The sequence below is a fragment of the Schistocerca nitens genome, chromosome 1, assembly GCF_023898315.1.
Source record: "Schistocerca nitens isolate TAMUIC-IGC-003100 chromosome 1, iqSchNite1.1, whole genome shotgun sequence".
NCBI lineage: Eukaryota > Metazoa > Arthropoda > Insecta > Orthoptera > Acrididae > Schistocerca > Schistocerca nitens.
Window position 1 is genome coordinate 1,070,114,888 of NC_064614.1, and position 72,089 is coordinate 1,070,186,976.

Sequence of the window (72,089 nt, forward strand, 5' to 3'; positions counted from 1 at the left end):
CCTTCCGGAAGTCAAGAAAAATAGCATCTACCTGGGAGCCTGTATCTAATATTTTCTGGGTCTCATGAACAAATAACGCGAGTTGGGTCTCACACGATCGCTGTTTCCGGAATCCATGTTGATTCCTACATAGTAGATCACGCCGCGCCTCGTCGACGGTAGGTTTGGTGGACATCATATCTGAGATATATTTATGAACAGCGTTTCGAATTTCATGCTGTTTTGTGTGCCTGGTCCCATCAGGTAACTTAACTTCTGTCAGTATTTTTCTGTTTCCTCTCTTATTCTCACGCATTACATGGTACATAGCCGTTTCTTCCCCTTCTACAATGTTGTATAGTCTCGCTCTGACTTTAAAACCTTCTGACTGTCGCCGCTTCAGCGCTAAAAGTTTTGCTTTAACTTTCTGAATCCGGCTAAAGTTCTCCATTAATCGTGTGTCCAAGGTGTACAGGTCTCTAAGGCAGCTAAAATAAAATTCAGTCGTCTTTTTAATCCAGAAACTTTTCTGTCGCGAGTAATCCATCAGCATTCTTCTTATTTTAGGCTTCGCACATTGTAACCACCAAGCTATGGCAGAACTGTATTGCGGGAATCGTGTCTCGCATTCTTGCCACACATTAGTAAATGCTACGCGACATTCCTCATCTTGGAGATGTGTAATGTTGAGTTTCCATATGCCCCTCGCTCGGGAAGTCTCTTGTTTTTTCAAACTTACTGTGGTGATGTACGCGGCATGGTCAGAAAACATAGTGGGCCAGACCTCAGACTGGAGTACATGGTTCTTAAGGTTGGACGACACGTAAATTCTGTCTAGCCTGCTTGCTGAGTGACTGTTAAAATGTGTGAAACCGGCCTGTGCGCCATGGGTATGTTCCCAGGTATCGGTTAACTGCATTTGGTGGACTATTCTTTCCAGTTCTGCGGACTTGTTGAAATTCGGTGTCTGGTCTTTCGGGCTAAGTACAGAATTAAAATCGCCGGCTAGGATTATATAATCTTGACGTGTACCGAAGAGATGAACGATTTCCCTTCTAAAAAAATCCGCTCTAGCACGCCTGTTATTGTTGCCTGACGGTGCATAAACGTCGATGATGCGGGCATTGTTAACAGTCACTGCAACCCCTCTGCTGTTTTCAAGTTTTGCTATTTGTGTGACACGAATGCCTTCTTTCGTGAGAATTGCGGTTCCCAGCTCTGCACCGATACCGGGGTTTATTATGGCGTTGTATCCACGTATCTTTTCTAATTTAATATCTGTTACTTCCTGTAACAGTAGTATATCAACGTCAGCTGCGTATAGAAAGTCTTGCAGATGTTGTAAATGCAGGGAGGAGCGTATCTTATTAATGTTCAACGTAGCGATTTTGTAGGCTTGTGCTGCGTTCATATTGTCCTATTCATTACCGAAGTCAATATTCGTCATACGAAGTGCTGTCGGAGGAAAATCCTTTTTCACATGTATGTTCCGGCCTTGATGTATCCATCGTGTTCAGTTGATCTCTTGGGGCAGGAGTCTGTTCCGTTCCTCCAGTTTCGTTCAATTCTTCATCTTGATGCATTTCATCCGATTCATCAGCCCGGGTTTTGTGTTGATTAGCTTTCGATGTCTCTTTTTCTGCATTTCTAGTAGCAGGGAAAACCTTGTTTGCATGGAAATTTACTATCAGCTTCAACCTGTTCTCGTGTGACGAATGGTCCGTTGACATGGGGCATGGTGTATTTGATTTAGCTTGCAAGGGGTCAGGTGCCTGCATACTCAGAACCGGATTACGATGTTGTTCTTCATGCAGTTTGTTGCTAATCTGCTTTGCTTTTTCTCGCAAAGGGGGTGCCAGTTGTTCAGCTCCCTCTTTTTATGTTTCCTTGGAGGACTGACTCTTGGGGAGGTTTCAAATGGTTCAAATGGCTCTGAGCACTATGGGACTTAACATCTATGGTCATCAGTCCCCTAGAACTTAGAACTACTTAAACCTAACTAACCTAAGGACATCACACAACACCCAGCCATCACGAGGCAGAGAAAATCCCTGACCCCGCCGGGAATCGAACCCGGGAACCCGGGCGTGGGAAGCGAGAACGCTACCGCACGACCACGAGATGCGGGCGGGGAGGTTTCATCGTTTTCCATTACATCTTGGGTTTCTTGCGCTCGGTCCTGTTCTCTGGCAAGTGATGGGTTGGTTTCCTTGTGGTTTCCTGGAGACTGCTCATTCTGAAGGACTATAACCGGTTCAGGAGTTTGTTCTATTTGAACAGAGATATTTGGTTCTTTTCCTTGACTCTTTGGCTGTGTTGTCACCGTCGAGTCGCTAACTTCCATTATAACTTCATTGTCGCGAGCTGCATCATCCTGAGTAGCGTGCCGAGTAGCGTCAGGAGCGTCACGCGTCTGGAGTTGTCCAGCGGCTGCCGCTACATAAGTTAAAGGCAGCGTTGACATGGCTGGGGGTCTCACTGCTTCGCCCGCGGGTAGCTGGGCCACTCGGCGTTGTATACACTGCGAGCGGACATGGCCTGTGCCGCCGCAAGACGCGCAGGTTCTTGGCTGCCCATCATATATGACTATAGCCCGATAACCACAAACATTTATATACGAGGGTATGTGCTTGGGTAAATCAACTCGCAGTTGCCTGATACCATTCGAGACGGTGAACTTGTGAGCAGGAGACCACTTTTCTGCAAAATTGCTAATTATTCTCCCATAAGGAGCTATCACGGAATTGATCTGCTCAGCGGTGATTTCAAATGGTAGCTCAAAGATACGGACAGTTCTTAATCCAAAGCCAGCATGCGCAACACGAACTTCACTAACATTGCCATCGTGATGTTTGAACTTAAATGTTCCGCCACTAGATTCAACAATTTTGTCACACAATTCCGTGTTTTTAAGCTTGACATACACAATGCTACTCACCATTGAAAGGTGAATAGCTATAATATCCTCAAACGAAATTTTCACAACTTCTTCTAACCATGTCTCAATTTCGAACGAATTCGGTCCCTGCCCTTTCTGGTCGAAAACAAATTTCAATGTGTCTCTTCTATTAGGCTGATCCACCTCTCCTTCTAATATGAATCCATCAAGAGTCTCAAATAACGCAGTAACTACTGCAACAGGCGCTTGACTTACCGAGCGGAGCGCAGCAGACCGCAGCGCACAGCACACGCCGGAGGTCCGCACACCACGGCCGCCAAAAGCCGACACCATCTGAGCTACCGAAGCACGACTCACGCCCGGTACTCACAGCTTTACTTCTGCCCGAGTTCGAGTCTCGGTCGGGCACACAGTTTTAATCTGCCAGGAAGTTTCAATCTGATAGTAATTAATGTCAATAAAACTTCAGTTTCTAGTATATTGTTTAATCGATGTACGAATTATTCTCCAAATTGATAAATAAACTTATTCCATCTCTAACTTTCATTCTGGCTACTTTTATGCAAAAGCAAGCACACACCAACATACGTCACCTGAATCGTGGTTGCTACATAACTTTCCCACGGTTCGTTTGTACATTGTTTTACGTAAAATGAAATATTAAATTTTAACATATGTCCCACATACACTCTCTCATTCATTCTCACGCACTTACACAACAAAATATAATCAAATAATAATTCTGACCGATTTTTGTATTACCTAATGCACAGTGACTAAAGTGTTAAAACAGAAAATTCTAATTAATTGATTTTTTTATGCACTGGTAAATTTGTAATGGCTTCAAATGATAATGCAAGACAATCCGTATTTGTTACTAACGTGGCTTTAAAAAATCAAGCATTGGTTTTATGACTTTTAGGTAATTTTCTTTATCTCTGGCACCATAGTAAATAAAAATCTGGAATTTTGACAGCAACATTCCATTAATAACAAAAGGGCTGTGTACCAAATTTGAACAAAATCGGATAATAACTAATATGAATTATTTATATTCGTAGAAGGTATGACTTCGTATTGACTGACTGTTACGCTATGCAGTTCTCACGGCAAGCAGCGTCAGCTGCGCTGTGAGTACGACAAAAAATCATAACCATCAGCAGCCACCGTACGAAATGGCTGCGTGCCTTACTGCAATGAACGTGTTCTCGTAGTAACTTGCTACGTTACACACCGACTTAAAATACCATCGAGCACTTGTGAGGTGCGTTGGGATAGACGTACACATGCATCGATGACCACCAGCTACTAACAGCCGTCCTGCTGGAGGAATGTAACGCCCTACTTCAAGAACTCCTTGCCAACCTTCTATCCAAAATTGGAGCGCGTTGCAAGCATACATTGTTTCCATTTGTGATCTCACACCCTGTTAAGAACCATGTCCCGCCTTTTTTAATGTCCTGGGTACCATCATGAATCACAGTGGAATCAGTGTAATTATTGTTTTTGAATAAAAGTATGTTGGTCTCATCGTGTATTTCTCACATTTACCTTGCGTACTATATGTAGCAGTTCTTTTTAAGTATGATCCAAGTTTCATCCAGCTATGTTAGTTAGCAGGGACACATCATGCGCAAGTCACTTGCGTCCTTCATTTTTGTGCACAAGTGTAGTCGCCTCATGTATATAGCGACAAATTCATTCAGTTACTGATATACACTGACGTGCCCAGCGAGTGAGCCTCGTGTAGTATTGTAAATGAACCAGCTCCAAACACATGTACACCAACTGTCAAATTCGAATACTTGGGAGGTTGCGGTTCTTGTTCAATCAGAACAAAACCCAACTTTGAGAGAGTCGTGCGTACGGCTTACAATGGCTGGTTGCAAATCTGTTCTTTTCACAACGGTATGTTTTTCATTACATGAGAAATCAGATTCTGCGAAACGTGGCAAATAACAGTACGTATGGCAGCATTTAACACTAGAAGTACCGGACTTCGCCGTACCCCTAGTAGTACCATGTGGGTCATTTTTGACCCACAGTAGAAAACCACCGTTCTATTCGTATTTGGGTGGTGTTTCCAGTGTCTTCATGTTGACAATACGTCTCTAAAATGTCAAACAAGTTTTCAGAAGTAAACTTTTTTTTAAATTTTACAGAGGACATTCCACAGTTTTTCACCAAACGTCGTTAAAACAAGAAAGTAAACCAATGTTATAATATTTTTCTTTATTAAAGGATTGAAACAGAATCAAAACATGTTGTATATGTGAGTATTAATAGTATTTTTAATTTTATAGAAAAATAAGGTAAGTATCAAACATTTATGAAATATTCTAAAATGCAGCAGGTGACTAAAATGCTCTGCGTGTTTTCTTGCTTATTGCAGTCAAGGAATTAAAGCATCAGAACAAATAACTTCAGCCTATACTTACAAATATTTGGAAATATTTAAGAACAAGGACTTGACAGTATTGCCTAGCTGGGATTCAGACATTCGACGAGAGTTTTTGGTTCAAATGGCTCTGAGCACTATGGGACTTAACATCGGAGGTCATCAGTTCCCTAGAACTTAGAACTACTTAACCGTAACTAACCTAAGGACATCACACACATCCATGCCCGAGGCAGAATTCGAACCTGTGACCGTATCAGTCGCGCGGTTCCGGACTGAGGCGCCTAGAACCGCTCGGCCACCGCGGCCGGTAAGAGTTTTTGCTCGGCAGCTTTTGCACACACACTTCCTGCACTTGAAGCATACGCTTAATGTTTTTCTCCCATTTGTTGTTTTGTTCTTTGCAGGAAACCTGAATTTGAGAAGACCTTCTACTTCCATATTGGCCAGTGCCGGTATCGACTGCCTGAAAGGGGAGAGTGACTTGTCCCTGCAGTTTGTAAGAGGCAGCAAGCTCATCTGCGATTCTGAGGATAAAGTCCTGAATCTGAAAACGCTTTTTCAATATTGACCAGCGCCGTTATCGAGTGCCTGAAAGGCGATACTGGGTCTTGTTTGCAGTTTAGAGAGGTCAGCAAGCTCATCTGCTACTCTGAGGGTAAAGTCCCGACGTGAAATCTTCTTAGAGGTAAGTAAATTAAAAATTGTGTGAGCGTTGATCATGGCAAGGTCAAGAAGACACGCATAGGCCATCGGTGGGTGCAAGCTCGGAGACTGTAGTGTCTAGCCATTTGGTCAACTATATCGACTCCATCCTTTGTTTCATTATAAAACTTCACAGTTTCTGGAAGTTTCTTCTCGGTATTCTGACTCATCTGGCATCCATCAAGCATGTTACACAGGATACGGATATTTCCTTTTTCTTTTTCCCTTAGTATGCTGTGAGAAGATTGTCACATGACTCGTAAGTGTGTTGCATATAATGTGACGTCTCCACTTCACGCTGCAGGAAGTACCTCCTTGAATGATGTCGGAAGAGTTCCTTTTTGTTTCAGATCATCTGCCAGTTTCACGGAGGTGAATAAATTGTCAGTCGTGACGTCCCGTAGGGCGACGTGCCTGACATCTGCTGTATTGTAAGAGAACTCTTTACAGTGTCCAGACAGGAGTGTAGAAGCGGATAGGGAGATTTCCCACTGTATAATACGTTATTCTGTAGCACCCCAGTGTCACTTTCTAGATCTGCATGTCGCACTGAAATAAAGTATCATCCGACCTCCAAATACTTCGTATTTCACGTTCTTTTTGGCCCAAAGTATCATAATACACTCTAATATCTTGTGAATAACGTCGACAGTTGAGTTCGCGATGCCGACGAGCGAGGACGATGCGCGCACGGCCGGCGCAGCCGCCTCGGACGCGCCGGAGTCGGCCGCTGGTCGTTCGGTTAGGCCTGGCCCGCCGGACGCCCCAGCGGCCGCTCCACACAGGAGGGATCCCGGGTTGACGACCCAGGCTACGGCACCGGTTCATGACAGGATAGAACGTCAAGAACGACGATCGACAGGCGCTATTCGAACGCAGAAGACTACACACCACACGACGAAACCGAATTCGGACGTCGGCCATGCGTCACATCACGACGGACGCAGCAATGAAGACGACCGCCAGGACTACGCCAGAAGACCCGATATATGTCGGGAGGAGGACAAAGAAACGCTGAAGGACATACAACGCCTTATCCGCTATTTACGGGAAACAGAAGAGCAGAATAACGACACCTGTCTGGCATCTCCATCTATGGGCTCAGATGTCGAATCACAGCACTCCCACCAAACGGTCGACGACGCGGAGATGGCAGCGGCCTTTCCGGCAGAAAACGACGACTCCCCACACGCAGAGGGGGACTTTACGCTCGTACACAACAAACGGTGCAGAAGCAACACATTAGCCAAGGACTTAGCCAACCCGGCTAAGAGACGAACAGAGACCATCCCCACAAAGAAACGATTCGCCCCACTGACACCTCAAGCTCCGCCTCCATCACCAACCAACAAGCCACAGGCACAAACTTCTAATGCCGCAGAATCCGTGGACAGAGACAAGACTGTGCTTCGCAAAGTGCCCCCAGTCACTACTTATTACACAAAGGATTACGTCCACCTCAATGAAACGCTCAACGGACTTCTAGAGGGCAACCTTAAAGCTATATACCAAAAGGACCACATCAAATACCACTTTGAGTCCTTCGAAGACCGAAGACGTGCAATAAAATTCTTCACGAACCACAGCTTCTCCTATTTTACGCCTCAAGCAACAGACGACAGGGAACTGAAAGTAGTTGTCAAACGCCTTCCGGCGGAAGTTACCGAAAGGCTTCAAAGTGCTACAAGTCTACCAATTTAAGGAACACGACGAGAAGACGAAACAACTGATACCGCAACCTGTGTACCGAGTCACCCTCCCATATCGAAAAGACAGTGACAAGATACACGATGTCAAGTACCTGCTCTACACACGAGTGATAATAGAAACCTATAATAGTAAAGAAGGACCAGTCCAGTGCCGACATTGCCAACGTTTCGAGCATACAGCGAACTACTGCAGCATGCCAGCCCGCTGCGTCCGCTGCGATGGCTCCCACAAATCATCGAATAGTACCCATCCTAGGACGGCGCCCCCAAAGTGCGCCAATTGTGAGCAAGAACATCCAGCGACCTACCGTGGCTGCCCCAAATTTCAAGAACTCCTACGGAAATGTACTAGAAGGACACCAAAGAAGTCGACCCCACAACGGCCTATAATTGTTAAGAACTCGGCCATGGCAGCGATTCCGGCCACCCAACAACAAGCGGCACCTCTCCCTGTGGAAACAATCGCCTCTCCACCACAACCGGCGCCCAGAGTGACTCTACGACAGACAAGACAACAGCGCTCTTATTCCGAAACAATACATGCCCATCCACCGACATCAACACCAGCGGAGACATCATCTGCCTGGTCGACCACCTTTACACCAGCATTAACAGATATTCTTCAACTGCTCACCGCCCTCCATCAGAAGCTGACGCCTATCCTCTCGATTGTAGAAAGCGTACTGACAGCTTTTCAAACACTTTAAATGGATAGACGGCATTACACAAGGAATCTTAACTTCTGCATCTGGAATGCCAACGGTCTGAAACTGAAGAAAATAGAATTCACGGACTTCTTACATCACCACAGGATAGACGGAGCATTTGTCTCCGAAACACATCTTCGCGAGTCAACCGACCTCCGCTTGAGAAACATGCACATCTACCGGACGGACAGACGGGACCAGCGGGGGAGTTCTGATCAAAAAATGCATTCGTCACCACCAAGATCGTTTACCCCAATTCCAGACTTTAGAGGCCACGGCAGTTAACAATCCACACGACGCTTGGAAACATTACCTGTATTTCGGTTTACCTTAGCCCAAAGAAGCCTCTCCACCCAGAAGGTCTTTATGCCGTTACAAAGGGTTACGACAAGATCCTCCTTGGAGGGGATCTTAAAAGTAAACATGTTGCCTGGAATTCCCGTAAGACTAACCGAAAAGGACATATGTTGTTTGTACTGGCTGAGGATTTACATGTATGCGTCCATGGCCCACGGGAACCGACGAGGATACCTTACGTCCAGACACAAGACCCTGATGTTCTAGACATCGCCATAATCAAGAACATCAACCCGTATCTCCATCTGCGGACGCTGGATGATCTTTAGTCGGACCATAGACCGGTGTTAGGACTCATAGAGAGGGCTGCTTTGCAACTCCCACTGCCGACGACAAGAACTTACAACTGGCAGCAGTTCCAAACGTACCTCAACAAAAATGTGCGACCAACCCAGGTTGTTACTACCAGAGAAGCGATTGATGTGGCAGTCGCAGTACTCACGAAGAAGATTAACAGTGCGAAACAACGAGCACTCACGGAGCACCTGCAACCAGAAGTCAATTATGACGAGTTTCCACCACCACTGCTGGAACTTATGACAAGGCGCAATCGATTTCGGAAAAGATGGGTCCGTTACCGTCATCCGGATGATAGCCGGGAGACTCACAGACTAACCCGAGAACTCCGGCAGAAGGTTCAGGACTGGAAGCAACACACGTGGGAACTCCGTATGGACAACTTTCTATGAATGGCGAATAGTTAAAAGTCTCAGACAGCAAGAGCCCCCCAAAAGGGCAATTCGAGGACCCCACGACTCACTGGTGCAGGCGGAGCTGTATGCGGATACATACCAACAACAGATGACTAAGCACCCCACGGGGGATGGAGATGATGCACTCCACCGTGCAGAGGAGGACACAGCGGCGGAATGGGAAGCTATTCGGGACGCCCTGACCAATACTATTGCCCGGCTGACAACGCCGGAGGAAATTCGGAGGATTATCAAGTATAGCAAACACACCTCACCTGGAACAGATAGAATCGGCAATACGGAATTGAAACACCTACCGAGAAAGTCTATTGTGCTTCTCACCCGGATAGTGAACAGTGCCTCAGGACTGGATACTTCCTCGAGGCATGGAAGTTTGCCAGTATAGTGCCAATACCAAAACCAGGCGAGGATCTCTCACACCCTGACAGTTACAGACCAGTAAGCTTACTGCCGACGCTGGGAAAGGTACTGGAACGTGTCCTACTGAAACGCATGCTGGACATCCTTGTGGCACACAACATCATCCGACCGGAGCAGTTTGGCTTCCAGGCGAAGCTATCGGCTGAGTTACAACTACTACGCATCACGGAATCTATCCAAGACAATTTCAACAAGAAAAAACATACCATTGGAGTCTTTCTCGATATAGAGAAGGCTTACGATAAAGTATGGCGATGCAACTCGATCGTCAAGCTCCGACGTACTACTCCCCTACCAGACTGATATTTAAAACTTCTCGACAATTTTCTTCAGGATCGCAGATTATATGTTCGCATTGATGACAAGAACAACATGGCCTGTCCTTGAAGGACTTCCACAAGGGTCGGTCATATCTCCACTGCTGTTTAATTTATACATTAACGACCTCCCGACGGTGCCACGTGTTACTGGCGGTTTCTATGCCGACGACACGGCTCTCCTGACTACAGGCACCAGAATGGACCTCCCCGTCACACGGATGCAGCGCCAACTAGATTTAGTGGATCACTGGACCCACAGGAACAAAATAACGGTCAGTGCAGAGAAAATCAAAGTTATTGTCTTCACACGTCGGAGACCCATCGTCAATGAACGCCTACGGATATCAGACCAGCCACTCCCCTGGGCAACAACTGTAAAATACCTTGGAGTGCATCTGGACGCCAAACTGCTGTATAGTCATCACATTATGGAGAAGAAGACGTCTGGCCTCAAAATGCTGGGAGCTCTCCTCCAATTTATGAAGAGCTCGCGCCTCAGCCAATGCACGAAACTTCTGTTGTACCACGCCACAGTCGAACCATCTATTTTGTATGGATCGACCTCTTGGGGGACTACGTATGGCACTAGCTACAAGAAGTTACAGGTTATACAAAGCAGATGCCTATGATGGATCACTGGAGCCCAATGGTAGATCCGGAATCATGATATTCATCGAGCCTTAAGCGAATCTTACCACTCAGACAAGGTCAAGGAGAAGGCACGAACCTTATTTCGGAAGTTGGACATGATACGCGACAGTACACCACAACTCACCAAAGTAGGTACGGCAGAACCCTTACGCAACCACAAATATGAAGTACCGAAGGCGATAATATTTGAGCCCCCGTAAATGTTATCCCTACGTAATTCTCCATAATTTAAGGACATAAAGTCATTTAGCACTTCTACACTGTTTTCAAACACACACCAAAAGCAGCGAGTTAAAGGACCCTTCTGTGTGCCCAAACTAAAGATGAAAGAAGAATAAATAAATAAAGCGAAAATTTTTACCCTTTCCATTCCCTACACAAGTAAAAATCAACGAAGTTGATCAGACTTCAGCTCCACCACCACACACACACACACAAAAAGTGAATAACGTCGAGGCACGCCCAGAAACTATTTAGTGTAGGAAAAGCGGTGTTACTGATGTCAAATTGCGGTAAAATGCCATGGGTGAAAAGTGACCCACATGGTACTACTGGTACAACAGGTAAATTTTTCATCCTTCTAGGTGAGCTAGGGGGATGAAATTTTGGTGATTTGTACAACCTCATAAATGATGGGAAGTCGAGAGGGCGTTTTGCCCTGCCTGCAATGATTATGGAGGAGGTCAAAAATGACCCAAATAAATGACTCTGAGCACAATGGGACTTAACATCTGAGGTCATCAGTCCCCTAGAACTTAGAACTACTTAAACCTATCCAACCCAATGACATTACACACATCCATGCCCTTGGCAGGATTCTAACCTAGACCGTAGCGGTCGCTCGGTTCCAGACTGAAGCGCCTAGAATCGCTCGGTCACACCGGCCGGACAAAAATGACCCATATCACACGTCTAGTGTTAATTTACCTAAAGACAGAAAAATAGTACAGAGGAATTTGGAGCAAACATTACGTTTATATATTGGTGCTGTTGCAATGACAACGTTACCGTAGATCGACAAATTACGATGTTACGACCGGAACAACATTTTATTTCAGAATGAAAACTAGTACTACGTTGTTTTTGCAACTGAGAGCCATTTCAAATTCCATAGTCTCTTTCAAAAATCTCCTCTTTGGCTGCATCACACCTCGTTGCAGGATTCGGAGGTAGAGTGGCGATGGTGATGGGCTAACCAGATAGCTGAGATTGTACCTTGAAAAATAATGTCTCAAGATTCATTAAACATCTGTTTCGGGTAACGATGAGACTCCTGTACAGTTTCAGCTGTCGTCGCGAGCTTGGTCTTGTGGAACTACAGTGTGTACACTCTCCCAGTGTGTACACTTCGAGGCATGCAGTGCTGACATATTTATGGAGTATATTCGTAGGCTCGTAAAACACTTACCATGTACTGTTTCCTTTAAAGATTGAACTTCGTTGTTGTTTAACTCTGGGTGACTTTGAGCATTTCCAACTGCGAGAGACACCAAATATATCTGCCTGAAGGAATACGACATGAATTTGATCCTGTTCTATAATCTTTCTAAAAATGTTCAAACTGATTACATTCTAACTTTACTATTAATCTCTTTAATTAAACAAAGTGGCCACTATGAGTTAATGATCTGCCTAATAATGCTGTTCATGAAATGCTCCCGAAATGAAAATGTCTTACCTCACGATGTGTTTGCTACGAAACGTGTTTCTCGCTGCTCTGTGTGCGCCAACTGCAAATTTCTAACTACAGTTGCTGGGAGCTTAGTGCAATGGTCCAGAAAACAAGTAAACTATTTCATACACATCACTGAGTGAGATACGCTTTAAACAAAAATGACTTGGAATGAGGATACTCCTTTAACAAATTATTTTTAATTTATCTGACACATTATTACTTATATGAAATTCATGTTACAACACTCATTAACATTAACGAAGGGAATCATTGATAACGAACTTTTACTCTCACAAATGATAGAGAAATTTTAATAAACATGAAAAATACCTTACAGTGAAAATTACTCAATGTTTAGTTAAAAATCTAAAGTTCTCTGATATGGATGCTTCATTCAACAATAGTTGCAAACTACATGCGACTGCAATGCAACTAAATAAAAACTATGAGCTTCATTCCTTTTCATACGCTTTCCTAATCTCATTACGTCTCATTTCATTGTAAATCATTAATCGAATCTTCCTCCTCTGTTTCACAACATTCAAACACAAATCGTTTTACATAAACACAGATGCACTTTACGTCTGCATTGCCGCGAGTTCTCTGCTCCGTTTCTGTCTCACCACTCCCCTAACGACAGAACTCTCAAGTTCCTCGCTGCCAAGCAGCGATAACGAAACAAGCACACCTTCCAGCGACACACCTACTCTGACCAAAGACAGCACGCCAATAATAACCGACTCAAAATTGTCGCTTATCGTTTGAGACATACAATGTATGTACAAACTCCACAAATGCAAATAATAAACTCACAATAGACTATTGCAGTACCTATTCTGATTACGAATCGTAGTGCAGCAGTTGTCAAAGTTTCCTATCCATTTAATTGCTGGATGTCAGGCTGTTTATATAAACTTATTGCACTGATACTACTCTGTCTCTCGGCGTTTTGTCGCTTTTTTGTAACAAATCTGATAAAACGAGCTTGAATATCGTACCTTAAAAGTCCGAGCAGGTTATATATTTTAAGTGTTTTAACATATTATTGGATGCTGGATTGTTTATATACACTTTTTACACTGATATTACTCTGTGCCATGGCGTTTTCATGTAACCAAATTTGATAAACGAGTTTGAACCTCGTACCTTAAGCTGCGTGGGATTAGCCGAGCAGTCTGTTGCGCTGCAATCATGGACTGTGCGGCTGGTCCCGGTGGAGGTTCGAGTCCTCCCTCGGGCATGGGTGTATGTGTTTGTCTTTGGGATAATTTAGGTTAAATAGTGTGTAAGCTTAGGGACTGATGACCTTAGCAGTTAAGTCCCATAAGATTTCATACACATTTGAACATTTTTTTCGTACCTTAAATACCTGTGCATCTTATGTTTGAAGTGTTCAGACGTATGTAACAAGCTCCATAATGTTCTTTTATACACTGCTACGTATGATATGTAGTCTAATGGCTACTAATAGATTTTAGGTGACTGGTTTATTTTATTTACAATAGGATGTGGTGTAGCTTCACATGTAGATGTGTAGATGCGTCATACTGTACCGCCACCTGGTGACAATAGCTACGACTTAGGGTCTAAATGATCTGTGGCAGTGAATATGCTTATTTCTGTCAGCAGTTCCCATGTCACACAGGATGGCGTGTTATATTACTTATGATTATCACAGAAATTGTAAGATAATCATACACATGAGAATCTGCGCCTTTTTTTCATTATGTGAGATTGCTCAGTGCTCTATACAATGTCTAATGTATTTCAAGTTCTGGGATTTTGTGTGGGTATTGTAGATACAGCCTAATGGTGTAATGTTAATGACGATTTCGGGTCAGTTCCATAAATTGTTAAAATTTTTGCATGTTTTACGCAAAGTTGCGATTAGTTATTTAACAGCAGTGATATTACCGTATAGATAACATGCTCGACTTAACTGTATTACAACATTTTTGGCCCGAATAAGATGTATTGGTCTGCATTTCATTGTAAACCTTTACACGTCTGAAGATGGCCATTAAACTGGGTGAAACCGGTTATCTATGCAACAGAACTTCCAATCTAGATAATAAAGTGTTCTAAAGGATATTAGACTCTCGTATTCGTCTATGTTCTGCTTCGAAGCACTCGCGAAACACTTTCATCTCCATGATTGATACAATACAGTTCAGGGCTTATTTACATCAAAGCACAGTTCTCGAAATGTGCATACCTGATACCTTGCATACAGATTGTTTCACCAGCGACCAAACGATTTGCATCCGCTGCACACCCGAATGGTCTTACAGTTAGTACATTCACGCTTAAAAAGCGGTCACAGTTTACACAACACTGCAGTTCACATCGTTACGGTGCACATATTAATTTAAATTCTGTTCCTGCCTTTGGGCAGCAAAAACACCCCACCAGCCACGCCACACGTCAACGAAAAGCGTTATCACAGAATGCCAAAATATTAGAAGTGTAAGGCACATTTTATGATCCGGAAACAAAGACCAACAGTAGCGCTCCAAGTGGCCTGACAGAGAACTTGAAATTCGTGAAAATATGGTGCAATATTCTGTATTCTTGTTCTGCTAAGTTCTAGTACTAGATGACAACATTTTTCATTTATACTTTATAGGTAGGTCTAGTAGTCTGGTGGCAAAGTGTATTTATTCATAAAGCTCAATATTACAGTTTTGATGGTGTGGCTAACAAGTGTAAATTATGTACGTGATTACGACCTTCTTGTGTGTATTGCACTATCTGAATTGCATTATAAATATGTTGCCCAGGTTCTCCTCAATTTTTTGCCTCATCTGTAATACACGTGGGATTAATGATTCCATGTTTGTGTTTGTTTCGTATGAAACAGAAACTGGTTTCGTCGCTTGGTATTCTGATGATTCATGTCTTATTTGTTACTGCTTACGAATCCATGTGTGAACTGCTCGATTTAATTGAATTGTAAGTATACTACTCGTATTCTAAGCTATTTTTGTTCTCACCTGTGTCAAGATCTAATTAACTTGAATACCAATACTGTCAAAACCTGCTACCGTGGAGATCTCCGTCAAATGAGAGAAAGACAGGAAAACGCTTCCTAACAAAAATTATGTGGAATAAGAGCAGTATACTTTACGTACATTTAAATTGTGCAGTTAACGCACAGAATCGTGTGACAAAACAAGCTTCTGTTTTACATGAAACAAAAGCAAATATGAAGTCACTTAAGGAGCTCCGAAACGCCCTATACTTGCAATGTTAAAATAACGCTTATAAATTACGTCTTTCCTCATAAAGTATTTGAGGTAGGAAGTTGAACTTTTTATAGATTATTTATTGGAATATGGGCTACAACTTAACACAGGGATATTACAAAATTTTAGTTCAGTTATTAAAGATGATTTTTTTTCAATTGTAATGAAAATTCACAACATTTTTTGCAATTTTTTATTTATATATTCAAAAATATACAGTTTTTTGGAAAAAGGCTGTGTTAAATTATGCAGAAGGTACTGTGTAACATTTACTGAAAGTTTGAAAGAAATATGTTTGGAAGATCCTTAGAAAACATGTAATTAGTATGAGAAAATAAAAGTTTTGGGAATCGAGCGACAAAGGTTGGATTAACTTTTTAGTGCATTCCAGGTCCATAGGATGGATTATCTTCATCCTCTGCAAACTCCTCCTCCAGCTTCCTCTTGTTCCTCCTCCTGTTTACTCTTGCTTGTATTTCTAGACTCTTTACAGCCCTGTCTGCAGCCCGAAGGCGTTCCTTGTCTAAAGCAAGCATCGCTCGTACCATGTTAGAACCTATCTTCATTCCCATATTTCTAAATACCTTGCACCTTACAATGTTGCCATCATTGAAAGTCGCAACAGCATCATACACACCAAAGTGAAGTGTTTCTATTCCAACAAATACAGTCTTGGGGATTCTCGACCATATAACACTATTTACACTTTCATTGGGGTTTTGAGTTTTTCTGTGAATACACTTTTTCAACAGTTCAGGTGCTGCTAAGTCTCTGAAAATAGGTTTTATCACCTCCATTATTGCATGAGGCAGACTATGCTTATGAGTGTACACTTCACCAGTTAGCAATCCTTTGTTATATTTACACCAACTGTCTTCTTCTTTGGGACACAAGCTATGTTGGGGATTTTCATCGTCTTTATTGTTTACAGTAATAACACATACCTTTGGCTTTCCAACATTTCTCCTTTTCTTAAAAGCCTTCAGAGGATTTCTAATAACTTTACAATTACTCATTATTATACTTCAACAAAACAGAGACTCAAGAAACAGAATTAATTACGAATATTTTCGAGATAACGACAGAGTAAATAAACATGAAACAATCGACAATCACACCAGCGATATATATTGAACCATCACAGGTTAGCCACAACACATACTTTATCTCACTTCACTAAAATGTACCTGATGAACACGGACGTTAATAATAACACCATTTGACAGCAGTTTAACAGCGCCACAGTGGGTCACGCCCATGTAGAACACATTTCAAAAAAAATTTAAAAATACACTCCTGGAAATGGAAAAAAGAACACATTGACACCGGTGTGTCAGACCCACCATACTTGCTCCGGACACTGCGAGAGGGCTGTACAAGCAATGATCACACGCACGGCACAGCGGACACACCAGGAACCGCGGTGTTGGCCGTCGAATTGCGCTAGCTGCGCAGCATTTGTGCACCGCCGCCGTCAGTGTCAGCCAGTTTGCCGTGGCATACGGAGCTCCATCGCAGTCTTTAACACTGGTAGCATGCCGCGACAGCGTGGACGTGAACCGTATGTGCAGTTGACGGACTTTGAGCGAGGGCGTATAGTGGGCATGCGGGAGGCCGGGTGGACGTACCGCCGAATTGCTCAACACGTGGGGCGTGAGGTCTCCACAGTACATCGATGTTGTCGCCAGTGGTCGGCGGAAGGTGCACGTGCCCGTCGACCTGGGACCGGACCGCAGCGACGCACGGATGCACGCCAAGACCGTAGTATCCTACGCAGTGCCGTAGGGGACCGCACCGCCACTTCCCAGCAAATTAGGGACACTGTTGCTCCTGGGGTATCGGCGAGGACCATTCGCAACCGTCTCCATGAAGCTGGGCTACGGTCCCGCACACCGTTAGGCCGTCTTCCGCTCACGCCCCAACATCGTGCAGCCCGCCTCCAGTGGTGTCGAGACAGGCGTGAATGGAGGGACGAATGGAGACGTGTCGTCTTCAGCGATGAGAGTCGCTTCTGCCTTGGTGCCAATGATGGTCGTATGCGTGTTTGGCGCCGTGCAGGTGAGCGCCACAATCAGGACTGCATACGACCGAGGCACACAGGGCCAACACTCGGCATCATGGTGTGGGGAGCTATCTCCTACACTGGCCGTACACCACTGGTGATCGTCGAGGGGACACTGAATAGTGCACGGTACATCCAAACCGTCATCGAACCCATCGTTCTACCATTCCTAGACCGGCAAGGGAACTTGCTGTTCCAACAGGACAATGCACGTCCGCATGTATCCCGTGCCACCCAACGTGCTCTAGAAGGTGTAAGCCAACTACCCTGGCCAGCAAGATCTCCGGATCTGTCCCCCATTGAGCATGTTTGGGACTGGATGAAGCGTCGTCTCACGCGGTCTGCATGTCCAGCACGAACGCTGGTCCAACTGAGGCGCCAGGTGGAAATGGCATGGCAAGCCGTTCCACAGGACTACATCCAGCATCTCTACGATCGTCTCCATGGGAGAATAGCAGCCTGCATTGCTGCGAACGGTGGATATACACTGTACTAGTGCCGACATTGTGCATGCTCTGTTGCCTGTGTCTATGTGCCTGTGGTTCTGTCAGTGTGATCATGTGATGTATCTGACCCCAGGAATGTGTCAATAAAGTTTCCCCTTCCTGGGACAATGAATTCACGGTGTTCTTATTTCAATTTCCAGGAGAGTAGTTGTAGTCTTCGGAATTGAATAAATTATATATCTATTAAAAGGTAATAGTCTGCAGAATCAGAAAACGCAAAAAAGTAAAAATTGAACTTTTCATGATTTTGAGCCTTTCCGGAGCCCCTTAACCCAGCGAATATTACGGATGCGAGCAGAACCCAATAAGAATACGAGCAACATATTTACACTGCTATTCAAAGAGTGCAAGACACATAAGAAGTCGTAAGCAGAAGCACAATGTTGGGAAACCAGTTTCTGTTAACTGCGGAACGAAATACGTGGAGAAATAAAAATCAGCGAGATGTGCACTGATAAACTTGCAGCGCTTAAGTGGCCTGGCAGCGAACTGTGGTCATACTTCCGGAATTCTCTGTTTGAATTTCATCGTCGGGACCATTATCCTGGTCAACGCCATGTCAGTCGATTGTTCAGTTTCGATAGCCGAAAAAGGGCTCTCTAATAGGAAGAGGTTTCATACAAATGCACTGGAACATTCACGGCGAAAGAGATGTTTTATTTGAACAACAGTGCTAATATGATGAGTAAAACAAAATGCAAGAAGAACAAAACATTTGTATAGACTTTCTTGAACTATATCTCCAGTACGTCACTGCCTATTAGTCCTGAGATTTTGCCTAACGTTTTCGGTGTCATCTGTGGGTTAGCCTGGCAATCAACTTAAAATTTAATTATAAGTTCAGGCTCGCCCTTTGATACTCACTCTTTCCCACACAATCTCGCTGCATTTTCTATCTCCGTGGACATGAGCTTAAGGTGGAGGGAAAGTAGTACAAAAGGTAACAGCAAATCGGTCAATACAACGTTCACGAAAGAAAAAAATCCCCCAAAATTGGAGCAATGCTGCCGTTCTTCTTCTTTGCAAGAAGAGAGACAGATAGGTTATACAAAGCCGTTGAAGACTCAACATCCGTTCCGCTACGTACAAGGTATTATTACCAATGGCGTAGGAGAAGAGAAGATTTTGATCAGAGGAAGGAACAAGCTTGCTTTCGATTATTTGTAAGTCTCGAATGATATAGGATTTTACACGTCTTCTGAGATTCATGAATTTAAGATGGCGGCAGGTCCCGCCCACTCTGGCTTCAGAACAACGTAGAGCCTTCATGAGCTTATCACGTTGATACCAAAACAATATAAACACACAGATTTACATGTGAGAATCATGGATACGTGCTTCCACGTGCAAAAGGAATGTCGTTTCGTTTGGTATTGTAGTCACTGGCGCCTGTTGCCACAAGTATTATTTTTATATTATACTGTATGGGACAAACGCCTGCCAAGTAATGGCAGAAATACGTTGAAAAAATTATAATAAGTTGATTACATTACAATTCACTTATAAGCAAATATCTGAATAAGTTTCAAACAATCTGTCAGTCAGCAAGTTTCTAAACAAAGCAATATCACACGAAGGAAGCAATGAATATTAAATGCCTAGCAACAGAATCGGTTGACATAAACACCAAATAAATCAGCGCCATAAATAAATCAACTTTTCAAGTTTCTTATTTGGTTTCCTATAGCTATAAAGTAAGTCTTGCTTCCAAAATTTAAGTCTATAAAAGAATCTCACTTTGACAGCTAACCTCATTATAGTTTCTCCCGAACATCCTAGAGGAAAATTTGCGATACCCATCAACAATAAAATTCGGTAAAATCATGTTATATTTCTCTGAATGTCCTTAGAAAACCTAAAAAAAGACAAATGTGGTGTCTTCTTCTTGTGCTTACTGCAGTTTATTATGCTACGGACGCTCCCGTTTGTAAAATTCATTCTTCAAACCAATACAAATAATTACGATTCGCTTTCTCAAATTCCCACTGAATTCAACAGTATCACAAAAGTGAGACCAAATGTCACGACCGTTATGTTCCAGCAGTAGTCAACCTCGTCCCTACTGCCAACTAGTGGGAGATCCAGCTTTCATGGCATGGTGGAGGGGGGGGGGGGGGGCTTTGGTATGGATTTTAAAAACATTTTCATTAGTTTTCATAAAACTTTGACATAAAGAATATGGTAAGTACTTATAATTACATGTTTTATAAATTTTTACATGCTATTACATGCTTCATAAATTTTATAAAGTTAAATTACTCCCCTACCTTATAAATCACCATTCCTGTGAAACCGATGAGCAGTTAGAAAATTTTACTATTGACACAGATTCAAAAATGAGTGGTTGGTGCGATTTCCGATTTCCGTGTCTGGGCAAGAACATCTAAACTCTCTTCTTCCAAAACTCTGCAGCTTTTAAGGTCTTGTCATCTCACAGAAATAGATCCTCCACTATGAAAACAAGCTCCATCTGTGCGAACATGAGCAAATTTAAATCGTCTGTGTCGTCTGTGTTTCTTCATATTCACACTTGTCATCTACAGACTAGCCCCACTTAAGAACCTTTCCTTTGCATTTTATGACTCCTGTTCTTAATTTAGTCAATGCACTCCATGTATTATATTGTAGTCGCTGTCCTTGTGTGATTTCCTCTTTGGGGTGCCGGTTTGTATTTGGCAGAGAATCCAACCCTAAAGACAGTCTCAGGTCGACCTTCTAGCGGTACTGTGCGTTGGTTACTGTAGTTGCTGTTCATGTATGATTTTCTCTTTGGGGTGCAGGTTTGTATCTGGATGAGAGTCCAACCGTAAAAATCGGCTGAGGGTCTCAGGTCGACCTTCTAGCGTTCGTTGGACAAAGCCCTTCCTTGTGTTAAGACGAGCTGAAACTCTCTGATGGTTACACATTAAGAGCCGTGGGTCGATTTCTTGCTTTTTCGTCGTAGTTTCACTGGCTACTTCGCGTCTGATATTTGGCTGATAGGTAAAGAAGACTGACTACCCCTGTGTTAATCTTTGCCATTCCATCTCTATACTCCTTCCACGCTCCTTCAACCATCTCTTCCTCTGAATTTTCACAGATATAAATATCTCTGGACATACTGACTTATACAACAGAAAAATATAAATGAACAACATTTACACACAAATTTACCCATATTAGATAACATATACATTATTCATTAAAACCAAGGAAAGAAAAAGATATAAATAAACACGCCAGGGAAACTTCGTCACAGGCGAGTGACTACCGTTTTTCGATACCGTAGATTAATGAAAATAATGTCCCATTTTTTCACTCTATTCAAATTTGGTTTCATTTTTATATGTATGTACGTCGATATTTTGAGATGTTGAAATCGATATAATATCTAGGGTGAATATCTTAGTACTTATTGTTATCTTTGAGGCTGGCTTGTGTCTTTTGTCTTTTGGCGCGGCAGCGTACAGAATAGTCTACTTTTTTGTTGAATATGAACAGTCTTGACTTTGTGTTGGAAATGAAAAGATGAGTCTGAGATGTGGACAATGAAAAATGTTGTGAGTTTTATTAATAGCAGTAACGGCTGCGAAATTGTTTGATGAAGTAATGTTTTGAACATGCGAAAGTATGAAAATTTTCATAAATCTGAATTTTTGTGAAAAGCGAGTATCAAGAATTATTTTCAAGTGAACATTGTTTAAAAAAGTATGAAGCACATTGCAATGAAGAACATAAATCATCAAATTAATCCTGAAAAATTGTCTTCGTAAGTTCTTCAAGTTGGCGTAATTAACATCCGAGTGCCTTTCGCACCATCAGCGATAGTCATGCTACCTAGACAACATTTTTAATTAGCGCCAAAGCCAAAGCGAGATCGTCTTTGGATTGCAAATACAAGATAAGTGATATTATTGTTAATTTTCCTCAGTGACTGTAATCAATTGGTGTAGCAATACTTTGTAATGTCCCCACAGCAAATACCCTCTACCACGCACCAATTAATCATTTTCAATCAAACCATCCACATTCATTCACTTGGGAAAAGTTATATGATCTGATTTTCTCGTAATATATGCGTCGACAGCTTGTCGACGCCAAAGTATTTTCTAGTGCATTTATTCTTTGAAATAACAGAGATGCATATATGCATTCTCCATGGTTGTTAGAGTGGTAACTAGGACAGCTTCTGGAGTATGTGTTGAGGGATTGACGTGTTTCTGAGAGATACATATTCTGCTTTTCTTCTCGCTAAAGCGAGCCAATTAACATTTGTGCCGCTAGCGGTTTGTTTTGAAGAGAAAGATATTGGAAAAGGAAAATAATTAAGGCGTGGAATCACTGGAGATCTGGACATGTAATGGAGATGGATTTAATACACGATTTCCTTCATAAATAAGGTTTGTGACTTTTTTGTTGTGGAGTGAATGAACGAATGAGTTTTTTCTGAATCATTTGTTGATCACGTTGGCCCTGTAATTAGTGGGGAAGTTTCAGCTGTGTCGAAGAGAGCCTGCAATCACTGAGTCTGTGTTAAATCGTCCAAAAAGGCTTCGTACACATCTGGAATTCGCAATCTTTCGTAAAAGGAACAAATTGTCCAAACGATTGATTCTCCCGACTGACTGCAGTGTTTAACAGTAATAATAAATGTAAAGATCTCTTACAGCAAGCCAGCCGCTGATTACCAAGACGAAGGACTCCACCAAAGATTCTATTTGGCTGATTCCTTTTATCGCTATATTACGTAATGAAATCTTATATTAAAAACTATACATAGATAAAGGATAGAGAGAGAGAGAGAGAGAGAGAGAGAGAGAGAGCGAATGAAAATAGAGATAAAACTAATAATCCTCCATTAGTCTAATTTTTCGCCTGTCTTATCACGGATCGGCCAAGAACTGGGAGGGCCTTACTTTACTGTATAGACTTATGTGTGAAGGTGAAGGGATCTTAAAGACAACAGATACACGTCTATACAGACAAGACATTACACAGAGATAGCGGCTAGGTGCATTGATCATCTATTCTTAGATTAAAGAGACGGCAACTTATTATCCGAACATTAAAATGTTAAAACCTGACACATTAAAGACCTTTTAACTGCGCAATAAAAAGATCATACTTTGAGTACGCGACGTGATAATTTTTGAACTTATTTATTTAAGTTGATTCTCGCTTATTGTTCAGTCTCAGTTGCACATTTTCTTTTTAATTAATCTTCAGGTCTAAGTAGATGCGGCAGCAGCTCGTCTTATCTATTCAGAACCTCATGTCAGAGTGATACAGAAGGATCTGAAGATGTCATTTAACTTTAAAAAATATGCAAGAGAAACTGAACAGTAAAATTAAATTATTTTAAATATCAGTGCAGTTTTCGATTCTCCCCAGACGAGTTTGTTGGCTATAGTCAGTTTTATTATACATCAAAGCGCTTGAGCGCCGGGGGAATTATTGGCTTAGGTGTCACAATACGGGCGAAGTTTTTCGAGTTAGTTCAACGGGAGAGACACGCAAGGGGAGGCGGACCGCATCAGGATTGGCAGCGGCGCGCCCCTCGCCGTTGCGGCGTCAGCAGCCGGGCTGCCCTGCAGTGATTGCGGGAGCTGACCTGACCCGGGGCTCCCCAACGACCGCTGGACCGCGAACACTTCTCGGTAGCCCTGCATTCCGGTGCCGAGTGGTGTCGTGACGTCGCTCGATGGACTGAAAAATTGAGTGCTGTTCTCTACTGTTTTCTGCTTCAGTGAGGAGCAACTGCGGAGCTCCTTTTACACTGCTGTCGTCTCCGGTTGCGCATTAAGCACTGACAAAGAAAGGAAAAGAAGATATTGTCGCCGAAGTTCAGCCGGTCGTCCTTTACTACCACAGACTTTTCGTCTGGGGGCTTGCGAAGCACCGTCAGCTGATCGGTCGACGACTAACATCGCCCACCCACCTCGAACACAGCGAGACACATGCGTTTCGTACATGCGTCGCGACAATAAATCCAAGAACGCAGACACTACCACCAGGAAGTGCTCTTAATGGCGAAATCAGTCTCGTAACTATTTTTTTATTATTATTTCTGTTATCATATGATCCACCAGTCTACTGACTGGTTTGATGCGGCCAGCGACGAATCCCTCTCCTGTACCAAACTCTTCATCTCAAAGCAGCATTTGCTACCTACTTGCAGCCTATTTGCTGGATTTATCCGTATCTCTGTCTTCCTCTATGGTTTTTATTCTCTGTAGCTCGCTCTAGTAAAATGGTTCAAATGGCTCTGAGCACTGTGGGACTTAACTTCTGAGGTCATCAGTCCCCTAGAACTTAGAACTACTTAAACCTGACTAAGTTAAGGACATCACACACATCCATGCCCGAGGCAAGATTCGAACCTGCGACCGTAGCGGTCGCTCGGCTCCAGACTGTAGCGCCTAGAACCGCACGGCCACTCCGGCCGGCTCGCTCTAGTACCATGGAAGTTATTCCCTGATGTGTTAACGCATGTCCTATCATCTTGTCCCCTCTCCATGTCAGTATTATCCACACACGCCTTTCCTCTTCGATTCTGCGCAGAACCTTCTCATTCCTTACCTTATCAGTCGACGTCATTTTCCACATTCGTCTGCAGTACCACGTCTCAAATGCTTCGATTCTCTTCCGTTCCTCTTTTTTCTCAGTCCATGTTTTACTACCATACAATGGTTTGCTTCAAATGCAAATTCTCATAAACTTCTTCCACAAATCAAGGCCTATGTTTGGTACTAGTAGACTTCTCTTGGCCAGGAATGCCCATTTTTTCATTGCTAGTCTGCTTTTAATGTCCTCTTTGCTCCATCCGTCATTCTTCATTTTGACGCCTAGGAAGTAGAATTACTTAACTTCATCTACTTCGTGACCATCAGTTCTGATGTTAATTTTCTCGCTGTTCTCATTTCTGCTATTTCTCATTACTTCCTTCTTTCCTCAATTTACTCTCAAATCATATTCTGTACTGAGCTACTTTACTGCTCAAATTACGTGCTAGAGAAACCAAATTGCAATTTAACCACAGCTACTCAAAGGAGATAGGAAGGTAGAGATCTTTGCTGATGGACAACTCGTGGTTGATACATAATTTTAATTTCAAGTCCAGGACAAATTTCATAATTGCACAATTACAGGTCAGAATAACGGTATGAAAATTTAAATCGTGTCCGGTTGCGCATTAAGCACTGACAAAGAAAGGAAAAGAAGATATTGTCGCCGAAGTTCAGCCGGTCGTCCTTTACTACCACAGACTTTTCGTCTGGGGGCTTGCGAAGCACCGTCAGCTGATCGGTCGACGACTAACATCGCCCACCCACCTCGAACACAGCGAGACACATGCGTTTCGTACATGCGTCACGACAATAAATCCAAGAACGCAGACACTACCACCAGGAAGTGCTCTTAATGGCGAAATGAATCTCGTAACTATTTTTTTATTATTATTTCTGTTATCATATGATCCACCAGTCTACTGACTGGTTTGATGCGGCCAGCGACGAATCCCTCTCCTGTACCAAACTCTTCATCTCAAAGCAGCATTTGCTACCTACTTGCAGCCTATTTGCTGGATTTATCCGTATCTCTGTCTTCCTCTATGGTTTTTATTCTCTGTAGCTCGCTCTAGTAAAAGGGTTCAAATGGCTCTGAGCACTATGGGACTTAACTTCTGAGGTCATCAGTCCCCTAGAACTTAGAACTACTTAAACCTGACTAAGTTAAGGACATCACACACATCCATGCCCGAGGCAAGATTCGAACCTGCGACCGTAGCGGTCGCTCGGCTCCAGACTGTAGCGCCTAGAACCGCACGGCCACTCCGGCCGGCTCGCTCTAGTACCATGGAAGTTATTCCCTGATGTGTTAACGCATGTCCTATCATCTTGTCCCCTCTCCATGTCAGTATTATCCACACACGCCTTTCCTCTTCGATTCTGCGCAGAACCTTCTCATTCCTTACCTTATCAGTCGACGTCATTTTCCACATTCGTCTGCAGTACCACGTCTCAAATGCTTCGATTCTCTTCCGTTCCTCTTTTTTCTCAGTCCATGTTTTACTACCATACAATGGTTTGCTTCAAATGCAAATTCTCATAAACTTCTTCCACAAATCAAGGCCTATGTTTGGTACTAGTAGACTTCTCTTGGCCAGGAATGCCCATTTTTTCATTGCTAGTCTGCTTTTAATGTCCTCTTTGCTCCATCCGTCATTCTTCATTTTGACGCCTAGGAAGTAGAATTACTTAACTTCATCTACTTCGTGACCATCAGTTCTGATGTTAATTTTCTCGCTGTTCTCATTTCTGCTATTTCTCATTACTTCCTTCTTTCCTCAATTTACTCTCAAATCATATTCTGTACTGAGCTACTTTACTGCTCAAATTACGTGCTAGAGAAACCAAATTGCAATTTAACCACAGCTACTCAAAGGAGATAGGAAGGTAGAGATCTTTGCTGATGGACAACTCGTGGTTGATACATAATTTTAATTTCAAGTCCAGGACAAATTTCATAATTGCACAATTACAGGTCAGAATAACGGTATGAAAATTTAATTCGGACCTTTGTCCTCTTAAGAAAATATACAACTGACTTCAAGCAGAAAATCTATGTGATTGTTGAGCTTCTCTAAGGCAAATGTAACTGCCAGGGCCTAGAGTTCATAAACCGAATAATTAGACTCGAGACCAGATAAACGGCGTGACGCGTAGGCTAAGGGCCTCCTTTCTCCCTCCTCCTCCTCCTGGAATAAGACGGCTCCAATACCTGCATGGGAAGCGTCAGTTTGTACGACCCAGTTCTTATCGAAATTCGGTACACCCAATAAGGGTAGATTAGAAAGGGTAGTCTTAAGTTCTTGAAAGGCAATTTGCTGGGCCTCACCCCAAAGAAACTCCCTATCCTTCTTACAAAGATCGTTGAGGGGAGCAGTTAATTGGGCAAAATACGGTATGAACTTTAGAAAGAAATTCACCATTCCCACAAAACGGGCGATTTCCTTCTTATTCCGTGGAGAGGGAAACACGCGCTAAACTTTAATTCTTTCCTGATCAATGCTGACCCCCTTGGCCGAGACCAAGTGTCCCAAAAACGAAACCTGCGACCTACAAAGGGTAATCCTCGAGGGTTTGACGGTCAGCCAAGCCGAACGTAAACGGGCAAAATCTTGATCCAGATGACCTATGTGATCCTATAGGGTTCGACTATAGACCACTACATCGTGAAGGTAATTATACACACAGACAAATTTCAAATCGCCCAGAACGGCATCTAGTAAACGAGATAATACAGCTGCACCCGTGGCTAAAGCAAAGGGAACTCGATTGAATTCTAAAAGGTTCCAGTCGGTGCAAAATGCTGTGACCGATTTCGACACTTCCGATAAGGGAATCTGGTGATACGCCTGGTTTAAATCGAGGAAGGTAAGCACGGTCGCGCAAGAAAACCAGGTGAAACAATTGTGAAAATCTGGAACTGGCACACATCGCAGGACTACCTTCTTGTTAAGACGACGGTAGTCTATAACACGAAAGTCCTTGTTTTGTTCTTTCGGAACCAAGAAAACGGGTGCAGCATACGGCGAGGTAGATGGTCTAATTACTCCTTCCTTAAGCATTTCATTAATTTTTCGCTTTAATATCCCAATCTTCGGAGGTGGATCTATATGGCGCCTGGCGGACAGGAACACTGTCAGTCAAGATTATCTCGCACTCCAACAGTTTCGTCTCGCCTAACCGTTCGGACAATACCTCTGGATACCGCTCTAGGATCTGTCTCAAACCCCGCACTTGCTAGGTTGAAAGATCCATTCCCACCTGCAGATTACCCAAATATTTGACACTGGTCCCCCTTGACTGGTTACACGAACAAAGCGACATGACAGAATCAGGAGCAAATTTAATATGGAAATCACCGGCCGCATAATCGATAACCAACATGGTACATCGCGCAAAATCGCATCCCTATATCACGGGAATCTTCAAATTACTAGCAATGATACAGTTATGTGGCCAGGAAAACCCCGCACCTCCCCTGTCAAAGGCAACTCACGGCCGTCTGCACAGGAGGGAGTCGTAAGGAAAATTTACACAGGTGACGGAATTCTAGATACCACGTCTGGTCAATTAGAGATACGAACTACCGGAATCAACTAAAGCACAAATCGGCTCATCTCCAATCCGAGCACAAGCATATGGCAAGGTAGAATGACTCACACCCGTAATCACCTTACAATTCAAAGGCCAGTTACGGTCTTTGCTACCCTTACCTCGCTTCTGGCGTCAGCTATTCGTCCTAGGGCTCCTGGACGCGGCACACCGCCGCACTAAGTGATCAGTAGCTTGGCAACCAACACGTGAGGACTATAGGACCCCCTTTCTCTATCACCACTAGAATTTTCCACGCAATTCTGTTTAATTTGGCATTGCGGACGTTGATCATCAACTAGGGAGACTTTCTACGAAATCAATTAGCTGCTGGAACTGTACCAATGAAGTTACCCTCAAGCATATGTTCAATATTATCTATTTCTGATACCGACATGTCAAGAGCAACAACTGCAGTACGCACTCGATCAAAGTATTGGGATTGCGTTTCATCATCTGCTTGTATCTTCCAATAGAAATCACGCTCAAATTGTACTCGTAGTCGATGCGAGAGCTTTCTCTCTAAAAATTTCCGACAGAGTTCAACCAATGATCCTTGATTCTGCAACTCCTCCGCTAAGATCTTACCAAAGGACCCTCGAGCCATTGGATACAATAAAGACAAAATTACGCAATGCTCCACCCGCAATGCATCAGTATGAACTTGTAACCGGAATAACAACCGCAACAATTCCTGAATATGATCTAAGGTCTCAATATCTAATTCTGGAATCCCTTCAAACAATTTTATAAAAGGATTGTGCAATTTCAAAAAACAATCAGGATACACAGTTTTACATTGCGCTCCCAGAACTTTAACTTTACTCTGTACGACAGGCTATCCTCCCAAAGCCCCCTCATCCAAAGCAAGCGCGACGGTAGGAACTTGAAAACCACGAACGTCACAAATAATCTGATTTGGAAGTTCCTGCACTGCGTCACTGATATCGACAGTCGATAAATCCGCTAAAGAGATATTATAGTGATTTAGGTGAGCCTGCACGAGGCAAATTTGCTTCTGCGTGACTAGAGAAGAGCTTAAAAAGTCGAGTGTACGACCAACGTCGTCCACCGACGCTTTAATGCGTGTAAGCCACTCACCCACATCAGCAAGGTAATGAAGATGAAGGGAGACCGGAGTATCCATCACCGCCCGGAACCGCGCCGCCAGCTCGTCAACATTGCCCTACCCGGGCAAACCGCGTACGCGCAGCTCGTAAATTAAATGCTCGCGGCGCAGATATGAAATTCCAGGGCAGGTCCGTCCACACATGTTGGGAAACTTCACGAAACAGCAAAACGTACTAGCTAAATTTACCAGACACTTATCACGAGTATTGACCATCAACACTAAGGGTAAGAAGGAACCCCGCATTTATTAGTTCTACTACCAGCTGAGCTATGTTACTGCTCAAATTACGTGCTAGAGAAACCAAATTGCAATTTAACCACAGCTATTCAAAGGGATATGATGCTAGGGGACCTTTGCTGATGCACAAACTCGTGGTTGGGGCATAATTTAAATTTCAACTACAGATCACGAATTAATATAACAAACAGTATTTTAAAAATAATAATTAGATTTGATTGGAAAAGGACCACAGACAGTCACCACTATAAGCAGACTGTTAAGCTCATTGCTTTTGTAACCAAAATTTACACAACAATAATGGTTCAGTTTGAGTTACTTAGGAAAAGATTCGTCCGTCCCGGCGGATAGTAAGGATACTCTACTAAAGGATGGAAGCGCGGCTTATACACGGTGGTACTCGGAACAAACGGGTAGAAAGCAACCGCCAAGCAACTTCGAAGATGAGCAGGCTGCACCCAGGACAGACAACACGTCGAACACACACACGATCTCAGCCTGCCTAGCCAAGGAGACAAACCCCAGCTGCCCCACATACCTTGTAAGTAGACTGTTTAGGTTTTTATGTTGGTAACGCCATGTAGCGCTCTATATGAAAATTGCTGACTGTGCTGTGTGCAGTCTGTGGCTGGTTTGCATTGTTGGAACCTGCTATTGTAGTGTTGGGCAGTTGGCGGTTAACAGCGCGTAGCGTTGCGCAGTTGGAGGTGAGCCGCCAGCAGTGGTGGATGTGGGAAGAGAGATGGTGGAGTTTTGAGAGCGGATGATCTGGATGTGTGTCCATCAGAGAGAGTAAATTTGTAAGACTGGATGTCATGAACTGATATATATAATGACTTTTGGACACTATTAAGGTAAATACATTGTTTGTTCTCTATCAAAATCTTTCATTTGCTTAGTATGCCTATCAGTAGTTAGTGCAAATAATTCACTTGGCAGACACATGCAACACTTGATTCACCTTTTTCAAGACCATGCAAGATTTACTACGTTACTATCTGTAACATGACTGAAAACCAAACTGAGACATTTACCGACTAAAATAACAATTAAAATTACACTGACTTGACAAAAGCTCGTGCCTTCATATTAAAAGAAAGTCTAAAACCAAAACTGGGTGAAGAGCACACTAATTATCATACTGCATCAAATTAACACTGCAAGGAACCTTTAAGACAAGCAGTAAAACTTTAGACTTCACAAGTTCAGTATAACACTTAACTGATCTCCGGCAGATAAAACGTGCCACCATAAGTTCCACTAATCTTCACAGGTTAACAGCAGAATATGAATCACACGTAATTTAATGCTTCCAGTTACGCGATGAGATGTCCAGTATGAGATGACGGACCCGCCACAGTTTCGCACCCAAAGGCGGCGACAAATCAGCACCGTACAGCCGGCGCGCGGCGAAACGGCAAAGACGGCGAGGACGGCGAGCTCCAGGCACAGTGGATAGAGACGAGGGCCTGCTTTCAAAACATTTTGCCTCGTTGAACGCCGACAGGAGAGAGCCCCCGCCCACACGCCAAACAGGAAAACCAAAGCGGAACCGTCGGAGATACAAGAGCAGACGAGTGTCGATATCAGCGCCGCAAGTGGAGCCTAACTAGCCCCAGTCGCCACGGCTCATGCACTCATTAGACTATTCATTCTATTTACCACATCATGTAATTCTTCTTCACTTTCTCTGGGAATAGCAATGTCATCAGCCAATCATATTGTGGATCATTTCACTTTGAATTTTAATTCCACTCCTCAACCCTTTTTTATTTGCATAATTGCTTCTCTTATGTATAGACTGAACAGAAGGGTCGAAAAACTACATCCATGCCTTACACGCTTTTTAATCCAAGCACTTCTTTCTTGGTTATCCACTATTATCATTCCCTCCTCTTGGCTGTAGTATATATTTTATGTTACCCGTTTCCCCCCTATAGCTTGCCCCTATGAGCCAGATCGCTGGTCGATCATCAGCGATCGGCTTGTTATCTTTGGCGCGTCCCCGGGCAGGAGCATCTTTGCGTTTTCGGCTGGGGCGCGCGGGACGGCGAGAGGCAGTCGGTTTGGGGCGGCCGGTGGGACTGGCGCAGTTGTGGCTCCGGCGTAAGCACACGTGTGATGTCTGTTACGTTGGGGCTGTTTGCTAACAGTGAAACTCCTGCGGCGGTTACTGGTTGCCTGGAATGCATTTCATATAAACTGTGCCAAGCCTCGCAGTGAGAGGCGAGTCCGGAGTTGGTGTTGGCCTAGATGTTTGTACAAATTGAGGTGCCTGTGTGAGAAGCACGGCGTGGGCCTGTTGGTTGCTTCGTCCTTCTGGCAGCCACCGCAAGCGAATGTTCGTCCGGAATGTCTACAGTTTGTAGTGAGCATAGTGTGAACAAGTTCTCGTAGCATGTGCAACCAGCCTGACTCTTAGCCTGTGTTATTTGTGGGTGTCGACCCCTTGTCTGTTACTGCTTCCGGCTGTCCTGTAAGATTTCACAGCAAAACTGTGTTTTTGTGGCATTCTGTGTTTCTGGCTCAGCCTCCGCCTAGAAAGGGGAAAGATTTGGATTTCCTTAATGCTGTAATTTAAACATATAAAAAACTGTTCTTTCAGAATAAGCGCCTGTTTCTGTGGGACACTGCAGTTCAAACAGGAGTCGCGTAATGTTAATGAGTATTTGTTAATCGTCAAATGAAGTGCATTTAATGTCTTGCTGTTTTCTGGGGCACGCAGCTGTGTTATTGAACTCATTTTGAAGTGTTCTGTCGGGTGAATGACTGCTCCCCACTTCAGTGTATTTTTTTAAGTAGTATTGTAAGGTTTTTTGGATATTTGTCAGTGGGGTGTATTGATTCAATTTTGTTTTTCTCTTTCTTTTGAATTACGGTGAATTGTCTAGTTTACCTGGTTATCGGCTTAACTTGCGCTTCACGCACTAAATAAGCTGATATTGAACTTGTTTTTTTTTTAAAATTCCTGTTTAATGTCAGACACATTCAAATGTAACTTCATTTATGTTATTTGAAATAAATGTGTTGGATTGACCTTAATGAATTATGTGCAATCGAAGTAAGGGACCAAGTCCTTCATTAGTCCTTAAAAGTGGCGTGTGATTCGGGTTGTGAGCAGCGTGCTCGGACCACCCTACTTCCTCAGAATTTCGAATATCTTCCACGGTTAGACATTGTAGAACACTTTGTCCTGGTCGAAAAATCTTCTGAACGTGTCTTTATTTTCCTTTAGTATTCTTTCCATTATCAACCACAATGTCAGGATTGCCTCAGTAGTAGTGCAGTGTTCGTGTCACCCGAAAGTACAGTTATCCAAGACGGCGGCGATGACTTCATCCAAGATGGTGGCCTGTAGATTTGACAATAGCAAATGACGTCATCCAAGATGGCAGCCGTGACGTCAGGTGATGATGCAAGTGCCTTTACCCAAGATGGCGGCTTTTGGCGGGAAGTTTGAATTTTGGCGATAAGATAGGTCAATTGGGCACCTCCACTAACATAACTCCTCCACTCCCCTAACTCAGAAAATGGTGGGAAGTTCAAATTCCATCAGGACAATTCAACACACCACAGCTACCTCTACTAACCAAAGAAAATGGCGGGAAATAAGTCACTTGGGCTACCTTGTGAGTGTGTGGGTTTTATTTTGTCAAGTTGCGCAATGGATTGATCCAACAAGTACCCTTTGGCTCCTGCAAGAAATAATTTCCACCTCACACTACTACAGAAGTCAGACAGATGCTCCAACAAGAACTGTTTGAAAAACATTCAGCAACAAATATCTTCTGGAGTCGTCCGCTCTAAGGAAGAGACACAAAAATATTCTATATTCTTATGTAGCTAGTGGATTAGTTGTGTACTGGAGTATTGCTAGTTAGTGTAAGAAAAACATTAATCGAACGAAAAACATTATTTATTGCAATAAAATTCTGAGAGATCAGGTGAAACTTTACTTATAAATAAACAAAACTCGCTCTCGTTATGTGTTCCCACTCCAAGAGCGTCAACGGAACAACCCCTTTTTCTGGAAAAGTTGCAAGGGTATATCATTCGCTGTCTCCCCTCAATCCTCTGGCTCTTTGCGTCAGAAATATTCCGCCAATCAGCGTTTCGTTTAAGTCGACCAATGCAGAAAGATATAGCATCTCAGTTAGGCATATACTGTCCTCCTGTGAGAACTTTGTAACTGTGCAGTCAGTCCATCAAAAAATGTGTCTTCTGGGCACACCCACACAATGTAGCGGAATTTGCTTTTAAGTCAAACACGTGTGTCGTTATCCTTTCGCTCTGGCAAAAGCTGTCCTCTCTCTGGGCGATCGTTCCGGCTGAAGTAGGTGTGCGCCAAACCACCCCTCTGAAGGGACGGGCCTCCCAGCAGGCCGGCCGCCTCCCTAGAATGAAAATTCCTGTGGCCGTCATGTTGTGTACGTCAGCCTCGACTTTTTCAACCTTGGTGCACACTTGCGATTTACTTATTAGATTTGCATATCACTTAATGAATTCATGCAAAATTGACTCTACCTTATCGAGTTTCGGTTCGAATTAAGCGTCTTGATGTGCAGAATACGATTGTGAGGACGGAATATGTACGAAATGAAGGTCAGGAGACCACACTACCTTACAACCTTCACTAACCCCAGTAATCAGACTGCCACCTCATCCTTGGAATTGGTGGGAAAAGGACTCGACCTGTGCTGGATAAGACGGACATAAATCTTTATTTTGCATGCAGTCTTTATTTAAACAATTAGAGGCAGTACCACCATCAAGTGTGTTCGGCATGGGGTCTGGAGTCCAACTGCCAAGTACGCAGTACTGTCTCCAGAGGATACTGTTGTCCCTTTCGTGACATAATCTAAGATGGCGGTCTGGGGTGGGGAAAAACTCTTGGGAAAGGGCTCAACATGTACTGGATTTAAGTCTTTATTTTGCATGCAGTACTTCGATCAAGTGTGTTCGCCACGTGATCCAGAGTCCAACTGACCTAGTACACAGTACCACCATCAGAGGGCGCTGTCATCCCTTCTGTCACATAGTCCAAGATGGCGGTCTGACGCTCTGATGTTCTTGGGTCGCAATTCACAACCTACAGACCCGCAAACTACTCGTAAATTACCGAAAGAACGCATGTTAAACACTCATCAGACTCACTCACTAATCCTAAACTGTTCAAATAATTCACTACACAGCACACAGACAAGCAGACTACTGGTAAATTATCAAACTTATGCAGTACACTGATGTACAGACACGAAATCAACTCGAAAATTACCGAAATAATGCATATATAAATCTCTGCCAACATGCCCACAGCGCTTAAACAGCCGAAAATAATGCACAGCACAAACACTCAGTGAACATAAAAATCGCTTTAGAACTAAAGTCAATCAGGGACTCCAATGCATGCACACATCAATGCTACTGCCAATTCTGAGCCACGCACAGGTGTCCATTAGGGATGCGCAAGTATGAGGTGGCGGTTTCCCTTTCATACTTGAAAGGGATACTGCCACCTAATGCTTGCAGAACCCAAACTGACACATGTGTGTGGCCCAGAAGTGGCAGTGGCTCACGGCGGCGTCGATAAGTGCATGCACTGGAGCCTCTGATATGTCGTGATTGACTTTAGTTAAGCGTGTTTTATGTGCACCGAGTGTTTGTACAGTGCATTATTTTCGGATGTTTAAGCATTATGAGCGTGTTGGCAGTGATTTATATACGCATTATTTCGGTAATTTAAGAACTGATTTCGTGTCTGTACATCAGTGTACTGCATTATTATGATAATTTACGAATGGTTTGCATGACTGTGTGCTGTGTAGTGCATTATTTGAACAGTTTAGAATTAGTGAGCATGTCTGCAGAGCATTGAACATGGGTTATTTTGGTAATTTACGGGTAGTTGCGGGTCTGTAGGCTGTGAATTGCTACCCTAAGCATGTCAGAGCATGTGTTTTGTATCAGTGTAATAAACTACAGGAAATACGTCCCTAAATAAACTGTTCCAAGAAAGAATAAAGTACACACCTTCCTCTCTCCAGAAACGCAGCACAGGTTGAGTCATTTTTACCCCATTTCTGCCCTTCCAGACCGCCATCTTGGATAACGTCATGATAGGGATGGCAGCACCCTCTGTTGGCGGTACTTTTGTAAGTGTGTGGGTGTTATGTTGACGAGTTGCACAACGGATTGATCTGACAAGTACCCTTTGGCTCCTGCAAGAAGCAATTTCCACCCCACACTACTACAGAAGTCAGACAAACGCTCCTAATGTACCAAAAAGAAATGCCTGAGACACTTTCAGCAATAAATATCTTCTGGAGTCGTCCACTGTAAGGAAAAGACACAAAATATTCTATTTCCTTACATAACTAGTGGGATACTTGGGTACTGGGTATTGCTAGTTAGTGTAAGAAAAATATTAAACGAACGGAAAACATTATTTATTGCAAAATCTGAGAAAATCAAGTGAAACTTTATTTATAAACTGATACACAAATTTCCCGGTTCTTTTCGGAATAGGAGGTTACCTCTTATGGATAGGAATCCTGTTAATGAAACTTATAAATAAAGTGTGGGAAAGCTCTTTTATCTCTTTTCTTTAAGAATGTTATTTACTCGGTAGAATGGCTGAGAGCCGCACCTACTCAACTTGAATAATTATACGTTTGAATTTTTCTAAGTACGGTCGAGGCTGTCCCATGAGAAATGTAATGTAGTGATGCGAATGAAGTATGTTATTTCTCATGGAGGAAAGCTGGGGCTCGCCTACGCTGTAGCGCACAAAAACTATCTCTCTCTATCTGGATTGACCTTCGACAATCGAACTCTCACTACGTCTTGATGAAGTCAAGGACTCCCATTGTCTATAGATTAACTATTGGCGTGGTACACTGGTCAGGTAACCAGTCCACCGCGATGCCACTCAATGTTCGCTCGCAAGCGCTAACTAATACTCTGTATGTGTTCACATCACACATTGAGTGTCGCGGCCAACACAGTGAAAAAACATTTAATCGTGAGCGACTCAACATACAGTGTCACTCAGATTCGCTAGCGACAGAGGTGCTCTCTCAACAATTATTTCTTTATAGCTATTGTTTCTAGTTTCTAATTATACAATTTGTGTTTTGTTGCTAGGCAGAAATGGATTTTATAAAAATTAGTTTTCTTTGCCGTTGCCATTACGTGTCTCCGTTTTTCTTTTCATTTTCAAAAGTTGTTTTACAATCCGTTTTTATCAAAACTCGTTAGTGTACAGTGTATTATGTCTTGGTGTGGTTATCTCTTTCCTTTAGTTAGGCTTTGCTTAAATGTTCGAAAAAGTTCTGTTGTGTTACTTAGTTTTATTTATTTAGGCATTATCTTTTCTTTTGTGTCACTGTTTTTCTTTTATTTTAAGAATAAAGAAGCGTTTCCTCTTAATTCTATCCTTGGCATTAATATTATTACCCCAAAAAAATTTTTTTTAATGTTACTTAAAGAAGAAAAATCCTGCATAAATCCTTTCCTAACTTTACATATAAAAGAAATAAATAGACTTTCTATGAGTTTGTGAAATTATATAACTATACTAACTTAATTTCTTTACAAAAGGTTTTAAGGTGTCTATAAATTATGGACTTTACATAGATAATAAAATAATTACTTTTACAAAGAAAGAGAAGAAAAATATCATATTACAAATGCATATAATTTTCATAATCTATGCTTGTTTTAGTATAGAGAGAACGTATATATTTATTTATTTTCGAAATAGTCTTTTCGTTTTGTGCTGCTCTGTCAGTTTCTGTGTTCAACGATCCCCATTGAAGTACTGGAAGGCGTCGACTCATTTATATGGGTGTCACAAATAATGTGAGAAGCATTATAGCATGCGATGCCAAGTCTTATTTGTTGACGTTTTCATCATGAAGTGGTACTTATAACCGATGGTTGTTGGTGACTGTGGTTTACTTAATATAAAGTGATGTCCTTTTACTCCTTTACTGTCACACCTGGTGCGGTATGGCAGTTGGATGATTGTAGTAAGTTGATGATTGCCGACGACTGTCACACATTATATGTGCAATGACGTCTTGGTACTCCACACCTGGTTCATGGCAGTATGGTGATGCAGTAGGGAGAATGATGTTCATTTAGCTTAATCCATTTCTTGATAATGTTTGTTGGTACAAGATAATTATGCTGTTTGACGTTCGTTCGCATTCTTTTGACTATGCAAGATTTATATTTTGAGTAATGGCTGTAGTGGTTACCATGCCCCAAAGTTCATGGAAAGACGTTTGTAATAATTTTTAGGATAGTAGAGAAAGGTATCTTGCTATCTTCTGCCCTTCTTCGTCTTGCATCTTCTGGTCTCCTCTTCTTTCTTGCATTCTGCTGTTCTTCTTGGGCTAGGAATATGTGAATTTTAATGTAGGAGAGACACACGATTTGAAGAATCTGACTGCCTTTCCCAATATTATTTGATGAGTTTGTAGATCTTAGTATTTCTTGTACCTTCATTGTAGTCTCGTCGTATCATGATTCTCCCATGCTCGTCCGTTGAGTGTCGTGACATATGAAATGTCTGGGCTGTGCGTTGTCCTCCTGAAGTACAACCTGGTTTCCCTGCATTTCCAGTATCGCGTTGGTTTTCACGTTGTTATCCTTGCCGTAAGTGCTTTCTCAACATGGCTGTACCCTCTCTGTCACCATCTCGGAGCATCTGGTGTTGAGGGAGCTGGCGATTGATGTTGTTCGTGATGTCTCTCTGACACATAGACTTTTTTGTTTTGTTATATATATATATATATATATATATATATATATATATATATATATATATATATATATATATTTCTTTTTTATAGCCTACCACTTCTTCATTCTTTTATTAATTGTGTATCATTTATTGTTTGTGTGCATGTTGCAGTGTACTCAATGATACAGGAAAATTGTTTTTCTGTTTTGTATCTCTCTTTCTTTCTTTTAATTAATGTGTTCATTTGTTGATTTTTTAATTATCTTTTATTTAGTGATTAGTATAAGATATAAGATTTTTTTGCCCCTTTGTATCTTTCCTTTTCTTTTCTTTTACTGTTCTTTTCATTCGCATGCTTTTAAATGACTCACGTGGTAGATACCAATACGCTTACCTGTTTTTGGCTTCGTTAGCTTCGTTAGCTCTACGGCATTTTCGTGAGCGATTCTGGAAATTATCATTGGCCCTTTATCGACTGCAAAAAATTTACGGCATTTATTTTGGCTCTTGTGTGAAAAGTAATGAGCCTTTACGAATACTTTCTGGCCCAAGGTGAAGCGTTTCTTTGTGGCAGACTTGTCTTGGGTGATCTTACGTCTCATTGCTGCTGAGCAAATGTTCCGTAAGGCAGAACCGACGATTTGTCTGTGTTGCTTTCGGGGAATCATTGGAAATTTAATGATTTCTTTTATTTTTTCTACTGGATCTATATTTTTTAATACTGTAATTGGTGGATAAGTTGTGGTACTATGAATTACATCTTGAAATTCTCGTAGATATAGGTCCCAAGTACAGTGGTTCTTTCTTCAACATAGTGTAACACAGTGTTCCCAAATCTTTGATAGTACATTTACGAGGATTCCCACTTGGTTTGTATTTAGAAATAAAGGTAGGTTTGATTTTTAATTTGTCTAACGCGTTTTTCCAATGCACTGTTCTGTATTGAGGTCCATTGTCTGAAATGATTCTTTTCACTCTCCCAACCTGTTCTGTGAAATCCTTTTGAAATGCTTTATTAATTGTAATTCCAGTTGCTTTCTTTAAGGGTGTAAGTGTAATGTACTTTGATGCTAGTTCCATTACAATAAATATATAGGTGTAGCTTTTCCTTGTTCGTGGAATTGGACCATAGATATCGGTTGCTGCAATTTGTCTTAATTTATCAGGAACAATTGGATACACTACTGGTCTGGTCTGATATGTTACATGTTTTGACTGTATGCATTTTTTACAACTTGTAAGAACGCATCGAATACGTTTGGGAAGTGTACTGTTTGTTTCATTTTTAGATAACATTTCATGGGATCAAACTGTCCGCTGCTGAAGTGGGTATACCAAATGTATTTATTAACAAGTTCGTCTGGGATGAATTCTAACCATTGTGCAATATCACCATTACGTTTAAAAATAGAGTATTGTCTTTTGCTATGTAATTTTTTCTAATTTCTGTGTTTGTTCTGTCAGTAAGTTTGTGTTTATTCTTTAGGAGGGCATGATCTTTATTTTGCTCAACAGATAAATTTTTAAGGCATTTGTGATGAAATGTTCAAATGGTACGTTTCTTAGATAATGGATAGTTCATTCTTCTTCTTCAGCGTTGATTTACTGGTCCTCTGCGATTCCCTGAGGTGAACGAGACAATGCATCGGTCAGAATATTTTCAGGTCCTGGTATGTATGTGAAAAGTCATACTCCTGCAATACTTGCATCCATCTTGCCAAACGTCCGTGTGTTAATTTAGAAGACATTAAAGACTCTAATACTTCATGGTCTGTGTAGACTCGTGTTTTTCTGCCAAACAGAAAATTTCGGAATTTTTGAAATGCCCATACTACGGCTAGGGCTTCTAACTATTCTTGCGTTGCACTACATCCGTATTGCTTAGTGTCGTTCAATGAAAAACATTTCAGATTCTTTTGTGCGAAGATACTTTGCTCGTGGGCTTAGTATAGAGTTGTTGGATGTCCTGCGGGATACAGTGTCAAATTCTGTCCAATTGGTGCGTTAGATTGTGAAGACACCAAGATGGTCGGAGGCCCCTGCCCATAATGCTCCAAACGTTCGCAGCAGGCTGAGATAAGGCGAACTCGCTGGCCAATACAGGGTTTAGCAAGCACTAAAACAAGCAATAGAAAATCTCGCAGCATGCGGGTAGGCATTATCTTGCTGAAATGTAAGGCCAGGACAACAAAACGAGACGTAAAATATCGTCGGCGTACCGCTGAACTGTAGGTGTTCCGTGGATGACAACCAAAGCGGTCCTGCTATGAAAACAAGTGATATTCCAGACGATCACTTCAGGTTGTCGGGCCATATGGCGGTTGACAGGCAATCTCACCGCTGTCTTGGACGTCACCAGATAAGTCTTCGGTCTGGAATTTCACTGACTGGAGTGGAATTGTCTTCAGTGGTGAGTCCCACTTCGAACTGAGACCCCAGATATTGGTGGGATTGACTGTGGTCCGCCATACGGCTCGACAACCAGGAATGATGGTCTGGGCTGCCATTTCTCCTCCTTACAGCAGGACCCCTTTGGTTTCCATCCGCATCATCCTTAGAGCATAGTGGCACGCTGACGATATTCCACCCCCTTTTTGTTGCCCTTTGTGGCATCCCATCCCGGACTTGCACTTCAGCAAGATAATGCCCTGCTGCACAAGGTTGCTATCGCTTGTCTTCGTGCTTGCCAGAACCAACCTTGGCCAGCAAGGCCGAAGGATCCCATCCCCAGTTTTTTTATGTCCATCCTTTTAGCAGGAGGTTTCTGGGACGATGGCCATTTACTATCATGACAAAAAATAAAAACACTTTTATACTGTCGCTGCCAGTTTCAACGCTTCATTGCGTCATCTTCAGGCTGTTTTTGATGCGGTACAGGTTGATATGATCTCCATGCAAAACCCATCAGTTGCCTGCATTACTGGATACGCAGATAATGTGTCAGCACTCCAACCATCAACTCCCCAGTTTAGAACGTTTGTAGCATTATAGGTCGGCCACCCCAACCATCTCAGGTTTTTGAAGATCTGACGTGGGACAGAGTTTGGCACAATATCCCTCAAGAGGATATCCAACAACTCCATCAATACCAATCGGAAAAACTGCTTGCATAGTGGCCAGATTCGTACCAACGTTTACTGACTTGCTGAGTTTGTGAAGTTCTTTCTCTTGAATAAATCATTCAATTTTTCTCAAACTGGCTCGTATGTCTGAACATGTACACCATATCTGCCCATTTTGGTCCCATTGGGATAATTCCCTAGTGATGCATCACTTTTTTTTTGTCTTAGAGCGTATTTCTTTCCGTGATCCATAACCTAGAACATTTGAATAGATACTCTTGCATTTCCAACCCTGTCATTGTTTGAATGGCTTTCTCCACCTTTATTATAATCTACTCCTGTTACACTGAACTCCTGGCCACGAATTCTGATCTATACAGAGTTGTTCCGACTCCTCGTGGGCTGACATCGCATTCCAACCACTTGTATACCTTGTGCTACTGGTTTTCCAAATTCCTGCTCAAAGTACAGTTCGAGTTCTTGAAACCATTCGCTAAGCGGTTCAGTATCCTGCATGTCAAAAGTACTGTCAATTATATTGTTGTGACATAACTGCAATAACAAAGATTTTTTCTATCCATTGATAGACAGCCGCTGCAAATTTCTTGAGGGAAGTTATTTTAGTGCGTAGTCTTTGTTTCTTTTAACTCACTACTTTCATTCTTCAGTGATAAATCAATTTCGCCCCTTGGGCGTTATCAAGCTACATCAAAATTAAAAATTGTAGTTTGTTTCTGCGGAATTTTGGAATATGTCATCCTGTGTACATTATAATTTCTTATTGTGATGTAACTTGATAATTCCCAAGGAAGCAAAATTATGAAATTATTAAGTAATTAAAAACTGATTATTTCAGAATAAAGAAGCGTACACACAAATGTAACTTCACTCAGAGAATGAAAAACGTCTTCTCGAGGCAACCAACGTAAGAGCAGTGCACATACAAAAATTCGGCGTACTGTCTAATTATTCCAAGTCGAATGTTTTTGCAGCATATATCGCCTTTATTTGACAATAATGGTCTCTTTTAATCGGACTATCAGAAGATTTTGTAATTAATTGAAACTAGTACTCAAGCTGTTTTCCGATCACAACCAAGAAATGAATAGTCTTTGCATTTCAGTGTATTTAATTTACTTCATACAAGACAGAAGTAAAGTTTTATCAGTTTAAGTGGTTTGATCGTTTAAAATAGCCGACACTTGTATTTGGGCAATTCCACTAGCGCGATGGACCTAAACACCCATAAACGAATCTGAACAATGTTGAGACAAATACGAAGATTTAAATTTTGGTATACTGCAGTTTCGAGCTCAGTTCCTGTGGTTGCAGAAATACTAATGAATGAAGGACGGGTCCACCTTTTTGCAAGTACATAATTATTTACTTTAATACCAAAACATGTTTCATCGCAGCTGTGGCGTCCTCAGCAGCCTTTTTCTTTTATTTTTCTGAAATACATACACACGGATTACTTTTATGTTAGGAAATATGTTACACCTGATTTTCTGTCGTTTAATGTACATATTTGCTTTACCTTTTATTTTACATTGTCTGTGTCCTGTGTCTGCCAACCTAAATAGCCACAGGTCTAAATTAGTACATCATGCCATCTTCGAACATAAAGGATGCCGGGATACCGTCTGTATTCAATTTTTGTTCATAATACAACCTTTAAAATATGTATTCCAGTAAAAACCATGGCATACAGCCCTTTTTGTCTTTACCTTTGCTGTGTTTGGCTTGTTCTGAGCTGATTTGGATTTGTGTGTTGAACATATTTTTGTTGTTTATGTGTGGCTGGACAGACCTAGGATATCGTTAAAATTTTTTGTAACTTAGATATAGAGACTGTGGCTAAGTAAACTTTCCCAGCGTAATAATTCGTTGCATTCATATCGGTCACCCGCCGGAACATCTCGTCATCTGGACACAATGATTAAGTTTGAGAAAGCCCGGAGTCTACAACATTCCCTGCCATTGCGGGAAAGTCTGTATTCGTCAAACAGTTCATATGGTCCAGGATCATTGCGTGGAGCATCATTGCCACACTCGTTTATTTCAGCCAGAAAAATCTGCGGTGGCGGAATATTGTCTTACGCAAGAACATAAAATGTTGTACAGATGAGGCACAAGTGGTTGTTGCCCTGCGTCGCGGTTTTGGCACTGTGTAGTGAAAGAAGCCATTGAAATCGAGCTATCTCACTTTATAAACAGAGATAAGGGGTATCCTGTAAGTAAGAGCTGGAGCCCTGTTCTGTTTGACATTAGGATGCAAGGTCCTTGTCTCGGTCTTCAAAAACTGTCAATAGTGTTTGATATCGATTTATCGTTTCCACGAGCTTTCACCACTGGTGCGCTGTTGTGCCTGTCGCTAGAGGGCAGTTATTTTGGCGCATGCATGGTGGCCCCATGGTCGGTGTAAAAAAGGAGCCGCCGAGGCGTGTTTAATTTCCGCCCCTACCAGGTTCTATAAATCCCTCCAAATCCTCGAACGCCATGCACTCCGCCCCGCCTTCCGCATCCGCCCTCCATTCCCAAAGCACATCCTCTACGACCTCATCCCCTTTCCCCACCTTCCCCTTTTCCTTGAACACATCAGCACACTATATATTGTCTGCCGCCTTGATCCCCCTCGCCTCCTGGTGTCTCCCTTCCTCTCCACCCACAGCCCTTTACCATTGTGTCCCACCCTATCTCCATCTCCACACCCTCCGTCTCCTTTCCCAACGCAACTTCCACCATCTACCACTCCCAGATGATGAGCTTCACCCTTACATCTACCCTTCCTCCTCCTCAGGGCTCCCTCTCCTCCCCCTCCCTCCTCCTGAGTGGCTTGCCCCCCCCTACTCCCCTTCCCTCTCTTATGCTCCCCTACAGTGTCTCTGTACTCCCTCCTGCCTTGTCTTCCCTCTTCATCTCCTGCGCCACCTGTCTCCTGCCTCGTGGTCCACCTGCTGACGCCTCTACTCTTTTCATCCCTCCCCCTCAACTGCTGCACCTTGCTCTCCCCTCCTATTCCATCCTCTCTGGCCACTCCCTCGGCAGGTCCCACCTGGCAGTTTTATTCTTCAACGTGTGTGCTCCAAGTGGGTTTAAAGTGTGTTGTTCTGCAGTGTTTTTAATACTGTGGCCAACTTTTAACCTGTGTGTGTGTGTGACATCAGTGTGTTTTTCAACTTTATGTCGACTTTTTTCATTGCTCCCCTCCCCATGAACGTCTCCCTGTCAGCGTATTTTTACCATCATTGTCTCCCCTTACTCTGTTTTATGTCCCCCTTTTTTATCGCCTATCTATAACATTTTATTCTTGTATTAGTCGTCATGTCACTCGGCTGAAGAGCGGCGGATAATGCCGCTGACAGCCCTCCCCTGCCCCATACCGGGCAGGGGAATGAAATCACAATAAAGCAAAAAAAAAAAAGTGTTTGATTTCGGTTCCGGCGAGATAGTGCGACAGTCTACTCACCTGCAGATGGCCGTCAGGTGGACTGCCGAAACACTGTGTCCAGATGACGAGATTTTCCTTCTGGAGCCCGGATATGAATACAATAGATACAGAGACAGTATTTGGTGGTTTGATTCATTGAACTATTTTCTGTATCTTAACAGAGTTTACTCATTTTTTCTCGTGTTCATATATGAATACTGCGTGGTATTACGTTGTTGTGGCTAGGAAAAAAGATCACTGCACTTTTTAAGTTTCTGATGCGCTGTTGACTTTCATTTGCTTCAATGTTTTGATTTGGTTTGACGTCTGTGTATTTTGAATTTGCTACATTTGTTTTAATTTTGTATGTGTATGTGTGTGTGTGTGCTTTACTGCTTGTTGTCTGATAGTTCGATTAAAGTGTTGAAATGATTACATATACCCAACACCACCATAGATAAATTCAACAAAGTATGTATGTATCAGCTAAGCTGTGTAAGGATGTGACTCAGTATACATTTCATTCTAAGTTACTCAGAACATTTAAGAGCAGTGGAAACTAACAGCGTACATTCTACATTTGCAGATCACCTCATTAAAAACCACGCAGTGGTTAGCACACTGGACTCGCATTCGGAAGGACGACGGTTCAATCCCGCGTCCGGCCATCCTGATTTAGGTTTTCCGTGATTTCCCTAAATCGCTCCAAGCAAATGCCGGGATGGTTCCTTTGAAAGGGCACGGCCGACTTCCTTCCCCATCCTTCCCTAACCCTATGAGACCGATAACCTCGCTGTTTGGTCTCTTCCCCCAAACAACCACCCAACCATTACAAACCACCATCACCATCACGCCATGGCGTAAATACATTCTCAGAATCTCAAAACAAAGTAATCATATTCAACATTTTTAACAGTAGGAGAAATTTACATCCAAAAAGCTATAACAAAGGACAAAAAAGTCATCAATGATCAAACAGCACTCTACAACAGGAAACGAACTAACAGACAGCGTAAAATAAAATGGACAGCCATACACACAAACACACACACACACACGAACAAACACAAACACACAGGAAATTAAAACAAATCGAGCAAATTCAAGGTTCACGGGTGTCAAAACAAAACAAAACAATGAAACAAACGACAGTCAACAGCGCATCTGAAAGGTAAATAGTGCAACTTGTGTCCAAGCCACAGCAACATAACAAGATGAAATTTTGGCATATGATCGGGAGAAAACGTGAGTAAATGCTGTTAGAATACGATATACAAACCAGTTAAAAACATAATGCACTATTTAGTCTTCATACCAAAGCTTCAAAAACTTTTGAACACCGTCCAGAGGTCAGGCCAACTACAAAAAAAACAACGAAAACATGTTCGGCATACAAATACAATCCAGACATAGCTCAGGCCAAGCCGAATACAGCAAACTTAAAACTAAAAATGAGCATATACCACGATTTTTACCGGAATATATATTTTAAAGATTTGATTATAAACAGAAATTCAACGCAAACGATATCCTGACATCCCTTACCTTTTCGGATGACATTGTGTACTAATTTAAACCTGTGGCTGAGTTCGAATGGCAGCCACAGGACACACACAATATAAAATCAAAGATAATACAAATATGTAACTAAAATTGCAACAAAATTAGATGTAACATATTCCTCAATCTAAATATAATCTGTATGTAGCTATTTTAGAAAAATAAAAGAGAAAGTATTATAATAATTATGGTCTGGTTCAGAGTTAATCATTAAAAATGTTTGCTAATGGAATTTACGAGAGCAGCAATATTATAAGGAAAGAAGAGATGTTCTGATGAGGAAAATAAAATGATAATGTTTTGAACATGTCCAGCAACCGTAATTAATTACAATGTTACAAACTTCTAGCCAACCGGGTGAAACAGAACTTAAAATTCTTTAACTAGTTTTCAACGCCAAATAGAGGCGCCTTCTTCAGAAGAAACTGTTACCTTAACTAACAATATCACAGGAATGTACATTATTAGCAGGTTGGCATAGAACAAATACTTAATTTGTTAAATTACATAAAAATACTCACATGTGGTTAAAAGGGAAATATGCGCGACATCGCTCTAGTCAAGACGTTAAAACCACAACTAAAGCATTTACCACCTGGATTCATAACAGATATACTCAAAATTTTAAAACAATGTGCAAACTTGCCTCTAAGGTCACTATAGTGGTGTAGGCCACGAGTAAGTAACGGCAACTGTGCGAGCAGGCCGTGCCAAATAACAACGTGAACATGATACAGATCGCGCCATCTGGTAGCAGAATTTATAAAAGTTTAACAACACCTACACGAAATTAAAATAATAGTGATTAACAGATTAATAAGATGTGAATTATACAAGCTAGGGAAAGGAAAACAGTATTTAAGGGCTTACAGGGAAACGGATAAGCAACTTTAGCTGTCAAACATCTTTTAGGAGCGACTTTAATCCATTCAAAAAATTTATATTACGCGACTGCAGTTGTTCATTTAATATGAGGCCATCCTTTGGAGAAAAATGTTTGAAAATCTGTAACTCTTCCAAAATATTTAGTCCAAAACCTTTTCTTTCGCAGTGCAAAATTCAGATGTCATGAATTTCCATTGGTTTGTGGCCTGTGATCAACAGGTGGTCGGCAAAGGTTGAGTTATGAACGTTAGAACCATTTTTCCCAAAAAGATGCTCTTTGTACCTTACAGAGAAAGCACGATCTGTTTGGCCTATGTAATAGGCTTTACATGTGTGACAACTGATTTTATAGATGTCTAAGCCCTGAGTTCTGATTTTAAATTCCATATAAGGTTGCTATGTAAGCTGTTGTTAGTAGAAAAGGCTACATTGCAGTTATATTTGTTCCTGAGTAATCGCTGAATCCTGTAAGATACTAGCCCTATATACGGAATGGAAAAATATTTTTCTCTTTTCGTCAACTTCATTATTGAGAGAAGTGCTGAGAGTAGTAATTCTGGCTTTGGTCTTATTTCTGAAAATTTTATCTACTATATTCGGCGTATATTCGTTATTAGCTGCAATGGTTTTTAGCAGATTTATCTCAGTTGCAAGATTTCCGGCGGACAGAGGTGTGGAAGCAGCTCTATGGATGGCTGAGTGAAAAAAGGCTTTTTCAAGGGATTCAGGATGCGTTGAAGAGTCTGGTATAATCTGGTCAGTGTATGTCTCTAGTTAAAGAATTTTAAGTTCTGTTTGCAACCGGTTGGCTGGAAGTTTGTAAAATTGGAAAAGAAAATGGATAAAAGTTTTACTTGAAAATCGGCGTAGTTTGTTTCCGTTGTTAATATAACAGGATGATGTAGATTGTATATCCGTAATAAAGGTTTTAATCGCCAAGACCTCCACGTCACCACGACTTACAGTCAGACACTAAAGTCTACATAAACCTCATTTTGTAGCATGTTGCGTTTCTCCTGGATGCACAGAGGTAGACGTGCAGCTCTGTGCCTGCGTCTACGTCCACAATAACATAAACCAAAGTCTTCAGACCGTTATCGTGCCCTGCAATCGTGACAGATGCAACAGTGTTTCTTTGCTGCGGTAGAGAAGTCGACATACACTTCGAGTCTGTCGTTAGTTGCAAGAGAGATTTTGCAGTGAACACAGTGCAAGTGTGTGGCTTGTTCATTTAATAGACTTGTATTGCAATAACAGACGTGCATTGCAATACATAATTCTATCGCGTAATATGAATTCGAAAAGAACCGGAATACCAGTGGAGGTGAGGAAAAATATTATTGAGCTCAGTAAAAAGGGCTTTTCACGGGGGGAAAATGGGAGAAATTATTAGAAGGAGCCATGCAAATGTCCAAACCGTAATAAGGAATCATAGGAATCGAGAAAGTGCGGAAACAAAAGCTAGATATGGACGACCACCAAAATTATCAAACAGGGAGCCGATCACATCATCAGAAAAGTGAATGCGGATCCCAGAACCACAGCTACGCAGTTGGCATTAGATGTCGCAAATATTAGTGTAAATAATGTTCATACCATAAGATTACGAAGAGTGCTGCATAATCATGAATTTCAAAGTAGAACAGCAAGGAAGAAATCGTTCATAAGCAAATGAACAGAAGCGTCTAGATTTTGGAACTCTGCACCGAAATTAAGATTCCACATTTTGGAATACAGTACATTTCACGGATGAGAGTAAATTTAGCATCTTCTAGTGTGATGGACAGCAAAACGTGTGGCTAAAAAGGAATGAAAGATGGAAGAAGAGAAATCTACTCCCATCAGTGGAGTATGGTGGTGGAAATGTTCTTGTGTGGGGTTACATGTCTGGAGCTGAAGTTGGGAATTTAGTATTCATTGAAGGTATTATGTAGAAATGGAAGTATCTCACCATCTTAAAGGGGAATCTGAAGCAATCTGTGGAGAAACTAAGAACAGATTGGGTGTTTCAGCAAGACAATGACCCCAAGAATGCGGACATCGTCATAAAAGAATGGCTACTTCACAACGTACCAAAACAGTTACGTTCGCCTCCCCAACCACCGGACATTAACCCAGTTGAACACCTTTGGGCAGAACTAAGGAGTAGGACAAAAAAATACAACATCAAAAGCAAAGATAATATAAAAGCAGTCTTAGTGAAAGAGTGGAATAACTTGACACCTTCGTACACAGAAAAATTTGTGGAATTTATGCCTCGACGTTTGGACGCGGTGATCGAAAAAAATGGTTCAAATGGCTCTGAGCACTATGGGACTTAACATCTGAGGTCATCAGTCCCCTAGAACTTAAACTTAACTAACCCAAAGACATCACACACATCCATGCCCGAGACAGGATTCGATCCTGCGACCGTTGCGGTCGCGCGGTTCCAGACTGTAGCGCCTAGAACCGCACGGCCACCCCGTTCGGCCGGTGATCGAAACAGAAGGTGCCAATACAAAATATTAAATTGAACCTGAAAGTGAAGAACATCACAGTGTATGTTCACTTTGTTCCTCACCGCTGTTTCAGTTGTATGCTCAAGATGTCAGTATATGGAATTATTATTAATTATGCAGTGTATATATCGGTTTTCAGTTCCATGTCTGTTTATGTCACAAAAAGTGAATACATAATATTTTCTTGATTGATTTTTACTTCAATTGTTATCTTTAGGGTGAATGTAGACTTTAGCGTACGACTGTAAATCATTGCTGACAAATGCAGGTTAAGATAATGTAGATGCAGCAGTTCACTTTAAATAAGAACATTTCAGAGTTTGAGTGATGTATTAACATGAAATATGTAAAAATTAGAAATATCACGCCTCCTGTCAAAGCTTGTGTTTACATCGCAAGCTAAGGCAGAAGGGAGTGAGAGAGACAAGATCCCTCGCTAAAGAAACTAGAATCATTTGTTTCAACAGATATTATTTCACATTTGAAAAGTCACAGATTATATTTACGTAATTTTCTTACTACTTCCCGTCGTTCCATCTGCGGAACAGTCGCCTTTCCAACTAACTTACAAAAATGGATGTCTCAGTATTAAAAACAGTGGATCCAACCTTACTTCATTATTTAAATTTTTCGTTTTGCGATATTTTCGGGAGTTTCTGCTAGCAATCTAACACGTTACGACCAGTCGAATTTCGCTTCTCTGCATGCGACACAAGCAACACGAGTGTTCCACTTTATGCATGCTGCGCTGAAATGTAGCGCTAGGGCTATTACGTCGTTTAGTTGGTCGCAACGGCCACCGCACGACCCAAGGGACCGAGCTATCGGGTCGCCGTAGTTCGACCGCAGCCAGGAGACAGCAGACTGATTGCTCTCCGTCGGTGATGTATGATTATCGCATGCCGGTCCCTTCCTGCAAGAGCTACTGCAAACGCTCGTCCAGTATAGTGATGCTTAGTTGCTACAAAGTGCGGCTTCTCGTATGTCTCTTGGCTTTAAACTAAAAGGAAAAAAAGTAATGAAGCACTAGAAAACTGAGTACCAGACACACGCAAAGTGACCCTATCACTGTTTACATGGACAGAGAGATGTTAACTGTCTTAAATATCGCCTATGTGATTTTCTGCTGTTTCTGTCTTCTGTTGCTTTGCGTTTAGAACACTAGTGGTTAATTTTAGGTACAGGCACGATATTTTGGACACTGATCCCACATTTTGTAGTAGTTTACAGAACGTAAATTAATTTGAATTCATATATAGCTGCGTGCTGATCATTTAGAGATGAGACAAAATAATAGAGAACTTTTGTTTGATAACACAAATAAAAGACTACTGAACTAAATGAGCTGCAAGTTCAAAAGTAAACACTGTTCTATGGCACAGAAGGAGTTGTCCAGAAGGACGTTTTTCAGTCTACCTTCCAATTTAGCGTTGCTATCGGCCGAGCAATTAATGGCCTTAGATTTGTGATAAAACAGTTTGGTAGCAATGTTATCCAGGTCTTTCTGAGTTAAAGTAATTTTTAATGGAAAGTTACGAACATATTTTTTTCTTATAGTACTTTAAGTACTTCATTATTCCCTTTGAGTCTGAGTAAATTATGTACAGCAAATTTCATAAAAGAACATATGTACTGTCAAGCTGTACTTAAAATACTCAGCTTCTTAAACAGATATGTGCAAGATGATCGAGGGTGGACACCACGTATTATCCTTATAGCACGCGTTTGTAAAAAGAACATTTTATTTCTTAAGGGTGAATTATCGTAGAATAGATTTAAATTTTATATAATTCTAAGCATGTAAACAAGTATGTTAACTTGTTGATTTGTTTTTCTCCAACGCTTGAGATAAAATGAAGCGCACACCTGGCTTAACTGAGTTGTTCAAGACGCTCCTCAACATATTTTTTTTTCCTGTTTAAAATACTTGCCAGTCAGTAAACCCAATAACTTTGATTATTCTGCCTTGTTTACGATTTCCTACCTATGGCTTTTTTTTTTCGCCAGTGTTTAATCTTGTATCAAATGTTACACCATTAAAAAATTTAAAACTTGAGTACGAATTAGTAAGCAATGCATGTGAGCAGACTTAAATATGCTGTGTTTTCTCAAAATTAAGACAGACCATTTGCAGAAAGCCAGTCAGTAGTCCTTCCTAACACATTTTTTTTACAATTTGCACTGTTACTGTATGCGTATTGGGATTGACTATAATAGTTACATCTGCAAAAATGACTAAGTCTGCTTGAAGTGTATTAAATAGAACATTATTAACCTGTATAAGAAACGGCAGATGTAATATGGAATCTAGTGGAACACTGCATTAATCAGGGAAACACGTCCGTTCCTAAGGTGTTGGAATCTAAAGTAGAGCTTTCTGTACTCTTCTGGTAAGACGTTAGTCAGCTGTTATCTATAATAACCTAATTACATGGTTTTCGTCAGTAAAACACAAGTATTTTATCATGCAGTCGTAGCTTACATCCCTAAATTGCATATAATAAGGCTCAGGAATAAATGTACACGTAATTAATCTAACTACCTATCTTTCAGAGGCTTCAGTTTTTAGGAGATAGTCTTTATTTCAGCAATAATCACAACAAACGTCCGCCGGCCGCGGTGGTCTAGCGGTTCTAGGCGCTCAGTCCGGAACCGCGCGACTGCTACGGTCGCAGGTTCGAATCCTGCCTCGGGCATGGATGTGTGTGATGTCCTTAGGTTACTTAGGTTTAAGTAGTTCTAAGTTCTAGGGGACTAATGACCTCAGAGGTTGAGTCCCATAGTGCTCAGAGCCATTTGAACAACAAACGTCCATATCCATAGTTCTTGATACGACTGAAACACTTTGATTTTACGTCAGTTTCTTTCTTTATTTTTATGTTCTCTATTTACACACTGTTTACTGTCCATTCCAACACTTACATCCAAAACCATCCTGAGAAAAGAATTCTAATTACTAAACAGCTGTTCGAAAAGAAGTTTTGAGGGGTTCTCATCTTGCGCATATTAAAGCTGTGTAACAACTTATAACACTGCAACAGCGTATTTACATAGCTTATACTATGAAGTACCAAGTTTGGTCTATTACATAGTATGCCCTAACAGAACAAATAGTCCTGTCACGGAAAAGCCACGTATAACACTCCTAACTGCTGTTATTACTGCACCATAACCTCAATGCTAGAAACAGGTTGTGACATATAACTCTTTTGTAAAAGCAATTATAGTGCAAATCAACAGAGCAGTGTTACCCTCTGAGAGGAATTTTGTTAAATTGACCGTGTTGTACCCAACGGAAGTGGCTTATCGGAAATGAAAATTAGAATTACGTAAATATTTAAACAGTACCAAACGAAATTTTGCCTATTTGCACTGTTCAACGGATAAAGAAAACGGCCGCCAGCCTAACTAGGCAAGAGAAAGATTAACATTCTCGATTAGGAAAGTAGGTATAAGTAACTATAACGGACAAACACAACCTAGACTTGGCCACACGCGAGTGTAATGAACTCTGACACACATATATTTTAAGATTGAAGCTAACAACTGGAGCAGCGCAAACTATCTGCTAAATTATAAAAGATACCGAAACACCCTATTACTTTCAGGCTTACATAAAGTGAATGGTCTTTATAATATTACTATTAACTTGCACTTCTAATATACAAGATACACAAACACATAGCAAACATGAATATATAAAGTTTCACAACTGCAGCTTTCTCACTTTTACTACAGCGAAACACAATAATGACCAAATTGCAAGAAACTGACTCACCTTTTTAGGATTTATTACAGACAATAATGTGATTATTTGCCTTATAAGCCTCAGTCTTAAGAACTTTTAATATTGAAGTTAGCAACAGCACTTTAAATAGCAGTTTTAATAGGAAAGTTATTTTGAGCAAATAATATTTACTTTAACTGCACTATATTGCCACATTAACTTTAACTTTACTCTGTCCAATAGGCATTAACTAGCAAACTGAGTTTTAACGTACTTTCAGTAAGGATACTCGGTAATCACTTTAGTTCAAACGGAAAGGACCCTGATAGGTGTTATGATGAGGAGAAAAGTCAAGGTAGGTACATAAATTCAGATATGAATTTACCTTATATTTCAGCACAATAACACATCCATTACGCTGATCCTTCACTGTACATCATTATAGTGTTATGTTGCAATGATTGCGCAATGTGGTGGCCACAGCATGTTAGTAGGTGGAATTGCAGGCAGAATTGCTGGACTCTGTCATTTCTTGGTGGCGAAGATAGATACAAATTCCAGAATAGCCCAGCTATTTATCCATCCATCCGAGGCATTGGGAAATAACAGAAAAGCCTCTCTCGAAACCAGCACTATGCAACTTTTACACGGCAGTGCACGGACTCGTAGCTCATCTCTGACTCGTAGCTCGCCTCCGACTGACTGCTCGTCCCCGACTGACTATCAGTTCCACCTTTTCCACCTATGCCAACCACATTTTGCGCGCGTTGCGCTGTTCCGTTCCCGAGGGGAACCCCTACACCTTTTACATACAGAATAACTAAGAGCCCTAAGTGAGGATCAGCAGTTTACATAACAGCAAACAAATACATTAAATAAGACAGAACCTTTGCACATATTAACATGTCTACAAAAATTATTCACACAAAATTACAATCATATACAGTAAGTTTTGTTCCCTCCAAATGGGACAAAGAATATAAATTGTAGATACACTACTTTGCATTGAACCAAAACATGACGTCAAAGTTTGTACAAAGAAATGAGTATACAATTTTGTGTTATCTATTCAATCAAACACATTTACAGAAGCTCAATGATGAAACATAAAATGAACAAAAAGCAAAATAAATCATTACAGCATTAGAGCTATGGTGTTACAAACTGAGGTAAAGACTGCCACTGACGCTGTTTGCACAGGATTATATAAACTCACTTTCTGCTTGAGAACATTCCAGATGATTCTAATTCTTACTTACAATATTTTTTATAATTGAGACCTTTGTTATAACAAAATCAAACAGTTTTAGAAAAGGTACTGTTAGTAATACAAAATTAATACTTAAGCAAAAACAAGTAGACTTCAGTTTTAAAATGGAATATTGAAGGCAAAAAATGTTCGTTTGTATTCCTTTTTTTTCTATACTATTGTCTGATAATTAATTTTTTGTTGAAAAAAACTATTTGATTGCATTATAAAAACAGGAATCTACAATCTGAAATTTATTTTTTAATTCAGATTTTGAACTTTCGTCCATCCTAGTTAATTTAAATTAAAGACAAAGTAGAAAAGTCTGATCAGTTTAATACTAGATAATTTTCTAGCTCCTTAAACATTAGCTCCCACTCAATCCCATGAAGAAGTGGCATGAGTCAGGCAAGTGTCCAACAAAATCTCCATCGATGTATGTTCAATCTCTGTCACATCTCTCTCCACTAGGAGCTGCAGTGAAACGATTACGGGAATCATGTTAACTTCTGTACATGTATTATGTATATTACTTAGTGCTGAAGCCAATTTCCCAATCAGGGCCATGTAAACTTCCGGAACACGCGCTATCGGTCTGTCGGCGTTCTCCCTTGGCTTCGTCAGGTGTAACGTCACAACACGATGGCTGAAGTACTACAGCATATCCTCACGTAACATTTCCACATCGTTGTACGGTCGGCACTTTCCACCAATTTGACGCCTGTAGTCGTTTTTCTGCGAGGAAAGCTGAAAGACGCTGCCTATAAGGACAAACCAACTACACTCGATGACATGCAACGACGTATTAGTGCGGCCTGCAAGGACATCTCCGCTGAAATGGTAGCACTTTTGCAGCAGTCGTTCCATACCAGCCAGGAAGCGTATACTCCGCTGCCGTTGGTCATTTTAAACGCAACCTGTGATGGTCAACTTTCTCGTTACTGAACATAACCCACACAACTAATGTATGCGTTTGTGTTGATCTTTAGTATGTGGCAGCACAGGTATTGTACAAACGTCGTTTCCAGAACTGTTGAAAATACGATATCTAGCAAACAGCTCGCATTAGAATTCTGCGACAAACACCAACCTAATTCAATCCACTTTCAGATTGTTAATGTCAACAGGCGTTGTTCCATTTAAAAATGTTTTCACAAAAAATACTATTTCTAAGTCTTATTGCAATCTGTTTATTAGCTAAGAATACGACTCTCTGACTACCAATCTATTAGGTCATAACAGGCATATTTCACATAGCAACCCATGCCAACACCCCTTAGCATACCACGCTAGACGTTTTTGAACGGTGGCACGTGCCCTTAAGAAGGTAGGCACACAATATGCCATCCGAGCCGTCTTGGTAGCACGTCTGAAGGGCAACAATTTAAAGGTATTTGTAACGTCACCATGTATACGTATGTATACCAGCGTCGCCGCCTATAGCTTCGACGATCTGTAATGTCGTTGGGTGAGGTTTCCGAACACGGTTCGTATCCTCATCGTTTCTCCAGACACCTTCTCCTTCCCTCGAAGTTTTTTTATGTAATTTTGAAACACCCTTTATGTAAGAAGAGGAAATTTTGTCAACAAAAAACACAATAACTGCTTTCATTAGGGCCACAGGTGGATCAACGCACTATTGACTTGCTCATTTTGTAAAGCACTTTCTTATAAATTACCCATTTTTCTGAAATTATAATCATATGTTTGGCTGTATACGTAAATTGCATCTACTGATCTCCGTCGCATTCGAATTCTTTCTTCATGCTGCGTATTTTTCGTGTTTTTATTTATTTATTATCTGTTTATTCCAGTCTGCTGTAAGTACATCTCCTACTTTACCCTCTCATACTCCACCTCCGGCGTTCCTCTCTCTGTCTCCTCCCACCCTCTCTTTCTGTCTGTCCTTTGCTCACTCTATATCCATCCCTTCTTCTCTCTTTCTCCATCTCTTCTTTGCCCTCTCTTCATCCATCCTCCCCCTCTCTCTGTCCATACCCTTCATTTCTTTCCCTGTCCATCTCCTTCACCCCTCCCACCACACGTCTCGTCTTCCCTCCTCTCTCTCTCCCTCTCTCTCTCTCACACACACATTCTCTCTCTCTCTGTCCACCTCCTCCCCTTTTTCTATTTCCTTCTCGTCTCTGTCTATCTCTCTTTCTCTCTCTCTTCTTCCCTCTTTCTCTCCCTCTCTCTCTCTCTTTCTCTGTCACACTCCAGTCCCTCCCTACCACATCTATCTTTTCATCAAATTCACTCTCCCCACCACCTGTTGGTCTCCTCCTATGTCTATATCCTCCTGTCCTTCTCTAATTGTTTCTCCCCATATGTCTTTACTCCCACTCCCTGTCCCTTTGTCCATCTGCTCCTTCCCCCTCCCTCCATCTCCTCCACCCTCTCTCTCTTCTACCCTCTCTCTATCATTCTCTTCCCCTCACTCTCTGGCCATCGCCTTGTACCCATCTGCCCATCTCTTGCTCCCTCTGTCTCCGTTCATCTCCTAATATTTCCATTCTCTGGCCATTTCCCCCTCATCTTCTCTCAGCTCTTCTCCTCCTCTCTCCCTTATCTGTGTCCCTCTCCACCTTCACCCTATCTGTCCATCTCCTGCTACCCCTTTCTCTCTCCAAGTTATCACCACTACCCTGATTCTTAACCTCAAAGTAATTCTTTCCAGCAATAAGTACTAAGCTAGATTTAAATAGATTCAGTAGTTTAGGAGGAGCTTTTTGTGGAGCAAGATTCGCCCTGCAATTTCGTTGTCAAGCAACTTAATATTTACGACTTCAAATGTGTTGTACAATAATATAATTCTGGTGGTACGCCGAGTGGTATATGTGAATACTGCCTGTGAAACGTGTTGCGAATAGAGTCAATAGTAAAGAAGCAATAAATTAAACCATCCTGTATGATGCCATAGTTTTTCACTCTTTTCAGTATTTAACGTCATCATCTGAACTACATTTTGTACAACAGTATATTTTCGTAGGTACATTCACTGCTATATGTGTATATTGTCTGCAAAATGTTTTGTGCATAGTCTGAAGCAAAGATGTAATAAATTTAAACGTAATGCATGATGTGGCAGTTTTCACGCTTCTCAGTGTTTATAAGGTGATATGCCTTGAACTATGTGTCGTACAATGATATAATTTTGGTGCAACATTTAGTGGTATATGTGGATGTTGTTTGCAAAATATGTCGTGAATACAGTTAGTAATAAAGAAGTAACAAATTACAGTGGCATTCCTGATACCATGGTTTCACTGTGTGAACAGTGAAAATGTAGCAAGCGGTAAACCTTTTTCCTTTCATCATTTTTCTGGAGGATGGGATTGTCAGCGATTGTTTCCAGAGAGTAAGTGATAGGCGTATGACAGGTGTACCACGTTTGGTTGTAATTGGTATAGTGGTTTAGGAAGAGATGTGGAACATATATATACACAACATATGAACATTCATTTAGTAATAGGTTTGAATATAAAGAGGAAAAGTTGTTAACAAAAATATAGAAACATTCTTCACTCGTTTACTTCGTATTTTTACTCTACACTCAAATAAACGTTGGGAAATACATCAGCCACAAATAATTTTAATGTATTTTGAGGATAAATATAAGGAGAAAACATTTTTACGAAAAATCTCGAAAGTTCCCGACTGATTTTCTTCAAATTCTTAAATGATACTCTAATAAACATTGAGACATATATATAAAGAGGAAATATATTTATCAAAAAATCTCGATAGATTTTGACTGATACACTTTACATTCTCAAATCATAAGCTAATATAGGTTCAGAAAGCATTGGGTATACATTTTTAATATATAAAATATACGATAATGTATATAAGATATAAATGAGAAATATTTTTTGCAAAAATCTCGACAATTTCTTGACCAACTTACTTTAGAGCTTCACAGAGCCCTCTTATATACATCTACACGTTTTTAATGTGTATATAAAGCCAAAAATGAATCAGCAAACATTTCGAAAAGTTCTTCACTAATTTACTTGTAATTCTTACAAAAAACCCTGATGAACATAGAGACAAACATGGACTATATAATTTTTAACATATTAATATTTATAGAATACACAATGTGAAACGTTGTTACCAGCAACCTTTCTTGACAAATTTGTTAAAAGTTTCACACTATACTCTAATAAACATTCGTCTGGACATAGGCTTTGTCTCTCTCTTTCTCTATCTCTCTCTAAACGTTGTTAGCAAAAATCTTAAGAAGTTATTAACCGATTTGCTTAAAATTTTGACATGACATATTAATGAACATTTAGGCAGTCAACTTTTTAAATGCATATAATACATAAATGTAATGTGTAGGAGAAAATGTTGTTTACAGAAATCTCAAAATTTATTTACTGACTTACTTCAACTGTTAACACAACACTAATTAAGTTTTGGACAGAGTGCTGCTAGGAAAAATCTCGCAGAGTTCCTGACCTCGTTGCTTCAGACTATTACATGACGCTCTAATAAACTCTCAGATACATATAGGTTACATATATTATTTAAGCAACAGTGCCGTTGTTTCCGGTGAAAATTAACGACTAGAAAGAAAACCATGTGCTGTGAAAATGTGTGGTTTCGTTTTCTTTTTTGCATTCAGATTCAACTTCTACAGCAGGGCATTGAAACCATTAGGCAAAGTAAAAAAAAGTGCGTAGGCTTCCAAGAACAGTGTCAGTTTAAATAAAATAGTTTTGAGCATTAGCCGTGTCATTAGACAACACTAAAGAGGCTAAATTGTGACGTTTCGACCGACTTGCTGCAGTCGTCGTCAGTCCTCTTATCCACACTGAAGAGGACTGCAGCAAGTCGATCGAAACGTGGGCAGTTACGTTGCTTTAGTGGTTAACTGTGGCGTTGTCTAATACCCAAAATTATTTTATTTGTCAGACAAATTGTTTTATTCCATATACTGTTTCCTCGAATGCAATTTTAAACAAATATTGTATAGACCATAGTATCCTGTTTTGTTTCTTGCTTGATGTCGGTTTTAACAGAAAACAGGACATTGCATTTATGGCTTTTCGGCTTATGATAAGATTACTCCAACGGAATGGGAATCGCCCTAAACGTTGTAATACTTGACATTCACAGATTAAAACTTCACGACATACTGTCACTGAAGCTACCATCCTCACAGATCTGAAAAGGTGTCTCTCGCACCACTCAGAGAGAGAGAGAGAGAGAGAGAGAGGGAGGGTGGGGGGAGATGTGATGGACAGAGACGTAGGGGGCAGGCTGGAAAATGAACATAGAGAGGGTAAACGAGGAAGTGGACAGAGAGAGGAGGAGGAGGAGGGGATGGAGCGAGGTAAGGGGAGGAAGTGATGGACATAGAAAGGTGGGGGGAGGAGTTGGTGGACAGAGTCTGGAGGGGAAGGAGAACAGGATATATATCCAATTCCCATACACATTTATCAATTACGAAGCATTGCTGGTTTCGCTTGTAACTTCGCAAAGTAACTCTGTCTGTTACATTTTCACGACACTGCTGAACCGATTCGACCGAAATTGGGTGTGGCGATAGCTTGAACACTGACAAGAAATTAAACTGCTGCCGAAAGAAAAAAGACAAAAAAATCTATGCGTAACAGGGTGAAGTAGGAAATGAAATATCTTTTTATGCAACAGCGAACATAAATCATGCTACAAAATTATTAAATTGGTTGCATAATATCCATGTATTAGCTACTTCAGTAGCACAAACACATATGCGCGAAACTACCCATGCCCATATGGATGCACCGTTTTGCAGGAACGCTGTGTGTTTCACCACGTCTAGTGTTGCGGCATTGGGGTAGAGGGGATCTGCTGGATATCAGAAACTGTACTTCCCTGAACAGACAGACACATGAGGGCAGCTGACGTTATTGCTTGAACAATAGCTTACTTACCATCTCTCATCATAACGAAAGAAGTGATATGCGAGCACGGCCATGGATAACAACTAGTATCAGAGCACATAATATGGGAAGCTTTAATCTTTATCATTTACAACCAGTTCAGCATCATCAAGCAGATGAAGATGTATGAGTGTAATTTTGTCATTGGCTTGTTGCAAATCTCCTCGTATTCCCATTAATACTATTTATTGATCAAGCCACTATCACTCGCGACTTTATCAGTGATACTCATAACGCATATCGATGATCGAACGGAAACGTACATCTCCCTGTTGGAAAACAGTTTCAGGTACTCTGTAAATGTGTAGAATGGTCTGACAGACAATCAGGTGGTTGGGCCTGTTGTGTTATGCTGCGTCGTAGTGCAGGATCCCATGATGTAGACTCTCTCAAAAACTATCTTCCAGCGTTACTGGAAGAGGTCCCTTTGGCTACGAGAATGGGTATGTTCTTTTAGCGTAACGGTGTCCCTACACGTTCTTTTCGTCAGCTGGCACATCATCTAAATCTAACATTCCCCGGGAGATGGATCGGCAGGAATGGTCATGTTTCTTGGTCTCTACAGAATTTTGCCTGTAAAGATGATTAAAAGGCGAAGTCTACAAAGGAAAATAAATGACAAGAGACGATTATGAAATGAACATGAAAGAACACCAGGACGACCAAAGAAGATGGCAAGAGAATCCGAAAGTGCACTGAAATCGTAGGTGTAATTTATGAAAATCAACTTTGAACTTCATCATTTGCCGCAGCTTAACATCTTCGGTAAGTATTGTTTGGGTTACATTCTAACAGTCATATCTTCGTAATTAATAAAACCTGGACACGCGTTGCAAAGAAGTTTTATTCGAATGAGTCTACACTGCCACCTTCTAAAACATTTATTATTCCTCCCCAGACATCTTGTATCTAAACGGCCTATTATTTATATTTTTGTCGTTACCATTCTTACTGGCTTGTTGCTGCCACCAACGACTTCCTTCCCTGTGGAACACACAACGTCATCAATTATTTGTTGGAAATTCTTAAGTCTGGGTCTTACCCTATAGTTTTTCGTTCACCGGCTTGCTCTGGTACCACAGATGACATTCCCTGATCCTTAACCAATGTCCTCTTCCTTCTTCTAATGAACATGTACTTTTCTGTGACGATTCTACGGAAGAATTCCTATTTTCTAATAGTATCAGTGCATTTAATTCTTCAGCAGTCTTCTTTGACAGTACATCTCAAACTCTTCGAATCTCTTCTTCTATTGTTCCTATAAGGAAAAGTAATCAATAGTTGTAGGATTTCACTTAATAATGAGTACCTGATGCCCGAAAATGTTAATACAGAACTAATTTTTCTTTTTCATAAATAAATGTCTCGTTACTGATCGTTAATAGGCTGATTATTCAGAAGTAATCTTTAATTTACTTGTTATTTAAGATGTAAGTTCTCACAGAGAATCGTGAGAAACTGTTGGAGGAAATGAAAGTGTTGCAGATCTTCACTGATGCTGCAGTAACGTCAAAGCACAAACGCGACAAAAAAAATAAGAGGTGGTCGCGTTATGAGCTGTTGATAGGCTGGTCGCTGCCGTGTTATCGATATTCGTCAGGGGTTGCGAGTTTTACTTTGTCCTTCAGCTTCACTAACGCCTCTCCGCCGTCTAGAAAGCCCCGAGCTCTTCTCCGCCCCCAAAGCGTGCGTGGCTCGCATTGCACCGTCTGAATACACGACACCGCCACCCAAACACTTTCCAGCGCTCTTCTTGGAGAACCGAGACCTCCTTGTGCAGTGTCGGAATGGCACAAAGGCTTCACACTCTGAATTGTCCAGAAACATTCCAAAGCCTTGGTTGTGCTTTCCCCGTCCGCTGGTTTGTACAGCGGCGTACTACTGAATCAAACACTTCAAACGCACACACTGAGATCTTTAACCATTCACTGTGTTGCGCTTTTTGATTCTGATGGGTAAGCTACAACTTATGTGGCCCGAGGATATAGCGATAATGAGGAAAGTTAACCAGAGCCGTTCTTCCCTTGCAACATTTTCAAAGCAATACAGGAGACTAGAATATGCGGTAGGGTTCATGTGTACGTGAGGTAGCAAGCCGTCAGAGTGAAGCCAAGCAACGTACAGTAGCTCAAAATTGCCATAACGTATCGTGTTGTAACTGCGTTTACGAGCGAAGAACCAGTGTGCATTTTCATTAGCGACTGGCGACTGGGGTCAGAGTTACGCCGTAATTACCAGTTGTGAGTTGACGATCATTTCACTCTCATTTAAGAATATGGCCGAGTCAGCCTTCAGGAATTGTGAAACGAACCCTGTCGTCCAGGATCGGATGCCACAAAGGGCGCAGATTTGCCACGAGATGGGGAAACTCACAGGTGTCTATTGAGCCCTAAGCGCTGTAGTGTGCGAGTGAGACAGACGAGGACCTACGTCATAGGGAAACCCAATAGAAGGCTTTTGTGGCCAAGTAGACGTAGCAGTGTTAAGTATGGCGGACCTAAGATTGGCCATAAAGAAAAAATATTAATGAAAACTATTTAATTCTTTAGTAGTGCAGGGAGTCAAGACACAGTAATTTTAATCTGCAATTCTCCATAAATTTTCATGGTGATCCCAATAAAACTTGAATGTTGATCATATTTATAATAGTTTGGATATCACTGTTAAAGCTAAAGTAACAAATTTTATAACAAAGACCTGAGTGTTTTGTTCGATCTTAACGATCGATATTTCATATAGTAGAGCATCATTAAAATGACAAACTTTGTAAATATCAACTCTGTAACTTTATTTGTATAAAAGACATAGTAAATTTAAATTATCAGTATTTTAGTTGAGCATCAGATCATCATTTCCTCCTCACAAAACACGTTGAAAGATGACAGCATGACACCTTCTTGTTGTAAAGTTTAGTTCATTATAGTTACTTTTGTTCTTTGTTTGTTTATCAGAAAGCACCCAGGTGCAGGGTTACTGGCCGTGGCATTCAAAACTAAGAAGGATATTCTACTGATTTTATGTAAAAGAATTTAACGTTTATTATGTACTGGATATTATTGTTACTTCATTTAGAACGTGAAAGTGTTCAAGCTTTGATTATTTAAATATGTTAAAACGTAAAATATTGAAGAATAATCAGATGGACGGCTTCAGGAAAGGGAACTGCCCTAGTCAGTTGAGTGACGATGTTCGGCGCGCGGCAAAACGCAGCAGGAGACTGGGAGAGAGGGACGGTTCTCGTCGAGGCACCAGACGGGACAGTGCTGGAGCAAACGCGAAAGCGGACAGTTATGGTCTCGACACCAAATAGTACAGTTCGGCTGGAAACACCAAAGTGGACAGTTCGAATGCAAGCGCGAAAGCGGACGGTCGGATTTTGGGCAGCTAGGAAGTGAAACGACTTAGAAAATTTCGCGTTTTGTGGTATTGCAGGACTTAGTCTCTGAGCGGTGATCAGCCGCGCGCCTGGTGTGAACTCTAACTCTTCGTGTAAATAACGAGATGGAGTACTGGACTTGTGTTTCGCGATGAGATTGTGAATGATCGAACTGTGACAAATGGATATGCGCTCGAGTGTAACAGTAACTCTAAATACGACCACTTTCACTATTAGTTTGCTTTCTGAATAAACATTATTCTTACCAAATAGCAACTGTGTGGCCTACAACATTTATGGGTCGTTAATTTAGCTCCCGAAATTATTATTACTGTTGTTACATGTTATGTCAACTTTTGAATGGGTCATACAAATTCGCAAACTTGCCATCAGACAATTTAACCAAAGGTTAACGAATGTCTAATTTAGGGCGTGTAATGCGACACGTGCGGTTCAACTCCTAAACGAGTTTGAACCAAGACATTTCGGCGAAGAGAAACTGCATGTGAATCCGAACATCTATGGGATACTAGCTCGCACAGTGTATTGAGAATTTTTTAGAATAAGTTTTTAAGTGAAAAGTAATGGCTTGCGAGTTTTAAAAGCCACAACAGACAAGTAAGTAAGTATGGAATTAAGTATCATGTATTTCATAAAAACAATGAGACAATACGAAAGTGGATAATTGTTTGTAAACATGCAGATTGGCTTTCAGTTCAATACATTTAACTGACTGGGATTGTGAAAGGGATCTGAAAAGTGAACTGTTGAATATTCCTTCAACGCAAGTTTAAGACTGATTCTGTTCTAACTTTACCATCCTCTGGTGTTGATTTAGGGCGTAGTAATTATCCTAATAATGTGAAAAAAATTCGGGCACAAAAACGAAGCTACTGTAAAGAAGCATGTTACCAACTAATGATGAAATTACTACTAGACAAAAAATGAACCTTGAAAACAATCGCTGTTATAAATGTGACAATGCGTGCTTACGCCTACAATTATAAATTATGGAAACAGAAATGAAAGATATCAGGCAAAAGAATTAAGATTTACAAGATCTTCTATCTCCATACAGCGCTGAGTAACATGAAATTAAAACATGTTCAGAAAGTGATTCAGGGCTCTTTTCCTGCCTGTCAACAACAAGTGGTTATGAAAGGACGATGTACTAAGTAGTCACTTGGAGATGTGTAGAGGCTGCGACTTTACGCCGCTTATTTTATAAAACGTTATCTTTTGTCAGAGAAGTGTTGAAATATCATCTTAATGAAGTCACTATTAAAAAGAAGACTCAGGCAATTTATCGTTCCCGCCAGATTTTCTTGATTTAAGCCTCAGTGTTTCAGAACTCAAAGTTATTAACAAAATTTGAAAAAGACGTAGTTCGGAGCCTATACACTAACATTTGATCGGCCATACAAAAAAACAGTCTAATATGAAGCTTAATAATAATAACGATAATAATAATACACTAAAACGTGGAAAATCCCGGTTACATTCATACATGCGTATGAGATAAACATGTGTGCGCCGTGTGTCACTAACCTCCAATGTAGTGTGGATTGGCGGGAGAATTCACAGTGACGTCACAGCTCACAACCCCTGCGCGTGATCACTAACGTGTATGCTAGTATCTGCGCCGTCTGCAAAATGTATGTGAATATGGTTAGCAGTAAAGAAGTGATAAATAACACATCACGTCTGGTTCTAACCTTTTTGCTGCATGAACAGAGAAAATGTAGTGAGTCATGAACAACTTTCATTATTTTACGAAGGGTGTCAGTGATATAAAGTTTCCAAGCGTTTGAAATTATGTGTAAAGTTTGTTGGAAGTCTCTCTCTCTCAAATGCTAGATAAATAGTCCGAGTAATTTGCGTACTGCGATTTACGCTGCTTCTAGACATATACACAATTTCTGAATTAATAGTAATCTTCTAAACAATTCATGTAATATTGTACTCCAATGTGTGGTTTATGACAGCACTTTAAATTTTTTAATTCGGTCAATAATTACATGAAACAGTGGTGAAATTATTCAGTACTGAAAATATAAATTCACCAGTTGTGAAATGTGGGGTATCGGTAGCAACGATGCCACGGAATAGTTTCTCAAGTTGGCACTACGAGAGACACAGACGACAGCGCCCTCTAGCCGGTGCTGTCGAGGACTACGAGCTCCGCGACTGCTTAAGCCCATTTGAACACGTGCAGCCAGCCAGGACATTTCGCTTCAGCATCGCACCTACGTACAAAGTTATGTAATCGTTTATCACCTTGTTATCACTTTGTTTTTGCGCCAGTAAACCACGTTCTTGCAGTGTCGACTTGTATTATCTTTTCCCGTTCCTACCCACGCCCCGACTTCCAGGCGGGATACAAAAAAAATGAGTGATATTTTTAATACAACATATTTCGGGGCTACGTTATCCCATTATGAATTGATAGAAAACAAGAGAACCAATCAATAAATCACAATACTACACTTACTGACAATGACATAAAAATACACTCCTGGAAATTGAAATAAGAACACCGTGAATTCATTGTCCCAGGAAGGGGAAACTTTATTGACACATTCCTGGGGTCAGATACATCACATGATCACACTGACAGAACCACAGGCACATAGACACAGGCAACAGAGCATGCACAATGTCGGCACTAGTACAGTGTATATCCACCTTTCGCAGCAATGCAGGCTGCTATTCTCCCATGGAGACGATCGTAGAGATGCTGGATGTAGTCCTGTGGAACGGCTTGCTATGCCATTTCCACCTGGCGCCTCAATTGGACCAGCGTTCGTGCTGGACGTGCAGACCGCGTGAGACGACGCTTCATCCAGTCCCAAACATGCCAATGGGGGACAGATCCGGAGATCTTGCTGGCCAGGGTAGTTGACTTACACCTTCTAGAGCACGTTGGGTGGCACGGGATACATGCGGACGTGCATTGTCCTGTTGGAACAGCAAGTTCCCTTGCCGGTCTAGGAATGGTAGAACGATGGGTTCGATGACGGTTTGGATGTACCGTGCACTATTCAGTGTCCCCTCGACGATCACCAGTGGTGTACGGCCAGTGTAGGAGATCGCTCCCCACACCATGATGCCGGGTGTTGGCCCTGTGTGCCTCGGTCGTATGCAGTCCTGATTGTGGCGCTCACCTGCACGGCGCCAAACACGCATACGACCATCATTGGCACCAAGGCAGAAGTGACTCTCATCGCTGAAGACGACACGTCTCCATTCGTCCCTCCATTCACGCCTGTCGCGACACCACTGGAGGCGGGCTGCACGATGTTGGGGCGTGAGCGGAAGACGGCCTAACGGTGTGCGGGACCGTAGCCCAGCTTCATGGAGACGGTTGCGAATGGTCCTCGCCGATACCCCAGGAGCAACAGTGTCCCTAATTTGCTGGGAAGTGGCGGTGCGGTCCCCTACGGCACTGCGTAGGATCCTACGGTCTTGGCGTGCATCCGTGCGTCGCTGCGGTCCGGTCCCAGGTCGACGGGCACGTGCACCTTCCGCCGACCACTAGCGACAACATCGATGTACTGTGGAGACCTCACGCCCCACGTGTTGAGCAATTCGGCGGTACGTCCACCCGGCCTCCCGCATGCCCACTATACGCCCTCGCTCAAAGTCCGTCAACTGCACATACGGTTCACGTCCACGCTGTCGCGGCATGCTACCAGTGTTAAAGACTGCTATGGAGCTCTGTATGCCACGGCAAACTGGCTGACACTGACGGCGGCGGTGCACAAATGCTGCGCAGCTAGCGCCATTCGACGGCCAACACCGCGGTTCCTGGTGTGTCCGCTGTGCCATGCGTGTGATCATTGCTTGTACAGCCCTCTCGCAGTGTCCGGAGCAAGTATGGTGGGTGATCGTCCTGCAGTATAGACATACCTTAAAGCTTGTATGCCTTTTGTCACTGCCTGCAGTAAAATCCAGCAGCAAACATGCATAATAAAACTTCACACTATTTCTAGATCATCTCATGTTGGCGTGTTATGCTCTCAAGCCAGTGCCGTAAACTAGAGGCACCCGCTTTCACCCACCTAAGACAGGATTTCACTGAAACGCATACGTCGCATCCCCTAACGATGAATCTGTCATAAAATCTATTAACATTATACGTCAAGGACTAGAAAATTGCCGGCCGGAGTGGCCGTGCCGTTTTAGGCGCTACAGTCTGGAACCGAGCGACCGCTACGGTCACAGGTTCGAATCCTGCCTCGGGCATGGATGTTTGTGATGTCCTTAGGTTAGTTAGGTTTAACTAGTTCTAAGTTCTAGGGGACTAATGACCACAGCAGTTGAGTCCCATAGTGCTCAGAGCCATTTGAACCATTTTTTGTGATGGGAAAAGTGGGAACTCTAAATTCATTTCTGTAGTTATTTGTTCAGTAACTGTGGATGCAGTGAGGTAGGTTGCCCTTATTGGCCTGTTTAATCCCACTACATTGTTAAGTTTCTCTGGATGTTTTTTCCCCTGTCCCCGTGGAACTAGACTTCCATAGAAAAGATCGATCGCGTTTTGCTATTCAAAAAATTATAGTATCACTTATCGATACCACTCTGGTGGACCCAGTGGTGTGTGCCCACTGAGCCACGGCCCCCGCCGCTCTGGTCGAGGACCGCCCTCTGCTGGCTGGAGACACACAGCCCTCTTGCACTTGGAGCCTCTTCGCTACGACACGATCGTTCATGCTTAGCACGGGGAACCTCTTCCTTGTTCACATAGTGATAGCTGGACTCTGTTTCTTGCTGCATTATTTGTAATGAGTCTTCATACGCTTGGAGAAATGCAAATTAAGTAAATCTTATGTGCACTGTGTTAACTTGTTCGGTAATCATTTATGCTCCCGTCCAGCTTTCCTACAACTACAGTTGCAGCACCACTCTGTAGCCCACATCACCTTACCATCGATATGAAGTCGTAAACAACAGAAATTAATGAAGGACATTCAGTCCGAAGAATCAGACTCAGCGAGTTCACACGAGCGCCTTCTGCTTTTTGATGGAAGTTGGGGAAAAGCGTGAAAGACAGACAACTCCTCACCACAATTACGGTTAACCTTGTTTACAGGTCCTGGAATATTTCCTGTTACTGTCTCCAGTCAGTTATCAGTGCTCTTCCACAATTCCTTTTTTTCGCGTTCGAAAGTACAGGAGAGTATGAAACGTGGCTAAACCCTCATTAACTTGAAGAGAGTTTTACTGCTGATTACGGTCATCTTACACTGAACTGCTGCAACTATCCAACACTGAAAAAAGACACATCATGACCGCGAAGACTTTTCGCCTTTTTAAAGTCATATAAGAGAGAAAAATCGACAAAATGAACACAGGAGCAATCGAAAAGCGCAAATGTTGGCCGACTTTCATTTCCTCGACGTAATGGTGCTCTACAGTCTCAAGAATATATCATTTTGATTGACCTCGTGTAGGAAAGACTCCATTTTGCTGCAGTACCGATTATACCTATTTATCTTTACATGTAATGTATTAGCTACACACTACGATCAAGTTGTGCTCATTAACACATACATTGATGCGTATCGTAAGGCAAAACGTACACGTTCATATAATAGGATTGTCGGGTAGCATGGGACCACCAATTATCCCGTCCATTTGTGAAGTTTGTTAATCACTGCCGGGCTTCGACACCACAAAATAGTCTCCAGTGATTAGCTTGCTGCCAAATTTCTGTAACATAATCCGCCTAAATGTTATCAGTTCCCAACCTGCATGTTACACAGTATTAAAAAGTATTGACTGTTTGTGGTGCTCGCAGTTACATGCTTATCCCATCAATTCTGCTCAATTTCGCTACGCATTGAACTTGTACAGTTCAGCTCGACACTGAAAAACTTTCTTCTCCGCTTTGAGCCCGTCTAGCAGGGGCAGTCAACATCTTTACCTGGTGCCCACTTTTTTATATCTGTTAGTAGCAAAATTTTCTAACACCCCACTGATTAAAGAGTAATTTAATTTTTAAACTAGGGAAGTAACTTTACTTTCATCGAATTTATAAAGCAGCGTTACAGAAACTTAAAGCCTCGTACCTTCAAAATATTTCGTGTCCAATTTTTCCGATGAGTCGGCAGATGATGGCTGAAGTGATCGCTATAGCAAGCAGAAATCTACTAATACCAGTATTGTTGGCCCCTGTTTTGGCTAGAACCGAGGTGGAATCTTCCTATACGTCGTTTATGGGCTTGAGGATAGTGTAGTAACTCGCCGAAACTGGTAGCCAAACGAAAAGTTTGGAAACTTGACGCCTGAAAGGTATTTCATTTGACACCTTAGTACTATATTCATTTCAGTCACATTGAACTGTCAGAAACTTGGGTAAGCACCTTTCACAGTGCGCACTCGTGCGAGACGCACAGAGAGAGGCTCAATGAGTTTCTGGCTCAAATGGTTCAAATGGCTCTGAGCACTATGGGACTTAACATCTGTGGTCATCAGTCCCCTAGAACTTAGAACTACTTAAACCGAACTAACCTAAGGACATCACACACACACCTATGCCCGAGGCAGGATTCGAACCTGCGATCGTAGCAGTCGCGCGGTTCCGGACTGAGTGCCTAGAACCGCTAGACCACCGCGGCCGGCTGAGTTTCTGGAAGGTACCGATTGGGATATGGCGCCATGTCGACTCCAGTGCTGTGTGCAGTTGCAGTAGGTTCCTCAGTTGAGGTTCCATGGAGGGGACAGCCAGTCCGAAGTGGTTCCACATCTTCTCTATTGTATTTGATCCCGAAAGTTTGGTGGCCAGGGAGTACGATAAACTCATCCTGATGTTCTTCGACCCACGCACGTACTCTGCAAGCTGTGTGACACGCTGTCATGCTGGTAGATGCTATTGTGGCGAGGAAGAACCAAGCTGTATATAGGTGTGAATATGGTCCCCATGGATAGGTACATATTTGTGTTGATCCACTGTGCCATTCAGTGTGACGAGATTACGCAGGGAATGCCACAAAAACATTCCCCACACCATACTGTTCCCTCCACCGTTGTGGACCGTTTTGATGATTGTTTCAGGGCCGTAGAAGCTAATTGTCATCTGACTGATGGAGCATAAAACGTGATTCATCTGAAAACGCCACCTTTTGCCTCTCAATGGATGTCCAGATGCGGTACTGGTGTGCCAGTTTCAGCCTTCGTCGCCGATGAACCGCTCTCAGCATGGGAGCATGAAGCAGGCGTCTTCTGTGGAGGCACAAACGCAGCAACATTCGCTGAACAGTCGTTGAGGAGACTCGCTTTGGTAGCCCCTTTTAAATCTGGATGGTATGTTTCTCAACAGTTGCACGTCTATTCGCCAGAACACACCTCTGCAACCGCTTTTTACCCCTGTCATCTATGGCCCCTGGTGCACCAAAGTTGCCTGAGCACCGATTTTCGGTAGCGCCATTTTTCCATGCACAATATACATTAACCACGGCGGCACACGAACAATTTACAGGCTTACTTGTTTCGGAAATGCTTCCACCCTTGTCCGAAAGCCAATGACCATGCCCTTTTGGAGATCAGATAAATTGCTCCGATTCCGGATTTCTACAACTACTGCACAGCTGTCCGCCTCCCAAGTGACATCCTTTACATACCCTCCGCTGCTAGTGCTGCCACCCGTCGTCTGTGAGTGGCAGTTGCACGTTGACGTAGAACATAGGTGGTGGTCACATATAGTTCAGAAACTCACTTTTGTTTGTAGAAGTGTAGCCACACATAACAAGGTAACATCGACCATC